The sequence below is a fragment of the Pongo abelii genome, chromosome 14, assembly GCF_028885655.2.
Source record: "Pongo abelii isolate AG06213 chromosome 14, NHGRI_mPonAbe1-v2.0_pri, whole genome shotgun sequence".
NCBI lineage: Eukaryota > Metazoa > Chordata > Mammalia > Primates > Hominidae > Pongo > Pongo abelii.
In genome coordinates, this window is record NC_071999.2 from 47561184 (window position 1) to 47633272 (window position 72089).

Consider the following 72089-nt stretch of genomic DNA (forward strand, 5'->3'; position numbering starts at 1 on the left):
TCACTCCTGAAGTCAGTGAGACCACGAACCCACCAGGAGGAACGAACAACTCCAGACGCACCGCCTTAAGAGCTATAACACTCACTGTGAGGGCCCGCGGCTTCATTCTTGAAGTCAGTGAGACCAAGAACCCACCAATTCCAGACACAATATGACACTGGTTCAGGCATTCAGTCCTTAACAAAGCTCCATCTGGATATCTTAGTTTTTACTCTTTTTCTTCTACCTTTCCTGGAAGGCTGGCAATACCTTGTTTGCATGTGATACATGTGTATTGTTGTAGTGATGATGTCTGCCCCAGGGGGTATGTCTGATATGTGTTTGTTCAGAAACATCTTACCGTATACATGTTTGCATCTGTATTACTGCTTCGATATTTTTGGATTCAGGAGGATCCACTGTATTAAACAACACTAATAAAGAGCCTACTACATGCAGGAATTTTGCTAGGTGATGAGAGTACAAATGATGAATAATACAGATTCTGTATCTTCAAGACTTTTATAATCTACTAGAGAAGACACTCATATAGTTAAAGTCACTGTAATGAGGAAAGTGATAGGATAAGGTGAATGACAGGCTGGACTCGGTGGCTCACATCTACAATTCCAGCAATTTGGGAGGCCAAGTTGGGCAGATTGCTTGAGGCCAGGAGTTCAAGACCAGCCTGGCCAACATGCTGAAACTCTGTCTCTACTAAAAATACAAAAATTAGCCGGGCATGGTGGCATACACCTGTAGTGTCAGCTACTCGGGAGGCTGAGGCACAAGAATTGCTTGAGCCTGGGAGGTGGATGTTGAAGTGAGCCAAGATTGCACCACTGCATTCCAGCCTGGGCAATGTCTCAAAAAAGTAAAATAAAACAAATAAAAAATAAAGGTGAATGAGGAGCAAGAGAGGAAGGGCTCTTAGAAAATTCTGGGAATTTGGGAACAGCAAGAAGGCGATATCCTCTGGGCTGAGGTTTGAAGGTTGAAGAAGGTTGTCAATGAAACAAACAGAAGCAGGAAAGGCTTCACCAGCATCTCAGACCTATGAGTGTGAAGTGGAGCTTGGCCAACCTGCTCTTCCTCCAGAGCGTTTCATTTCAGCGAGTGGCACCAATTCAGTTGCCAAAGAGAGAAACCTGTGTGGCATCTTTGACTCCTTCCTCTTCCTCACCATGTCATGGCCAGTCAGTCACCAAACCCAACAGACTCCACTCCTAAGTGCCTCTGAGACCCATTGCTTCTCTCCACCCCTTCAGCCACCACCATGCTCGGTCCTGGCCTGGATGTGGCCCGTGGTCTAGTGACTGGCTCTCTGAGTCCAGACTTGCTCTGCCCATCTCTTTCTACCACCCTCCCTCAAACCTATTCTCCACATTGCAGTCAAAGCACATTCTAAATTACACAACAGACATGTCATTTTCCTGAGAAAAAAAAACTTTCAATGACTCTCCATTGCTCCTGAATAAAATTCAAATTTTTATTGTGAGTGACAAAAGCTTTGTGACTCAATCCATGCTCGTTTTCTAGTCTCATTTTTCACTATTCTTCCTTCCACTCTGATCAAACTACACTAAACTTCTTTCAGTTCCTTGAATACATCCTGTTTTGCTTCTTGGCTGTTATATGTGTGTCTTCCCACTTTGCTTGGATAACTGACTCATCCCACAAGCCTCATCTTAAATATGGCTTCCTCCAAAAAGTCTTTTCTGGACTCCTAAGTCTACGTTAAGAACTCTTATGTGCTCCCAGGACACATTTTACTAATTACATTTTATGGTGACTGTGTTTGCTTGTGTATCAGCATGTTAAAGTGGAAACTAAATCCTAGGTGGCAAAAACTCCCATATTTCAAAGAAAGATACTTGTAGAGAAGGAATCTGGAAACCAAGTTAAGGATATACATAATTGAGGTTGAAGTAATGAAGCCATAGTTTGTTTAGAGAATCTGTGAGAGGAGCTTTGAGATAAGCAGTTGGAGAGGTTGATATTTGTTGTGAAGTTTCAAGTAACAAAGAGCCTGGGATTTGTCTCACACCTAAGAAGACTGAAAGCAAATGGTGTGACCGAAGCTGCCTCTCTGGTGGCAGAGCTAAGACCAAGCTGCACGCAGTGAAAACAAACTGTGTTTTCACTGACAACAAGGCAGAATGTGTACCAGGGATGTGACGTGGGCAACCAGGAAGGGGACAGTCTGAGGATCATTTTTAAAGGGACTCCATCCAAGAAGGTTTCCAGCCAGAGGCAGGCTGTAGCCAGAAGAAAAGAATGAGAGGTGCTATTAGCTGCAGAAATTGAGGGGAGAATTGTAAACAGTCAGCGAGGGAGAGGGAGTTTCAGTCAGATGTTTCCAGTGGGAAAATCTTTAAGAAAACATGAAAGAGTACCATGAGTGAAAGAGTTCACTCTGAACATTTTACCAAGCTCAGAGAGCACCAACCCAGGTTATAACTTTCCTAGTCAAATAAGTCCCCTCCAGTTCCATCCCACCCACAGCAGGCTCCCTTCCCATGGTAAAGTTTCCAGACTGAAAGTTCTGAATTGAGGGAGGGAAGAAGATTTAACTTGAAATTGAATCAAAGCTTGTTATTAACTTGGACCTCTTAATTTTTGAAATGAGTGTGTTCTCAGGACTAAAAGTGACCAGAAGACTTTTTATCATTTAAGTAAGAACAAAGAAATTAGGCTGGACGGGGTGGCTCACACCTGTAATCCCAGCGCTTTAGGAGGCCAAGGCAGGTGGATTACTTGAGGTCAAGAGTTCAAGACCAGCCTTGCCAACATGGTAAAACCTTGTCTCTACCAAAAATACAAAAATTAGCTGGGTGTGGTGGCGGACACCTGTCATCCCAGCTACTTGGGAGACTGAAGCAGGAGAATCACTTGAACCCAGGAGGCGGAGGTTGCAGTGAGCCAAGATTGCACCATTGCACTCCAGCCTGGGCAACAGAGCAAAAACTCTGTCTCAAAAAAAAAAAAAGGAACAAAGAAATTATGAAACCTACCTGAGATTTCCAGCCAGAGAGAAAAAATATGGACTACTTGGTGGTTTTAAGGTTTTTTTCTTTGTCTTTGGGTTTCAGCAGTTTGATTATGGTGTGGCTAGGTGTAGATTTCTTTGTACATACCCACTTTGTGATTTTCTGACATTTTGAGTCAATGAGTTAATGTCTTTAATCAGTTTGGAAAGTTCTCACCATAATATACTTCTATGTTCCTTCTGTTGCATTTTTTTCCTGTCCTTCTGGAACTCCAATTACACATATATTAGACCTTTTGATAATGTCCCATGTATTTCTCATGTTCTCTTCTGTTTAATTTTCTAATTATTGTTCCTCTATTTTAGAAGTTTTCTATTGAATTGGCTTTGAATTCACTAATTTTTTTTGTTATCCAGTCTGTTATTAAGTTAATCTAGTTAATTCTTAATTTTAGATATTTTATTTTTTTGTTCTAGAATATCCACATGCTTATTTTTAAAAACATTCCATTTCTTTGTTGCAATTCTCTATCTCTTCATCCACTTTGTTTACCTTTGCCTCTGTTTTCTTTACTATATGTAAAAGAATTATTTAAAAATTATTGTAGGCTGGGCACGGTGGCTCACACCTGTAATCCCAGCACTTTGGGAGGCCAAGGCAGGTGGACCACCTGAGGTCAGGAGTTCGAGACCACCCTGACCAATCCGGAGAAACCTCATCTCTACTAAAAATACAAAATTAGCCAGGCATGGTGGCACAGGCCTGCAATCCCACCTACTTGGTAGGCTGAGGCAGGAGAATTGCTTGAACCCAGAAGGTGAAGGTTGCGGTGAGCCGAGATCACACCATTGCACTTCAGCCTGGGCAACAAGAATGAAACTCCGTTTCAAAAAAAAAAAAAAAAAAATTATTGTCTACTATTTCCAATATTTGAGTCATCTGTTGGTCTGCTTTTAATTGGATATTTTTTCCCTCTTCATTATGAACCTTGCATTTCAGCTTCTTGTCACGTCATGTGATTTTGAAAATTGTATACCAAGCATTGTATATAAAAGAACTAATGTAGATATTATTTTGCAGCTAAGGTGAGGACTTCAATCAGAAACTGAGCTGGATTGCAGCTTTAAGTAGTTTCAGTGCAACTCTTGTTTCAAATGTCTTGAAGGATATATATTTTTGTGTTCTTATTTTGTTCTCTTTCTCTGACAAGTTTCTCTCATACACTAGAAGATCTCTCTCTACCCTCCCAGCCCAGTTTCCCAGCCACTTTGCCCAGTACTCAACAAAATTTGTGGGGGAAGAAGACTAGTAATTGGAGAAAATAGTTGGGCATTTGTAGATTTTAATCTGTTACATCAGCTCCAGTAAAATATCTCTGCTTACAGCAAACTCAACACTATACCTATCTGTGTTTATGCTTGACAAATGTTCCAAGGGAGGAAAGGGACTGTTAATCTTTCTTATCTGGAAAAGAATGTTCATGCGGAATTCCATTCCTTTATATATTTTTTTCATTATTAGCTCATTGATAACTTTTAAAATATATATACATATTTTTTTCTTTAGTTTATCTGGTGGCTTTGTCTAGTTGTTATGGTTATGGTAATGCCATGGTCTACTGAGATCTTCCATGTAATAAATAAAGCAGTTCACTGAATTGTTTTAAACTCTCATTGCAGGGAGGAAATAATATGCTTTATTTTCTCTTTGCATCTATTAGGTTCTATTCTTTCAATGCTACTACAACATTTGCCTTAGAGTGTAAGCTTTGTGGGCACAATTATCTATTTTATTCAGCATTACATCTCTTATGCCTACCATAGTACAAGACTCATGGTTGGTATGCAGTATATGTTTGTCGAATGACTAAATTATCAGCATGAACAAAGAAATAGAGGTTTGAAATAAATAGTATGATGTACAAGAAAATTACAGGTTATTCTTATGTTCTAAAACTAGAACTTTAAGTGAAAGGCAGTGATGGATGTTGGGGCTAAAGACAGAGATGGGAAAAAATTAAGGAAGAGTTTGTAAAGAGCCTGGACTTTATCTTAAGTGTTGGTAGGCTGCTGAGTGGTTTCAAGAGGGGAAGTTATACATCCAGTTGTTCGTGATAAATGGATCAATCTGGAAGATGGGTTTAAGTGAGGGGAGACTGCTGGAAGGAGGATGAAAGGGAAGCCATTTTAGTACTTAGGCAGGAAATGATAAGAGACTCATTTACAGACAAGAAGGAGGGAACAAGCACTCTGGGAATACGGCAGCATAGGCTTATTCCTTGACACCCTCCCACTCCCATCTCAATAACACAGAGAGTATGTGGGGATGGGAAGTCTACCTGAAGCTTTAGGGCCTAAGGGGACAGTATAGGAATAGAAGAGCACGGGCCAACTTCTGGACAAAATTATTTACAGCAATGAGCAGACCTAAGTATTAGTAGATTTGGGGAAGTCTGAAAACAGACTCCATCCCATAGCTTATTGGGAGACTATAATCACTTGGCCAGGTGATCCCATGCATCCTGACAGACATATGGAATCTACTTGAAATTTCCAGCCCTGAGAGATCCCCAGTCTTTCTTATGCTGCCATCCTGGTGAGGAAGCATCTTCCTTACCCCTCACTTCATGGATGTCTACCATTGCCTAAGACCCTTCTAATAATCTGACATATCCAGAAGCAATGGGGACCGACACCAATGGACATTGGTAGGAAAAGAAGGGTCAGGTATCATCCAAAGGGTCTCAGGAGCTTGAAAGAGGGACTTGAATCAAATAAACTTAGCAGCTTGTTTACAGAGAAGGTTTGGTAAAGAAACGGAGGTGAATTTATAAATGATTGTAAGGAGAATTATTGAGGAGGTACAAGAAGCTATTGTGAAAGATCAATTGAAGGGAAAAAAGGATTTCTTGAAATAAAATTTAATTTTGGACTTTAAAATCCAATAGATCACCTGAATAATAGAACAGAAACTGCTGAAATATTGAAAATAGATCTAGATCAAATGAAGGAACATATTCAGGATGAAACATAAGTAAAGGCCAGGTGCGGCAGCTCATGCCTGGAATCTCAGCTCTTTGGGAGGCTGAGGTAAGCAGATACTTGAGGTAAGGAGTTCAAGACCAGCCTGGGCAACATAGCAAAACTCCATCTATAGTAAAAATACAAAAATTAGCCGGGCATGGTGGTACCTGCCTGTAATCCCAGCTACTCAGGTGGCTGAGGCAGGGGAATTGCTTGAACCAGGGAGGCAGAGGTTGCAGCGAGCCGAGATCGCACCAGTGCACTCTAGCCTTGGTGACAGAGAAGGACTCTGTCTCTAAATAAATAAATTAATTAATTAATAAAATGAAACTGCAAGTTAAACAATGTATTATAGAAGACCTAATATGGCAAAAATAAGAGTTTCAAAGAAGAAACAATGAAAAATTATTTTCTGAGGAAAGCTGGAGACAGATTCAGGAAACATTTAGGAAATGAATACAATAAGACCCTTTGATATTATTTAATTATGTTTTCAGAAACAGCTACAATCTCTCTAACTAATTTTTGTATTTCCCAAAAGTTTATTTAAAAGCTCTAATACTTTAGATTAATTTTATTTTAGGAATAAGTCTGAGATAATATTAATGAATTAAAAACCTGTCAAACAGAGTTGCTTTCTAGAAAGTAAGAGATAAAATTACTCTAAATATTTCTAGCATTGTGCACAGAAGAGATAAACAGTTATGGACAGGTTTACTTCCTTCATACATGACCAAGATGTTTTTCCTCTTCCACCTCCCATCCAGTTTTCCGTAATGTCTGATAATTTGCCATTAGAAATGCACTCCTTTGGGGGTGAGAGCTAAACCAAACCAACCAAATAGGCCCTGTTTGGCCAAGAGGACCTCAGAGAAACCTTAAAATAATAATAATAAAAAAAACCCACCTGAGTTCCCGACCATGATGGGATGGTATGTCAGATGCCTCATTATATCCCCTTCTTTTTGCTGTTTAGACACAACAGCTGACAGCATTAATGTTAAAACAGAGATCTTAAGACTGACAAAATAGACTGTTTGTGGCAAGAAGATACCAAATTGTAAACAAGAGCTATGGCCATGCCAGGTAAGGGTTAAGTCCCACACTTTACACTTAACAAATAAACTATGTTCTAATTCCCACAGGGTTTCTTCTCCCTCTTTCTCCCACAGCTAAACAACACTAGTTTTGAGATAAGTGATGTTGAAGCAGTTGCAGCTCCCCAGCCATCAGACACTGAATAACTGAGCCCTCACCTGTTACACAAGCCACAGTGACAGCTTTGATTGGACAAGAGACTGATTTCTGTAACTTCCTCCTGATAAGAGACCACCAACCATGGACTAGTTCTGGCTGGTTTTACAGAGGATGCATATTTGAGTGCCTTCGTGTCTCTTCTTCACTAATTGTATACATTTAAATATTAACTCTCCATCCCAACGGAAGTGTGGGACGCACGTAACATGCATGTTTGCCTATCGTGCATGCTCACACCCTTTCATGAATATCCATAGCTCTTCCTATGTCCTGTTGAATATGTATGCTTTGCCAACCCCTTCAGCTTAAATTCTTGTGTTACTCTTCCCACTGTTGAAGGGCTTGCTTTAGGTTTTTTCCAGTGGCAGGCTGCCCTTCCTGCCTGCAGGTTGTAATTCCATTGTTAAGAAATAAAACTCGCCTTTCTAAATTTATAAATTGTGTGATTTAATTTAAGAGGGGTAAGGCAGTATATTTCCAGAAGACTGCCAACATAAAATTTTAATTCAATTGTCCATTGACACAGTCAATGTTAATTTGTTATCACTTATTATTTAATTTGTCAGCTGAAGGGAATGTAATAAGACCAAGTTGCTTGTAAAGGGTTATGGGTAAGCTGGATTAGATTATTAGGGAGGCCAGTCCTAGGTGAGAGGTTTCATTAGGCTTTCAGTGAGCAGCATATGAGCCTGGACCTGAGATCAGAAGAGGCGGGAACAGACAGAAAAAGAAGAAGAGTGATCAAAGGAGAGGTGGTAAGTACAGAAGACAAAGCCCACCAGTTTCATAAACTTGCTCAGGCTGACCCCATTTCCAGGGTGAGATATTTTCACAGACTTATTACTTATGATCATACACATTTTAAAAGTTGTTATTAACATGAGGGGCTGCATATATATTTTATAATACCCACACTTATAAATCAGTTGCAACTGGCTTCAGATTTAGCAAGTATATTATACAGGGTCCTGGAAGGAAATAGGTGGCAAATCCAAGGGATTTCACTGAAAAGACTTTAATTTGAAGAGTTGTGGTCAGGGTTAAGCAAACTAAGAAGGGATGGTAAGGAACCCAGGGGCCAGCAAAAGTGGGATGGCTTTCCCACACCGCAGTAGGTTGATTAATGCCCTCCGCCACCAAGGAATCCATATCCTAAGCCCCAGACTCTGTGAATATGTTACCTCACATGGCAAAACGGACTTTGCATATGTAATCAAGTTAAGGATCTGGAGATGCAGAGATGATCCTGGATAGTCTGGGTGGGCCCAATGTAATCACAAGGGTTCTTATCATAAGAGGGAGATATTAGCTGGGCACGGTGGCTCACGCCTGTAATCCCAGCACTTTGTGAGGCCGAGGAGGGTGGATCTTGAGGTCGGGAGATCGAGACCATCCTGGCTAACACGGTGAAACCCCATCTCTACTAAAAATACAAAAAATTAGCCGGGCGTGGTGGCGGTCACTTGTAGTCCCAGCTACTTGGGAGGCTGAGGCAGGAGAATGGCATGAACCCAGGAGGAGGAGCTTGCAGTGAGCCGAGATTGCGCCACTGCACTCCAGCCTGCGCTACAGAGCAAGACTCCGTCTCAAAAAAAAAAAAAAAAAAAAAAAAAAAAAAAAGAAAAAGAAAAGAAAAGAAAAAAAGAGAGATATTAGAGTTAGAGTCAGAGAGAAGCTGTGAGGACAGATTCAGAGGTCAGAGACTGGAGTGATGGGGTTTGGAGAAGAAGGAACCAAGGAATTTAGGTGACCTCTATAAGATGGATCCTCTCCAGAGTTCAGCAAAGTGAAACGTCTGTCATAATAATAACGAATGACTTCCTTTTTCATTTTCATTCATATAGTGAAGTTTTCTAAAGGCTGCATCACATGCAATATTGTAACAGAGTGCAGGACTGAATGTGACTCTATCAGGCCAATAGTAGAGATGTGAAAAAATGTAAAACAGTGGCACTTTTCTCCCTACTTTTTTTTGAAAATCTGTTTTTTTAAATAAAATAATTTTATAAAAGTATTATGAATTATTTATAAAATTATATTAACATTATGTTAACATGCTAATATGGTAAAATTTTCCGCTTGGATGGATTTTGAATACACCAAATATTTATAAATATAACTCACACAAATAAAACCTCTTTGGTGTTCTCAATAATTTTGAAGAATGTAAAAAGTTTGAAAATTGCTGATCTAGCAAATGACTGAACATGAACAGCTATAGTATTTGTACCTTCCCAGCAGTGCAGCAATTCCTTATCCTTCTCATATCTGCACTTTAATTTTCCTTTGACAAATATCTCTCCCTCCTCTCAGCCCATGACATGAAGTTCACATGGGGTTAACTTAATTCCCTGGCTCGAAGGAAAGGTATTTAATTCAGACTTGTATCCAACCATTCCTGAAGCTAGACTTAGCCCTATTTTTCAATAACATGAACCAATCAATTTTCACATGAGTCCAAAATAATTCTATGTTAATACACTAAGGTACTAGGAAACATAGTTTGAGAAATGTTGATCTAAACATTGTGTTATTTATAGTGGAGTATTGACATAAACTTTGAATCTTCAATTATGTTCTGGGGTCTTGGCATCACTTAATACCTATTAGCTTACAAGGCTTTCACTCAACTATTTTATAATTTTGATAATGAATTAATTGATTAGCTGATATATTGTTAAAATAAATATATTAATGAATTTATGATAAATAAGGCAGATAAATAAGACATGCAATTGGGAAGACATGTTAAACAAATCGTTATAATAATACAATCACTCTCAGCTTAGGATAGCTCCTGGCCACTTTCTCTCTGGGTGGTTTTTACTCTGGGAGTAGTTTAAATCATTATCTAGTAGTAGTTTAAATCATTATCTTTGCTTAAGAGCTTTCTCTGACTCCCCACATTTGCATTGTACTGAGTTTTCTCTGACTCCCCATATTTGCATTGTACTAAGAGCTTTCTCTGACTCCCCACATAGGTCTAGACCCTAGTATTATTATAAGATTCTCATTGTACTTGCACTTTGCCTTCAAAGTACTAATCACAGTTTTGTTAGTGATTTGTGTGATGATTTGTTGAATCTTTTTTTTTTCCCACTAGGGTGTAAGCCCCATGTTCTATCTTGATCACCATGTTTCTAGCCCAGTGCTGGCATATAGTGGGTTCTCACTAATATATCTGTAGAGTAAATGAAGAAATGCATGAGTGACATGACAGGAGAATTTAAGGATGCCATGGGAGCATAAAACAGAAGGAGCCACCTGGGTGAGGAGAGCTGAGAAAGACTTCTGGAGAAGTGACATTTGAGCTGAGAAAGGAAAGACAAGTGGGAGAGTCCTCCAGGTGTAGAAGTTGGAGAGATGAGCACTCCAGTTAGGTAGCATTTGAAGCTGATGTAGAAAAGGAGCCTCGAGCTAGCTTGTGAAGGACTATTGGAGAGTTTTATTTTTTATTTTTATCTTTTTTTTAATTTTTGAGACAGAATCTTGCTCTGTCTCCCAGGCTGGAGTGCAGTGGCATGATTGTGGCTTACTGCAGCTTTGACCTCCTGGGCTCAAACAATCCACCTATCTCAGCCTTCTGAGTAACTGGGACCAGAGATGTGCACCAAAATGCCTGGCTAATTTGTTCATTTTTTGTAAAGATAGGGTCTCCCTATGTTCCCCAGGCTATTCTCCATCTCCTGGGCTCCAATGATCCTCACGCCTCGGCCATCCAAAGTGCTGGGATTGTAGAAGTGAACCACTGCACCTGGCCTATTGAAGGTTTTTAATCTTCAGGGTTTCGACTTTACACCAACAACACTTAGAAGAATTGCAGGTATGGAAATGACATATACTTTTGCTTTTAGAAGAAAATCCTTATCAGTATGCACAGAATTCTTCAGGGGGCAAGTGTGATTCATTCTGATAAGATATAGCATGGCTTAGACTGGGAGACTGGCAGATGCTTTGAAGATTCCTTTGCTCAGATTTTATTCAGCAAGTATTTACCATGCACCTACTATAGCAGGCAACATTTTTAGGAAATGGTGAATGTTACAGAGGTGAATAATACAGCAGGAGTCGTTGAACATATGGATTTATCTATTAATTGGGGAGTGAATGTTGACAAAGGAATAAGTAAATACATAGGCAAGAAAGATACATTACCTGTGAAACAGCAGCAGGTAGAGTGACAGTGGAGTATCTAATACAGCCTATGGAAGCTAGAATATAGTGGGATGACATTTTTGGAGTACTAGTAGAAATGTCCTATGAAGAACTCTGTAGGAATGTAACATACGGTCCCATATATGAAGCTCCTGGGTCAAGTATACCTGAACATAATTCAGGGATTTGAGGGACTTTCTTGTAGCCTGAGGATCAAGATGTCAAGGAATTAAAAACATGTATAAAACATTGTTGTATAAAAACCCATTAAAAAGAATGGAAGACACTATAGTAAAATCATTGTGGGTTTAGTTGTTATAACACATTTTAAAAATCTTTGATCCCAATAAATATTCATAAGAAAGAAGAAATATGGAATTATTTCCTGAGTCAAGGAGCAGGGAGAGAATGAGGAAGAAGAGAAGGAGGAGGAGGGGGAGGAGGAGACAATAAACCTACTTCCCAAAGTTAACGAACAAAAAGTAGGAAGAGGCCAAAGACTACAAGGAGTAGAATTAACGTCAATTGTTTCTATGTTTGAGTTTGAAAACTTTTTGTCCCTTCTCCACCAACCTATATATTGATACACATATAAATGCTAAAGGCATTTTTGAATTTGAACAGATCATTTTCTTTGTATGGGTGCCTTTAAAAAAAATCCAACCTGATCACTCTTCCTCAACATTTACGGAGGTCTAAGTGTTCAATTTAGAACACATGCTTTAATAACTCAGAGACCTGTCATTTGTCACAAATCTTGCCTAGAGAAGTACTCATTAGCGAATTAGGCAGAAAGAGGATGCAAAATAAAAAGGCACAGTAGTCCCTTGATATCCATGGAAGACTGGTTCCAGGACACCACAAAACCCCTCCCTGCAAATACCAAAATCCATGGATGTTCAAGTTTCTTGACATATCATGGCACAGTATTTGCATTTAACCTACACACATCCTCCTGTGTACTTGAAATTATCTCTAGATTATTTATAATACTTAATACAATGTAAATGCTATGTAACTAGTTGTGTATCATTTAGGAAATGATCACAAGAAAAAAAGTCTACAGATGTTTAGTCCAGACACAGCCATCCTTTTTTTTTTTTCAAATATTTTTGATCCTTGGTTCATTGCATCCACAGATGTGGAACCCATGGATACTGTGGGCTGACTGTATTAATAAAAAAGTGGAAACATCCTAAGTTTCATGGGTGTTTAAATTGGTCAGCAACTTCCTTCTGAAGAAGTATCAGAATTTGTGAGCAATATTAATATTTTTGTTTTCTCACTAAGGGCCACAGTTCTGAATAGAGGTTTTTAAAAAGCCCTAGCAAGGTTTCTTTAGCAATGAAACTAACATTTAACTGTATCATCAGCTTCGTGTTACATCTCTTTCCTGACGGTTGGGTGAGCCCTCCTCGGATGCTTGCTTCTGGCTACACGCCCCTTTACCCTTTTCTCTGCACCGTTTTCATCTTTATAAAGTCAGAGTTGGTGTCTATAGGCTCTCTACTGCCACATTCAAGACCTGCCTCACTCAATGTCACCTTCAAGATGCAGAAATAGGGATTTGGGAAGGGGATTCTGAAATTTTTGAAGTCTTCCAAAATACTTTGAGAAACTATATTTGGAAGCACTTTGGGGGGAGAGGTTGGACAGGAAGGGTCTTCAGAGATCATCAAATTCAACTTTCTAAATCCTAAGGAGGAAACCGAGACTCCAGGATGTGAAGTCCCTTCTCTACCAAACTGGAATGGATGCAGGAGGAATGTCTGAGGTGTAATCCTTATCCTTTAGCAAAGGTCTCCTCTGCGTCTTCCTTAGTCCATCTCTTGGACCTCCAGAAAGACAGCTGAGAATGGCAAGGGGAGTCTGGAACCAATGGAGTCGCCCCCAGCCTCCTCCTCGGAGGGCCCCCATGAAGGAAGCCCTTCAGTGACAGAGATTGAGAGAGAGGGAGGGCGAAAGGAAGGAAGGGGAGCCAGAGGTGGGAGTGGAAGAGGCAGCCTTGCCTGGGGCTGATTGGCTCCCGAGGCCAGGGCTCTCCAAGCGGTTTATAAGAGTTGGGGCTGCCGGGCGCCCTGCCCGCTCGCCCGCGCGCCCCAGGAGCCAAAGCCGGGCTCCAAGTCGGCGCCCCACGTCGAAGCTCTGCCGCAGCCTCCGGAGTTGGCCGCAGACAAGAAGGGGAGGGAGCGGGAGAAGGAGGAGAGCGCCGGAGCCAGAGGGCCGAGCGCCATGCGCCGCGCCAGCAGAGACTACACCAAGTACCTGCGTGGCTCGGAGGAGATGGGCGGCGGCCCCGGAGCCCCGCACGAGGGCCCCCTGCACGCCCAGCCGCCGCCTGCGCCGCACCAGCCCCCCGCCGCCTCCCGCTCCATGTTCGTGGCCCTCCTGGGGTTGGGGCTGGGCCAGGTCGTCTGCAGCGTCGCCCTGTTCCTCTATTTCAGAGCGCAGGTGAGTGGCCACCTTCCCAGGGGCGCGCGGCGAGGAGCGCCCATCTCCTTCCCCCGCACTTGGAAACTGAGTCTGGCCGCAGGGCTGGGCCCCCCAGAGCTTGCATATTCCGGAAGGGAAAGTGACTCTGAGAGAGGAAGTGTCGAGTTTGGGGACAACCTGGCGCGTGGCTGTCGGGCGCACCCTGCTCTCTCTCCGCGCACGCACCCCAGCTCCTCGGTGCGCCGGGGGCGGACTCCCCTGGCCGGACGATGGGTTTTAATCTTACCCCGTCCCTACGCTGGGAAACAGCACTGGCCTCTCACCTCTTCTGGTAGTGATTGCATACTTTTTCTCCCTGTCATTTCTCACTTGAAGTTAAGAATCAACTTCTGTTCACGTAGGAAAAAAGTTGAGCGCCTTCACTTGGGCATCTACCTTTCCCTTCCCGCCCACCACCCGGCGGGTTTCGGTTCCGGCGCCTGGCTGCTCTGCAGGTGTGCTGGGGCCACAGTGCTGGAGGGCTGCGCGGAGCGGGAGGTCGCGGTGCTCGTGCCCAGGTCGCCCAGTGGGTGGGCAGAATGACACGGCGCGACCAGAGAGGCGCGGGCTCGGGATGGGGGCTCTGCGGCTGTGGCGCTGTCCTGTGGGGGTGAAGGAAGAGGGACAGCCCCACGTGCCTGCTAGGGATGTGGGCGGAGGAAGGAAGCGAGGTGTGTGTGATGGCACAGTGTTACTACAGTCTAGCAAATAACCAACCTTCGAAAAGATGAGGAGTTTTTTTGCACGACGGCTAGGAACTACAGAGAGATAGTAGGACGGAAGGGGTAAATTTGTAATATTATGCTTTCTGGTGGTTTATGCTCTTGTGTTTTCTTGGAAATTGCAGTGCAGTTGGTTGGATTCATTCAAATATTCTTGTCTGGTGCTGTGAACTCTTTCTCAGAGGAAGTGGGGGGCTGACTGTGCATTTTTTTTTATGGGAAAAGAAAGTTGGGTTTGGACTACATTCGTTTTCAGATTCAAAGGTGATTACTAAACCAAACGGGATGCATCAAAACATGGCATTGCTTGGATTGTATGGTTTTTTGACATGTGCCAATGTCTCGAACTCCATTACTTTTAATCATAGGCTTTTTGTTAAGTATTCATTATCCGCTAGTTTGCATTTTCTAAAACTAGTGTGATTACCTACTTAAAGTAGAAATGCAATGAGCCACACTTCAGAAAATCTGCATTAAATATAATCTACCCATTGAGAGTTTTGTTTTTTCTAAAAAGACAACTTTTGAGTGGTTTGCTTGCAACACAGATAACAAATCTATATGAAAGTGACTAAACGTCTTTCTTTCATTGGAGTGTGTTGCAATAAGAATGGCTTACCCATTTTCTCAACCAGCATTTTGTGAATAACCCCCCATTTAGTGCTTGTGCATGGAGTGCCAGCGTTGTGCATGGCACCATCACCTGCGATGGAATGAGTTAAGAATCATTTATTCAACACACAGTGTCCACTTACTATGGGCATGGAGCCAGATAACAGAGTGGCCTAATAAAACCATTAAAATTCTTGGTCAAACAAAAGAGCAACAATCAGAAAAGGGATCAAAGATGCAGTAATTCTTCACTGTTTATCTTTTCTAACACCTTCAGGATATGGCATTTTCATTGCCATAATAGTGAAGAGAGTGTCCAATGTTGAAAGAGCAGTAGGAAATGAAGGAGTTCTAGGAACCATGAACAGCTTGGCTTGGCAGGAGCTGTGGAAATCGGTGGCATGGCTGTGTAGGAGAGTGACCTGCTGGGCTCTTGTTAGAGTTGTTCAGCTTTCCCCTAGGAATTCTCGGTGGTCCCCGTGGGCGAGGAGTCAGAGCTTTCCGTGATCTCCCATCATCCTTTAGCAGTCTTGATGCTGTATGGATAGTAGTGAAACACTCAGAACCCCTTTTCAAAGTAAACATGTGAGTTAGTAAGTCTAGCCAGAAAATATTCCTTTGGAGAAGTTAATGTCATCAGACTTCTGGGTACGGTTTTCTTAAATACCATGAAAATTCGGTTCCTTTGACTTGTGCAAAATAATTTAGCTATTGCTCTGAACCCAATTTTGTATTGCATTTTAAAAAGGCTATCTCCTTCAGTAAAGAAAAAATATTAGGAGCAATGTGTTCATATGAATATACCACTAGATCGGGATGCATTTTACTGGATATTGTGTCTACAATTGTTACCCAAAGGAGTCCTAATCATTTTGAGATACATTCTGAAATATTTACAAATAAAACTGCTTTGGTGTCTGGAATTTGTTTCAAAATAATTTCTGGTTGCTTACAGATGAAAAAAGATTTGCCATACATTGGTAATAGCTGAAGCGCTGATGCGTGCCTGGGGGTTCGCTCTGTAATTCTTTCCCCTTTTGTGTGTGTTAGAGACCTTCTTTCAAAGTCTTAGCTAAGAGAATAGTCTCCATTTGACCTGCCGCTGATTTAACATTTTCACTTATATCGGCTCTTTTGGATTGGAACTTGGTACCAAATAAATCAGTGGTTTTTTGATTCCCACTAAAGTTGTGAATCAACTATCTGAGGTTTCTAAATGCATTTGAATGAGAACAAAGTATCTAGTAACATGTTTGTAGTTTACAGTTAAAAATGACGAATTAGTTTTATTGTTTTTGTTTAAAGGTGGAGAAAAGAAGGTATACAAGTCCTCAAGGAAAAGCAGTTATGAGTTTTTAAATGCATTTAAAAGAATGCCCAGAATAGTGTAAAAATTACGGTGACTATTGAAAAATTTTGTTTTCTTAAATGTTTGAATAGATAAAATTGAATCAGCCTCCTAAATGTTTGCAGATTGCATGTGCCTAGATGTAAAAAATACATATCTACTAGATCCAGTGTAGCTTGGCTTTTCCCTCACCACTCTGCCAAAGAGAAAATAGTGTGTGGCTTCTGCTATATATTTACCACATAGTATTCATACTTTGGTTTACAAAGGAAAAAAAAAATAAAAACCCTTTCAAAAAGTTGCTCTGTGTGTGTGTGTGTGTGTGTGTGTGTGTGTGTGTGTCTTTAACATCCGTATAACCGTATTCAAAGCTTAGGGGTTAGCTATAAAGATAAGCTTTTCAGAAAACTCAAGATGTTTTGCCCTTTTAACTTCTTCCCTCGATCCCCCAATATGCACAAACCAACCTCCCTGGTTGTTTGTTACCCAGGACAGCAGTCACTACTGAAAATCTGATGTAGAGGTGTGCACTGCCTGTTTGAAAACACAGATAACGAAGTAGCACAAACGTCAAGCATCCTGCCTCATTTAACCCTACAAATGATTAAGTTTCAAGGAAGTTAAAAAAAATGAGACAGTGTATTTCACAGGCACATTATCTGACAAATGCATTTTAACAGTCCATTTTAAGTCAGATATTCAAGATTTACTTAATGTTTTCAGACATGTCTAAGTACAATGAATTCATTTGTTACTCAGTTTACTGTGACTTTTGGTTGAATTTCTGTGTTCCTCAATGAAGTGTAAGTTCCATGAAGACAGGGACTGCTTGCTTTGCACACCGCCTTATTCATAGCATCTAGCCCAGTGCCTTGCATGTCTAATTTACTGAAAAGTCTTTTCTAATGATTTGCAACACTACAGATATGCCCATTTCTGATTGTGATATGCAAATTATCAGATTAATGGGTAAAATAGTATCATTTTTCAATCATGCAATCCTCCAACCAGACTAATGTGTGCTAGTAGGTAGGTTGTTGGGTAGGTGATACATTCGTTCAGTCAGTTCGTGGGCATTTGCTGAGGGTCCAGCATCAGTCTGGCTCCCTCTGCAGTTCCTTCAGCTTAGAGGCCCTCATTTGCCTGTGTGTGTGGCTGGCCTTGCACCCTGAACCTCTCCTCCTCCCTTTTCTCCTAGTCTCCATTTTCAGGAAAGGAGAGCTGCAAGGGCATTGGAATGAGAAAGACATGTGGTTGTAGGTTAAAAATAAATTTCTAATGTGTGATCCTTGAATAAACAAAATAAATGAGTATATTAAAAGCAATTATGCCATGCATTCTTGATTTCTTTTGGGAAAAAACAGTGGATGGGGTTTTATACATATTTTAGCTCTAATGCTGCCTTCCAAAACAGTGGTTCTCAACTGCACATTCAAAGTATTTGGGAAGAGGTTCAATGATTGGACCCTTCCCTTAGGGATGTCGATGAAATTGGCCAGTGAGGGGTGGGGTAGGAATGAGATGGAATCTGGGTATGGGCATTTTTTTAAGAGAAAGGGGACAAAATCTTTGCATTGTACTTATTTGCATCGAATCAGTAACCATTATTAACTGTTTCAGTATCTTTGTACTAATTGATGTTACTTGTGAAACAATTTTAAAATTGGTGTCAGGGAACTTTGGAATCGTTTTAATAGTAGAAAATCTATATTTTAAAGCATGACTTCTCAAACTTTAATGTGTATAAGAATCACCTGGGACCTAGTTAAAATGCATATTCTCAGGCAGTATGTCAGGGTGAAGCCTGAAATTCTACATTTCTAGCAAGCCCTCAGTGAGCCCATGATGCTACTCATTGGACTACCCTGAGTATCAAGAATATAGGGTTCAGGTGCAGTGGTTCATGCCTATAATCCCAGCACTTTGGGAGGCCAAGGAGGGAGGATTGCTTAAGCCCAAGAGTTCAAGACAAGCCTGGGCAACACAGCGAGACCCCATCTCTACCAAGAAAAAAAAAGAAAGAAATTAGCCAATTAGCCAAGCATGATGGCCTGCACCTGTAGTCCCAGCTACATGGAAGGCTGAGGAAGGAGGATTGCTTGAGCCCAGGGATTTCAAGGCTGAAGTGAGCTATGATTATGCCACTGCGCTCCAGCTTGGGTGGGGGTGACAGAGCAAGACCCTGTCTTCAACAAAAAAAAAAGGAAAAGAAAAAGAGAAAGAAAAATAATAAAGGGGACTGCTGCTTCTCTTAGACAGCTCTTAGCTTGTCAGCAGGACTCCAGCTTAACCTAGGGTCCCCAGGCATTTCCCCACTAAGACCACATTATTCCTTTGGCTCAGCAGTTTTCTGGTGGTGCGTCAGTTCAGGCCTTCGCATGATTCTTCTTTCCTGAGGTCTAAACCCAGTGACCCTTCATATCAGTTGCCTAGACTTTTCTGGTCTTGCGGGATACACACTGGCATAAGTAAGCCTTTTTTTTTTTTTTTTTGCAAAGTGTCTGATTGAAAACTTTCCTTGTATAAAAATTCACATATTATGACTTGTATTAATTATTCTAAAGAATATAGGAAAAATACAGATTGTACACAGTTTTGCTTCACGGTGGTATCTCTTCCATGATGATTATAGATAGTCCTTATATGTGCAAGACTGGAATAATAAAATTTGTATTAGTGAGTGTACATTTGTTAAAAGGCTGTCATTTCATTTTGAGAATCTCAGATATGGATAGGCTCTTTTTAGTTTATTTCTAATGGTTGGTTAATAAACTAACACATCATTCTGATTAATTTTTAAAAGAGAGAAAGAGAGAGTTGTCATTAATTTGACTGAGCTTTGTAAACTTACGTAGCTTTTCTTTTTCGCCTAGTTTGTACCTGCTAATAAGAAAATGCAGATGAAGTACCTTGAATATTTAACAAAGAGGACAAGTTAAATTCTCATTATTAAAACAGGTGATAGCTAATTATTGCTACCCTTTACTTTGCAGTTGAAACCACCACAAAGGCTTGGAAGGAGCAGGCAGACAATTTTAAAGAGTAGTGATTAAAGATATTCTAATGCTGGACACCTATTCTTAACAGGCAATCAGCTAATTACTCAATGGGTATATTTTGGGTGGGACAATTCCTTACATTACAGGAATCTTAGCATCCCTCCAGCACACATCTGTAATATCTGTTCATGCAGCCTCCCCACCCTAATGTGATGACACCAAATATCACCTGCACCCATTCCCAAACACCCGCTCACAGGTATAACATTCCAGCTTGAGAAACACTGATGAGAGGGTCAACAAAAAAGACAGATGACACGTCTGACTTCAAGTTTTGTTTGGAGGTAAAAAGTGGATTTTTCTCTCCCTTCTTTGGCTGATTAAGGATAAAAGGCCAGGAAAACATGGTGGTTAAAGATGATGTTGATTTCGCCTGTTTTATGTAGGTTTCATGCTTTGAATTTCAAAGTGGCCCTCATAATCCCATCTAGCATGTTGCGTATAGTTGATTTAAAGACAAAAAGCTTCCTCTGTCTTCAGTGACCACATGTGATTTCCTTGGTGCCCCTCCCCTCTATGAACACTTTCATGTTGTTAGACAATTTTGACAATTTCCCCTATGAATCACACACATACACTTCTGTCATTGTTAAAAGCCCATCGCAGGACTAACTGTGCTTGTCCTGTGGATGATAGTCAGCTACTCGTTCAAATGAATTAGAAGTCAACGTTTTCACCATCTTGAGGTTCATTGTATTAACTATTAATTGTTGGGGACATAAAGACTCTTGCAAGTATGAATTTTTTGTTCTTAAGTCACACTGTATTAAATAGCAGGATGACTAGTGATAAGCACTCTAACGTCCTTACTGTTTCTTCTCCTCAGATGGATCCTAATAGAATATCAGAAGATGGCACTCACTGCATTTATAGAATTTTGAGACTCCACGAAAATGCAGATTTTCAAGACACAACTCTGGAGAGTCAAGATACAAAATTAATACCTGATTCATGTAGGAGAATTAAACAGGCCTTTCAAGGAGCTGTGCAAAAGGTAAGTCCACATTGAGGCTGATAAGTCAAGGGCCCTTGCTGACTCTACCAATACTGAAAATTAAAACTGGCTAAGTGCTGTTGACTCTGTTCTTTTTATTCTAATAATTTGTAAAAGAGCTACAGGGAATGCTTTAAAGAGATTAGCAGAATTCTTTTGAAGTTGGTAATGATTGATTATGGCAACTAGGGACGTTCATGCAAATATTCTTTTCTTTCTTTTCTTTTTTCTTTTAAAGAGGAGGGATTTAAATTCTCATTTCGAAGAAAGACTAAGGTGGCTGTGGCCTGTCTGTGAGTCAGTATGCTAGTTTGAATTCCCTGACCTAGAAACCATCCGCTCAGTTCACAGGACTTTCTGGTAGCTGTTTCCTTTCTGTTTAGCTTCGTAATGGCAGGGCCCCCTATTCCACATCTGTTGAGCCAGGGCTCTGATGAGAAGCAGTTGTAACTCTTGGTCCTTTGCTGTCATCTGTGGTGAAGTAGGCAGAGCAGGAAACAATGTGAGATGGAGATTCTGTGTCCGTGTTCTCATTTTCTGGGAGAGCTGAGTGACAAGAAAAGAGTTAGGGACAGAGAAGACCAATGACTTCTCTTACACAGACAGCCCCAGTTGGGAAACACTGTAATAACTGCCAGTTTTACTTTTCCGGACAAAGCCACCTGAGAATTCTGCAGCCCAAGAATTATTTTACTCACTGACTCTACCAAAACCCAGGTAGAACACAAACAGTGACTCCAGTGCAAAACCTGTGTGTGCATTACATACCTGCATGCGTGCATCCACTTACACATCCCAGCCTCTATCTTGCAACTCCCTGGGTCTCTGGTCATTCCAGAGTAACTCTTGAAGTTCTCAAAGCCCTTACCTCTAAATTTAATTCTAATGTAGTTTATTTTTTAAAAATCCACATATAGTAATATAATTATTTAAAAAGAGGACATGTGTCAGAGGTAGAGGTAGGAAGATGTAGATGTTTTGTAAAGCCAGCTAACAAAGATAAACGTCTGTAATACTGTCAGAGGTAGAGGAAGGGAGATGTAGCTGTTTTATAAAGCTAGCTAATGAAGGTAAACGTCTGTAACACCCTCATAGTTGAGATTTGCTGTATTTTATCCAATCTAAGATACTAATTTTCAGCCTACTTTGTTATTTCATGCATCACTAAGAAAGAAGAAACTGTTGATTAAAAAAATTAAACATGATCATCATAGGTTCAAGTTGCGTCTTAATTCCAGAGATATCAAAATGTTAAAAATTGTGCATTATAGAATGCATGAAGTACCTATTAGTTTAATGTGTCTATAAGAAAACACATTGCTTATGAAAATTACTTTTTCTTTATAATTAGTGTGTAGGTGTTTGGCTTCATGCAGAATAGATGTATATGTTTAAATTCAGCGATCCTTAATCTTACAGTGTAATTTTTGAGCTATAGCAACAGCAATTCTGTTAATCTATTCATTTTTATTGTTCTGTTTTATATTTCATTTTCATTCATTTGCTTGTTATCCCACTTGTGAAGCTTATCTCTTAAATATTGAGTAATCTGTCTATAAACAACCTATTCACATGCACTAGGGGCAATCTGCTAGTCAAAATGGCATTTCATATTAAGGTAATTCTGGTTGGGCAAAAGATTGTGCCCTAATGTTCTGTTTAAATTGACTCATGTTGTAACTCCTCAAAATGATGAGATAAACTTTTTATTTCATTGGTGTGCTGGTTCTTAAAAGTTACCCTTTGAGTTTCTTATGGAAGAATAAGTATGGAAAATCAGCCAAGTTAATTCTGAAAATAAACAATATTACGAACAAGGGCAGGCACGGTGGCTCACACTTGTAATCCCAGCACTTTGGGAGGCCGAGATGGGAGGATCATGTGAGTCCAGGAGTTTGAGAACATGCTGGTCAACATAGTGAGACCTCCATCTCTACAAAAAGTAGAAAAAATTAGCTGGGCATGGCAACCTGTGCCTGTAGTTCCAACTGCTCAGGAGACTGAGGTGGGAGGACTGCTTGGGCCTGGGAGGTGGACGCTGCAGTGAGCTGCGGTTGCACCAATGCACTCCAGCCTGGCAGCCTGGGTGACATAGCAAGACCCTGCAAAAAAAAAAAGGAAGGAAGGAAGGAAAAATATTATTAACATTATTTATGAGACTGCAAGAGTGGTTCAATACCAACGGGTTAAAGGAAATACATATATTATCATCTTATAGATCCTGAAAAGTGATTGACAAAATTTTGCACTATTTCTGACATTTAAAATCCATTAGAAAACAGAACTGGATGGATTCTTGATGTTATTACGAATGTGATAACTTTTTACTTTTTTACATAAATGTAAAATTTTAAAATAACTTTTTACATTTAGTTTTAACTAAAAGTTACCTAATGATTAAACATAAGAGCATGTTTCTTAAAGTCAGGAACATGACCAAGATGCCCACTGTCCCTATGTTATTTAACATTGTTCTGAAGGTGCCAGCTAATGTAATTACACAAGAGAATGAAATAAGAAAATATATATAGAGAAAAGAGGGCAGATTTTGCATGTGATATGATTATATACTTAGGAAAATTCAAAAGAAGCTGAAATGCTACAAGCAGGATAAAATAAATCAGTTTGTAAAAATTAATAAGTAATAATCACTAGCTGTCCTTATTTCAAATAACTAGAAAACATGAGTGAAAGATTTCATTCATAATTTTTAAATGCTCTAAAAATAAACGTAACAAGAAATGTACAAGGCTTATAGGAATAAAACTAGAAACCTCTACAGAGGCATTTAAAATACGATTGGATAACGTAAAGACATAACTATGCACAGTCATCATAATTTTTGCAGTATAACTTGGGCCAAGGACAGCAGACAAATCCATGGAAGAGAACAAGCGGCTTACTGTGTGTCTCTCTGTGTGTGAATGTATGTGTGTATATAATTTAATGTAATACAATATTACTTTAAATAAGTGAACATACTCTGAATTCTTAAAAAGCATATTGTTTATCCTTTTTTAAAAGTTATAGTAATTGCTCTTGTCCTAAGTAAAAATAAATCCCAGATTGTGAGAGTACTTGGTAGCCAATTGCTGCTCACTGGCAATAGTGTCCCTTAACACTTAGTGTGGCTTCAGTGAACTTTTCTACCACCTCCTGCCTCATCAGAACATTATCCCACTTCCTTTGAGATTTCTAAGTGACTCCTTAGGCAGTATGGAAAAGCAATTTGTATGCAAAGGTGTTAGTGAGCAATAACGGCAGAATTTTCACTATCTTAGGATCCTTTTGGAGACATGATGCCTCATTCCAAATGAGTAACACTAATAATGAGAGATTCACTACTTGGTAAACCATAAGGAGAAAGTTGGTGGTCAGGCAAGAATAATCAACTGCGCTTATTAAGGGCACATAGTCTTAATTATACTGATAGGTTATTATGACTCACAGGATGAGTAGAACTTTATTTCATCAATTTCACATTTGCTTTTGTTTTGTTATGGATCTTAGCCTTTTTGCATAGGTAATAATATCAGACACAAGTAATCCTTTTTAAAGAATTATAAATTAAAGCTGTTATACCAATGTGTGTTTGGAGGTAGAAGATGCCATTTCTTCCCCTTAGACAGGATCTTTAGGAAAGAGACAAGTCTTTATTTATACCTTATCATTAGAATCAAGCAGTGTTCATTAAGTGCATATAATGTGCTAGGCACCTTGCCATGTCTTTCCCTATACCCAAGGATTTACCCTTCTCTTACTCTATTCAGATAATTGTTTGCCAAATGTGTTATCCTTTGATGAGGGTTATCAGTTAATGTGACATTCTACACATCTTGCCAAAATAATCAGATTTCTCATTTCTCTTGCCAATGCTAAAAATAGGATGGATGCATTAGGCATTCTTAAGTTTGTACCTTAGTTTTATTTCTAACGTAGATATTGAGTGAACCCTTAAAACAAAATTACATGTGTGGCTGCAATCATTATTGGGAGATCAACTCCTCCAGTGGTAACAGATGCCAGACATAAGCACAATATCACATTATATGTGTGCGAAAAGTGGTGTTTACCCAACATGTCTTTGGTCAGACATGTAATGCTGTTTTTTTCCCCATTTTTGTTTGTGGCTGGGTTTTCTTGGCTTTCCCCACCCCCTTTAGCACAGAACTCTGAAAGCCTCTAAGTGATCCAACCCTACCAACCACAATTTATAAAGTCTATCATAACAGTCTATGACAATAAAGAAAACACCAGTACAAATATGGTGTCTGATTTATAAAGTGATTCTTGTTTCCAGTTTTGGCAGCCTCCCTGCTTCTGCCAGCCGGTGGGTGAGGAAGGAGTGAGCTCAGATTCAAATGAGGACTCCCAAAATGGCAGACAGGACACTCAGCCCATAGACCCCCTGGCCAGACTGGGTGGAAGGCCATCTGTTTATGCACTTACTATACATTCGAAGCACTTGAGCTGTGACTGCACTTGACTTTAGTGTCCTGGCTTGTTAATTTCACATTGGGTACCTGTTTGCAGATACCTTCCTGAAACTTACTTGCAAAGGTATTTGAAAGACTAATGTGCAGGAGAAAGGTCAATAAACGAATTGCACAAATCACTTTCTTCTCCAAAATGGGATGTTCAGTGCATTCAAGATGAACCCCTGGGATGTGGGAAAGAAGCATAGGGACTTTCTGTATATGTATTTTTTAATATTAGCTTTTAAAAGCTGTGCTTTAGTGAGTATTTTGGAATGTACAAATATAGGGGAGTGATTTTATTTAATATTTAAATAAATAAATATGTATGTATGAGAACATGAAAAATTTTTTCCCTGATGGAGCTGCATAGTCGGCCATTTTTAAAGATCATGGAGTGAAGCTGCAAGCTCCATCAGGACAAGGGCCGCAGCCATTTCACGCACATCTGAATATATCACAATTTATTCTCAGGAATGAATGGAGAAAAGCATGAACAAATGATCAATGACTTATTGAACTCTGTAAACTAATATTTTACATCAACCAACTCATAAAGCCATTCAGAATGTTATAAGCCTTGTTCTTATTTATACGATGCTGTCTTACCAGTCCTACAATTGATAATTAGGAATATTATAGCCTGAGGCAGTAATGCTTCAGTACAATAATAACACAGGTTTATTTTTGTTAGAAGTTACCCCCGGCTGGCCCTCTCACATCAGTCACATTTTCATCAGGCTTCTTTGCCCTGCATAGCCTGACTGCTATGTAGAGGTGGGCTTATAATGTGAACTAAAAACATGATTTTGGCTTCATATGTGAGTTAAACTTTATAAAACTCTCTAACTTCCCTCCTGAATATGAAAAGCCGATGGTATTGTGATGACTGCCGATAAGTTATCTTGTTGTCATATCCTTGACAAACCATTCCCTGGAGTTTAAGCCTTTGAGTCTCTAAAGACTTAACTGGAGAACAGGAAGTAAGACCAGGGAGCCATAATTATTAAACAATTCATTCTTACATGAAATTCTTTTTTATTCGCTGGGGATCAGGTACCTATTTGGCCTCATCTTCAGAATTCATAGTGTAGAATTCAGAATTCACAATATCCTCTAATATTAAGATTAATGTATCCAGAGATTTGTAGCACTTTGATCCTCAATGAAATATTTGCTGTTATTTGATATAGTCTGAGCTGGGTAACAAAGAGACCCATCCATTCAGTGAACTAAGAAACTTTTTCCCTCTCACATAACAATCCAGACATGAGTCATCCAGGACCAGTAGGGATGCTCCTCTGTCCTCAACATGAACCTTCCATCTCTGTTTCCAAGTTGGCTTCTCCATTTGCTATTATTTCTAGATAGGGGAAGGGTAAAAGAAAACTGAAGACAGTACCTGGGACTGGAGACATTACCTCTAGTAGCATCATATCGGCTGGAAGTTACTCATAAACCACATCTTGCTGCAAGGGAGGCTGGACAAGGTAGTCTCTAACTGAGCAGCCATTTGTCCACAAAGCTTGAGGAAGGGAGTTGCCTATAACTAATAGGCAAAACGGAGTGGAAGGAGATGAGGGGACAATGAGCAGTCTCTGACATTCACTAAATCCCATTTAGGTAGGAAGGAGGACTCACCATATATGAGCAAGAGTTAACTCTGAGAATACATAAGTCTATTAAAAATTTTAATGGTCAAGATTGTATTTTCAAAAGGTTAAAATACTTTGGGATTATTTAGATTGCAAGAGAGAGTGAGAGAAATTTGAAAGTAGATTCAACAGCATTCATCTTTTTGAGGAAGTTTCAAAGGTCTATTTAGAGATTGCATCTGTGATTGTTGAATAAACCTTGATTATCACCTGCATGGCTTTTGCTAGGTTTTGTAGATTTAAAAGAGCATTAATTAAAAACTGAAAGTTCATCAGATTAAGTGATTGTGTCTTCTACATATGGGAAACAGATCCCCTTGGATTGCAATCTCCATTATTATAAGGAGCTCATTCCTATTTTTAAACTAATGTAAATAAGAAATCAATTGAAATTTAAATAGATTGTAACTGCTTGTGAAATTGTAATCATTGAAGTTGTTATATGCCACTATTTCTCATTTGCCTATTAGTTAAAAAAAGGAGAGGAGGGATTAAACCCCATTCATTGCCTCTTTGCCTTTGTATACAAGAGTATGTGTCCGAAGAAAGTTTCTCATAAACCCACAAGGGTACTTGGGTTTTGGAGCACTCATGTTCCCAAGTCAAGATGTTAGTCATGTAGTGGTTTTCCAATAGGATTTCATCTCTGTTTGCCATAATAGTTTTGGAAACTGCAATTCAACCCCAATCACATTTAGCATTTATAAAAGCTGTCTTTATGGGAAAGCTGAAGTAAGACCCACAGAGTTTTCCTACAAAACCAAGGCCATCTATTGCCTTTAGCTCAACAATAAGTTATTGGCTTGTACTCAATTTCAGGGGAGACCCAGGGAAGAAGGTAGGAAGCAGGAGGGTTTGCAAGAGGAAAATAACCAGTGAGTTATGTCAGAGGTGGGCTTTTCTTTGTGCTACAAGTACCCCAGGATGGAAGAAAAGATATTCTGCATGACATCTTTAAAGAAAACAGAGAGCTGGAAGGACATGCTTGAAAGAGGAGCCTTCATTATGTGGCCTGGGATCTTGGGCTAACCTTCCAGAAGTGGATGAAACTGAGGGTCCTTGGTTGGAGAGCATGACAGCAAGAGATAGATTGGATTGTTCTACCAGCAGTGGCAGGAGAGATACAGCCTGTGTAATTGAAGAGCGGGATGTGCCTTAGAGCAGTGTTTCCAAACCTGCTGGATCTTAAGACTCAGTTGGGGCCCTTGTTTTAAAAAGAGAAGAGAAAAGTCCTCCAGATCTATCAGTGGGGACTCTGATTTGGCAGTTCAGGGGTGGACTTTGTGATTTCTTCAAAGCATCCTAGGAAGAGGTGAGAGCCACTGGTGGACAGGGAAGCCATGGTGAATGAAATGACTATATTTGAGAAGGAGGGTGAAGCCTGTGTGGTATGAAAGAGGTGGGTCCCAGAAATTGTCAAGAGCTGTCTGTTTCTCAGATGACCAGACAACAAATGCTTGCTCAAACTTTTGGAAGTTCAGGGTGTGGGGAAGTTCCATTCTCACTTAGCTTCTGCATCACTAGGCTGCTACTCCTGTCCTCAGTCTTTGCCCTTCAAGAACACTAGGTGGTGGTGGCGGTGGCAGTGGTGGTACCAGTAAAAATAATCATCATAATGATAAACCCTAAAGCTCGTATTCACCAAAAAGTTTGAAAGCACTCAGAACTCTTCTCTTCAGTGCCTGTGGCTGCTTCTCATTTGATCTAGTTTTTCATGGTGAATGACAGTACCATTATCTCCACCACTCCAAACTGGAAGTCAGAAGATGGTCTTATCCTTTTACTCACCCACTCTTCAAGTCTCCCCCATCCTGTGAATTTTACTGCCTTACAAAACCTTCAAGTATTGTCTCTACTCTGCTCACAGTGGTGGTCACATGAACAGAGGTCATCATCCTCTCTTGCCTGCATCCTTGCATCTGGCCACCCCCTCCTGGTCTCACTGCCACTGGCCCATCCTTTCCATAGCTGAGGGACTTCGAAAATGCACATCTGAACAGGTCATTTCTTTTCCTGCTTAAAGCATCCTTCAGTAGATCGCTGTGGTTGTCAGGATGAAGTCTGAGCTGCTGAACATGTAACAAAAAGTCCTCTGTATTCTGGAAAGCCTCGTTCCAGCCCCTGCCTCTTCAGGCCATTACCTTGAATGCTCCATGTCATTGCCTCCATCGCAACTTGTACTCCACGGCCTCAGCACACTATGGTGCTGAACTCTCCTGACCTGGCCATACCCTTTCGCCTGTCTGCCTCTCTGCTGTAATCAGCAAGTGCAGAGAGGGCAAAGGGCATGTCTGTCCTGCGAACAGTGTCCTCAGAAACCCACAGGACGCCTGACTCCTAGCCTCCATCAGTAAACTTTGTTGAATGGATGAATGAATGAATGAATGAATGATGAGTCTTTGTGCATAGTCCTTTGTATGCCACTCTATGCCCTTCTTTGTGTAGTCGGTTTTCTAATTGTCTTTTAAAATCCAACTCAGGCATTACTTCCTGGAGGAGGAGCCCCGGATGCCAGCCCACCCACCTGTGGGGTTAGGTGCCCCTCCTGGGCCCACACGGGGCTTCTTATAACAGTAACCACACGGACCTGGGGTGAACTGGCTCACTTGAATGTGAGCTTCCCAGGGACAGGGTCTGTGGGATGTTTCCTTTCTACATTTCCAGCCCCAGTGGCAAGCACATAGTTGGTGCTCAGTGAAAGTTTAAAGAACAAGTTTAATGAACACGCGAGTGACCTGTGCCCTATGTGCACTTGGTGTGCTCAGGTGGCGAGTTGTTTAATATTGCCAGAAGCTAGCCAGCCATGTGATGAATCCATAGGATTCTTAAGGGGCTGGAGGTCACTCGCAAGCTCAGTGTTTCCTGCTTCTTTGAGAGGAGAGCTCTTTTCCTCTTTGGAGCGTGAACAGATTAGGGACCTTGGGGTTGGGGGTGCTCCTTCACTGGTAGCCTTGGCCCTTTTCTTCCTGGCCTCATGGATCTAAAGCAGCTGGCCTGGTACCTCTGACCCCCTTTGCGTCTCATGCTTAGGGAGAAGTCTGTGAGAGCAAAGTCTTTTCCAGAAGAGATGAGGCTTTGTCAATGTAGAAAGCACTGCCAATGGAAGGTGGCATTATTTTTCAAGTGGCAGAGGAAAACAGAGACATGGTAAATAGCACAATTAGCCCAAGAAGCCACACTGCAGTTACTCTGCCAAACTTTTAGATGACACTTTTTAAACGAGTAGTATAGTATAAGACATTTGAAAATTGGGCTCTTTATGAAGACTAATATTGCTGTCATAAGACTACTTTATGAAAACCCAAGGGGAGCTTTATCTGTAGCAGAAGCTTTCTCATTTAAACCATGAAGGTTAAACAATAAAAACTAATTTTCTATTCCCAGCATACCCATCGCATTCCCAGGAAAAGCATCAGTCTGCTTTATGAAAACAAGGACACGCTATTCTTTAGCTCTTTGGTAGGTAGAGGACATGAGCTGTTTGCAAAAACGAGCCTCTTCCAATTAGCAGACTTCTTTTGGAAGAAATGATCTACCAGTGACTGTATCTGGGGTTTGGGGAGGAGGCCAACTCACATCTTGGTAAAGTTTTTCACTGAGAATTTTCATAGATGGGCATGGGATGGTGGCCGCTGATTCAGTAGGAGCTGGAGCAATTAGGAGGCTGAGTGCAGTGGTAGTGGTGGTGCGGCGTGTGTAGAATTCATGTTGAAAAGAGTTTGGCTTTGGGAGAATTTGATTAGTCAGTACTTTTATATTAAAAATAAAGAATTATAGGGATCAGAATGTAAAGTTACAAATTTAAGGTGAGGATGGCTTTTACCTTCAGGATGAGTGGGGTCTATACCCTACCTGCCTTCTCTCCTGTCTGCCTGCTGGGCCACTGGACCCCTCACCCACCTCATGATTTTTCCCCTCTCCTCTGGGGAGGGTGAAGACCTGCCCTCTCACCTCCCCCAGTGCTCCTGTCCTCTCTCTTCCTAGTGTCTTATAGGGCTCTGCTGTAAGGAACCTAGGCTGAGAAAGGCAATCCACTATGATGTTTTGTAACATGTATTTAGGCAGCAGAGAACTCAATGAATCCTGCTCTTTAAGTTCTTCGCTTTGGGTGTTTTTGCACTATGGGCTCTTCATAAGGAACCGGGGGTCACCATCTCCATCCAGGTGCGTATTTGTGTTCCCCCAGATCCTGTGGATTGCAAGGTCAGTGTGAGCTTTAGGGGAGGGAGGAAAGCGAGAGGCTGGGGCAGCGATACTAAAGCCTATCTCATTAGCTATTGCACAACACCCGGTGGCCACTCTTTCTGTGCCTTGTTAGCCAAGAATGCCATGGAAATAAGAGCATTGCAATTAAGGATGAGCTGAAACACTGGCTAAGGCATCTTTCCTAGGGAGCAGTGTGTGCAAAAGTCTGCATGTACAGGAGGGCGGGGTTCTTGCAGGTGGAAGTAACAGTAATTTCATGTGGCTGGAACCTATGGCATCCCAGAGCATCCTTCCAGGTGATGAGATTTGGGGGTACAGGGGAAGAATATTAGGGGATTTCGGAGTGGTAACCAGACTAAGTGAAAAATTAATGTTTTTCTCTATACTCTCATAGCCTGTCTGACACCAAATATGTGGCGTTTGCCCTCACACAAAGCAGTTCTCCAACTCTTCAGACACTAATTGGGTGTTCTGCAATTCAATTATGGCACTAACTATTGGGAGGTAACACAGCCCCGACAGGTTAAAGGCTCAGCCCCACAAGACTGTCCCACTTCAGATGCCATTCACAAGTGCCAGGTTGTTTCCTGTATTTCTGACCAACCAGCTACAAATCGGGGGTTCCCATGACCTCCTACTCAGGTTTGGTAGTATTCTTGAATGGCTCACAGAACTCAGGAAAGCACTTGACTTACTATGACCAGCTTATTATAAAGGATACAATCAGGATCCACCCAATGGAAGAGATGCTTAGGGCCACGTATGGGGATGGGGAGGGTCTTGGAGCTTCCATGCCTCTCAGGGCATGCCACTCCCTCAGCACTTGGACATGTTCATCTGCTAGGAAGGCAGTGGTACCCTGGCTCAAGCCCACTGTTGAGAGTTTTTGTGGAGGCTTCATTACATAGACATAGTTTATGAAATCATTGGCCATTGGTGGTTGATGTCAACTGGGAGGTCAGAAAGTCAAGGGTTGTGATATGGTTTGGCTCTGTGTCTCCACCCAAATTTTACCTCCAATTGTAATTCCCATAATCCCCAGTGTCAAGGGTGGGACCAGGTAGAGGTAATTGGATCATGGGGGGTGGTTCCCCCATGCTGTTTTCATGGTAGTGAGTCTCATGAGATCTGATGGTTTTATAAGCATCTGGCATTTCCCCTGCTTGCACTTACTCCGTCCTGCCACCCTATGATGAAGGTGTCTGTTTCTCCTTTGCCTTCCACCATGATTGTAGGTTTCCTGAGGCTTCCCCAGCCATGCAGAACTATGAGTCAATTAAACCTCTTTCCTTTATAAATTACCCAGTCTTGGCCAATTCTTTATAGCAGTGTGAAAACAGACTAATACAGGCTGGGACTGAAAGGTCCAATCTTCTAATCACATGACTGGTCCCCCTGGAAACCAGACCCCATTCTCCAAGGGTCACATCATTAGCATAAACTCAGGTAAGGTTGGAAGGGGCTGATTATGAATAACAAAGGATGCTTCTATGATGCCTGTCATGCAGGAAATTCCAAAGGCTTTAGGAGCTCGGTGCCAGGAACCTGGGATGAAGACGAATTGCATATTTCTTATTATATTACAATATTACACAGGCCCAGTTATGCAGGGCCTTCTAAGCCCTGGTAAGGAACGTGGACTTGTACCTGAAGTCTGGAAGCAGCCCCCGGAGGATTTTAAGAAGGGACATGTAGTTCAGGATGCACTCTAACCGCAGTGGATCACTTTGAGGAGGGCAGGAGACAGGAAGAGGAGGTAGGAAGCTATTATGGTAGTCCTAATGAGAAATGATGTAAACTTGAAGGAAGGCAGTGGTACCCAGGTTGCAGAGGAGGGAATGGATTTCCCAGCTATTTACAAGGTGGAAATCTGCAGGACTTCTCTGCAGGAATTGGAAACTGGCTATTCATTTTCAGAAATAACCCATGTGTGGCATTCATGTGCTAACTTGGCTGATGAATGCACTATTCTTGTAACTAGGTTGGAGAAGAATTACATGAAGGGTATCATTAAGATGTTAAAATGAATACATTACATATGTTAACAAGTGTATGAACCCTGTATTGTATCTGGCAAACGGGGTGTTAAATCCTTGTTCAACCAGCCAGATGTCTCTGCAGCTGCTGCTGGTGTTGCAGAGGGAGGCAGCCACCTGAGACCCCAGCTATGAGCTGGTGCCAGTGATTTCCAAAGCATCTGGCTGTACAAATTCCTTCTTCTATGCTCTGATTGACAGGTACCACATGGATCACACAATTCACATCACAATGCACAGGTGAGATTTTCAGTCTGATAAGCCCAGACTCCAGCAACTTGACCTTTTCAGAATATCTTTGCAGCTGAGAATGTTCTCAGTTGGAGCTGAAATCTATTTATATTATTATTATTATTAATTTATTTTTTTTTGAGATGGAGTCTCACTCTGTTGCCCAGGCTAGAGTGCAGTGGTGTGATCTCAGCTCACTGCAACCTCTGCCTGCTAGGCTCAAGCGATCTCGTGCCTCAGCCTCCGGAGTACTTGGGATTACTGGCGCCTGCCACCATGCCCAGCTAATTTTAAAAATATTTTTAGTAGAGACGAGGTTTTGCTGTATTGGCCAGGCTGGTCTCGAACTCCTGGCCTGAGGTTGATCCACTTGCCTCAGCCTCCCAAAGTGCTCGGATTACAGGTGTGAGCCACTGCGCCAGGCCTATTTATATTATTTTGTAAGTTGAAAAAAAAACAAAAACACTGTAGTCAAATGATGTTAAAAACAATTTAATAACATTCTCTCCTGAATTGGAATGTTATCAAAGTCTTGTTTGGGGCAGTTACTCAGCTGAATTTACAAAGAGGGGCATATCCTTTGCTGTAAATGTTTAAATTGCCTGGAGCAAAATTCCCATAACTACTTAAAGGAGTTGAAAATGCTCATAAGTGTTTATATTTATTCTTACACAGTACCATCTCTCCTAAGTTTATTGAGATTGAACCAACTCTGAGACATCTCCCTCCTCCTTAAGTTTGGCAAATATCCTAAAACGTTTGAAAAGATGTTTAAAAGATCTGAAGGAAGCTGGTCTCAATGGACCAGAGACAAAGTCTGCACAGCCAGGCTCCTGGGAATTGCACTTCTTGGATGTTGAGTTCAGGAGAGGCACTACTAGAGACCACAGTTACACAATCACATTGATCTTTTGTGTACTTTGTTTCCTGGAGAAGAAATTGTGTAATCCCAGCATTTTTTAATGAGTTAAATAGAAGTTGAAATTAAAAAAAAAAATCACATTGGTTGTTTTCCTATCTGTTTAAATGTACTCTGACAGCAAAGATGAAAAGTTAATGCAGTCTAAATAGAAAAATACCACAATGAGAAGATTTTAAAAAAATATTGTGAAATGTCCTCATCTCTATTGTTTTTAGACATTGGGGTTTCAAATCTGGAAAGGCTGACTGCGGCGGTGTCCCAGGCTTGTCAATGTTGGACAGCGTCCACTAGGTGGCAGTATGTCAGAAGGTTTCTTTTATCTTTGAATGGGCAGAGATTTCTTTGGTTGCTCTCTGGTAGTTCGGTTTCCTTTCTTTGTCTTGTTTTGAAGGGTTAAATGAAGCTATCATAATTTACTTATCTAAAATTGCTCTTATCTAAAAATGCATGAATTCATTGCAAGGCCTACTTGTTACAGTGTGACCATAAATGAGTTTATTCATTCATGTGAATTTTCTTGGTAACTTATTATTAATGATCCTAGCATGTAACAGATGATGAATATGCTGTATCCTGAGAAGGTAGATCACAAATCCTCCTGGGAAGCTGGACATGGGTTCTCATTAGCCAAGAGAAGAACATAGGGGTGCCTTTGCCCAGCTTCCTCAGCCTGGTAACTGTTTCTGGCTTCTGCTCCAGGCAGTTTGCTGAGAGGTTTGTTGAAGTTACCTGCATTTCTCTGCACAAATCTACAGGCATTCTGATGGCGTAGGTAACATGTGGTTGTGTTGGATGTTTATTCAGAGTGTTAACTAACTGGTTTTTGTTAATTTACAGCTGGCTTAAAATAAGATAAAACATACATACATTTTTTAAAAGATCTCTTTCATGTGAATAATTTGTTCAGAAGAAAGGAGTCGGGATATTCTTTTGTAGTGTTTTCCCAAAATTAGATTATCAGAACTTTCTGAATTCAAAGAAACCGGCAGTGCCGTCTGAATGATAAGATTTTGGAATAAAGAACTATAGAAATTTTAAAACACTCTAATTAATCTGACAGATGTAGAGGACTAATGTGGATGAAAAGAAATGTAAATGCAAAGCTTAGAAAATAAATGGAATTGCCAATTGGGGTGAAGTTTGGGTTCGTCTTCAGAAGGACTCCTATAATCCTGAAAATGAAAAATATTAGGGGGCTATCAAAAGGTCTGTGCTTGGCATGTGTATAGCAAGGTCTCTGATCTTTGAGAAGATGGCAACATGAAATGGCTCTGGCTCTGTGGAGTGGACTCAATAGGGTCATGTTTGGAGATGCAATGTCCCTTATCTATGTCCTGCAGGTCTTAGTCTTGGGGGTTCATCAGCCAAGCCATAAACATGGGTTGCCCAGTTCTCAGCCAGTCGTTTTCTGAAGCCCCTGGGAATTCTGAGATCATATTTTCTGATGTCCCGGCTCCTTTTTCTCAGATCCCAGGATCCCCAGCAGCCAGATGCCAGTCAAGGTGAGCCACCTTTTCAGAGTTACTACTTCAGGGAGGGAGTCACGCTAAGGATTCCTGGGTGGGCTAGTGGTATTTTGTCCCAGCTTTCAGGAGTGTATTTTATGATGATGGCTTGTAAAAGAATATGGGCATACAGATCCAGAGACCAAAGTTCAAGTCTCAGCTTTAGTAGGTGAAGCCTTATTCTCTCTCTGCCTCCATTTCCCAGTCTGAAAAATGAGGTTAGTAGTAGTTATAGTTTTCCAGGCTCTGATTCTAATAAAAATCAAATATGGTAACAGGGAAAATACTTTGCTGTCTACAAATGTAAGAGGTTATTAAATTTTCAATACGTGGAATATATATGCAAGTCATGAGACTACAGTAAACCCCTAACTAAGTTGAGATGTCACCAAACAACTATTCATGGGAACACTTAATTGGTAACAATGCTTCTCAATACCCGCTACATATTCTTATCATCTGGGAGCATCTTTAAAAAACTACCCAGTCACTATCAGACTAATTGGGTTCGTTATCCTGGCTGAGGTTGGGGTCAGGGTATGGGTATCTTGTAAACTGCCTAGGTGGCTCTGCTGCGCAGCCAGGTCCCTCACTGGAATGCATCAAGTACTGCCTACAAAACTTCAGTTACAATCTCAAGGCCAGAAGACACCGTAAAAGTGTAGTCTTAGAAGAATGTTATTTTTATGATTGATATCTGTGCACATAAATAATAATGGTTTTAGAGCTCAAAAAGCTGGGGTGCAGATACAGATATTGGGAATACTTTCTTTGTACCTTGAGGTTATAGACACGTCATGTGCTCTCTTTTTGACTCTGAAACTTACCTATAAGGTTTCTGAGGGGAATTGCAATCCTTCTACACCCAAAAGTTATAAAATGAGAGCAGCATTACCTCATGGGTCTCTAGCTAGAGTTTTAATTCATCCTGGGTCATGAAGCCTTTTGTTCTTTTTTTTTTTTTTTTTTAAAGCAGACATTGAAAGTGCATCTGAGAGGTGCTGCTGGTTACTGGAGTTCCTTGAAACAAAATAGGTCTGTAGCAACTCTGACCTAGAAGTTTCTGATTAAATGGGAAAGAAAAGTTCATTCCCAGGTAGAAGAAGACAAACTTTCCCTGTCCCTTGAATCAGTGGCTTGAGTCTGCTGCCTCTTTGGCCTGGGTCTCAAGCTCCCAGAAAATCTCCAGTCTGTGCCTCTGTGAATCTTTTAGGATGTAAAAAAGATTGTCATTCTCAGATGAGGTCCCAGGCCAGCAACACCAGCTCACTGGTGCTGAATGCAAATTCTCAGGCTCCACCCCATATCTACTGGATCAGAAATTCTGGGGCTGGTCCCAGCAGCCTGTTTTAACACGCCCTCCAGGAGGTGGTGGTGCAATGCATACATGCTCAAGTTTGAGGACCACTGACCTAGGACAAAGGCACTTTTCTTGTTTTTCTTTTTCTTTCTTTTCTTTTTTTTTTTAGACTGGGTCTTGCTCTGTCACCCAGGCTGGAGTGCAGTGGCACATCACAGCTCACTTCAGCCTCTACCTCCTGGGCTCAAACAATCCTCCTGCCTCAGCCTCCTGAGGAGCACAGGTGGATGTCGCCACACCCAGCTAATTTTAAAAAATTAATTTTTATAGAGATGAAGTCTCCCTATGTTGCCCAAGCTGGTCTCAAACTCCTAGGCTCAAGTGATCCTCCCGCCTTGACCTCTCAAAGCACTAGGATTTACAAGCATGAGCCATCATGCCTAGCCTGGCTTTCTTGATTATAGATGTGTTTGTATAGAAAATCACAAAACAGGTGTTTGTAGGTATATGCCAGGCTTAGTTCTGCTTCCTTCTCCCCTTCCCCATCTCTCCTCTGATGGAAAGGCAGATCAGAGCTAGAGGGAAAATGAGGGGTAGCGTTCAATCTCAGCATTACTCTGTCACAAGGTTCCTCTTACAATCTTTTAAGAGCCAGTAATCAAGTAAAGATATACTGTGTATATATAACCATATAAAGATATACACAATGTTTAGAGATACACTGTGTATCCAGCTTTGCTGGCACCAAAGTTAAGAGATGAACAGAGGAAGCTCTATTCCCTAAGGCCACCCATCCACCTGCCTGACAAGAACTGGGTAGAAAGAAGAAACTGCTATCAAGACATGTCCCTGTTACATGTCAGACCCCTCCACACACTTCCACACTTCCACAGCACTTGCACCTGCTGCAGCAAGAAAAATGCCCGAAAGCCAACTAAACAAGCAGTAGCATTTGAAGGATAAGGGGCCCAATGGCTAGGAAACTGCTGATGTGAGAAAGACAGCACAATTATACTCACATTTGCAGCAGATAGTAAAGCGCCATGAGCAGCTTAATAATGAAATTTTCCTATAGCCTTAAGGGAGAAAATAAAAACTTACAGAAAGAAAGAAAGAAAAAAAAAGATACACTGTGTATCTATAAGTCTGTTGTGAAGGCAGGGGAGACAAAACCAGGAAATTCCAGAAATTAGGCACCATTGAGAACCCGGAGGTCTTGAGGAAATCTTGGAAGACTGGAGGTCGACATGAGTGGGGAAGAAAACGAGGCCTGGTAAGGGCCACTCAACCCAAAAGGGGCTACCATGTGCCTAAATACCTGCCCTGCACACTGTGCTCCCAGAGCTGTGCAGTGTAGTGCCCTGGGTCTAGGCAACAGCAGAAAGTGGCTTTGGGTGAGTCCTAGGGTTCCTTTCTAAGAGTCAGCCACACTGTGACTAGAACTTCAGAACAGGTCAGTGAAGACAGCTGTGCTGTCTCCTCCAACGTTCATTAAAAACAATGTAGATTCTTATCTCTCTTTCAGAAGTTTGGAAGCAGAAAGAAGAATAAATGTTATCTCCAGAATCCTTCCAGCTAATAACAGTTGAAATTATGTTATTGCCTCTATCTACCTATCTATCCATCTGTCTATCTATTTATCTATCTATCATCTATCTATCTATCTATCTATCTATCTATCTATCTATCTATCATCTATCTATCTATCTCAAAGCCCTCCTGTCTAGACACTTAAAGAACTTAAGCTGCATGGCCTATCTTTCAAACATTGTGGGGAGAATGGTTAGCATGAATAGTTATTCCAGTAACAGGGGAAATTAGGAATCTCTCTGGAGTGGCTTTTTTCAGTATCCTTATAATAGATATCTCTTTTGTTTTTTGTTTTTGTTTTTGTTTTGAGATGGAGTCTCACTCTGTCACCCAGGCTGGATTACAGTGGTGTGATCTCAGCTCACTACAACCTCCCCCGCAACCTCCAGGTTCAAGCGATTCCCCTGCCTCAGCCTCTTGAGTAGCTGGGATTATAGGCACCCACAACCACACCTGGCTAATCTTTGTATTTTTAGTAGACATGGGGTTCCACCGTGTTGGCCCAGCTGATCTCGAACCCCTGACCTCAAGTGATCCGCTCATGCCAGCCTCTCAAAGTGCTGGGACGATGGGTATATAATAGACGTCTAAATTTACCAGGCACTCTGCTAAGTGCCTACACACATTATGTCCTTTAGTCTTCACAGGCACCCTATGATGGGGTGCTGTTAATATCCTCCGTTTATGCAGGGACTTGAACCAAGGTGAAAGCCTGAGCTTTCATCCCCTCCACCTTACTCTTGCCCTAAGATGTGACATTTTAGTGTCAGCTAATGTCTGGATACAGGTGGGCATGTGGTTACCTATTTCATCCTTTATTCTCAGGGTTCAAATTGAGATATGCAATCACCTATACTCTTTATGTTTTTTCTTTTTTCTGGCTTGTGCTTCTAATCCTCTATTTGTGGCCATATTTTAAGTTAATTATTGGTACTCTAAAGGCTCTTAGACTTCCATATAGTGCTTTAAGTACACTGTAACTTTAAAGTAAAAAATTAACCACTGGGAGCTAAGCATCATTCTCTTTCCTGTGGGCTGAGCTTTAGTATTATAACAGAAATTCACTAATGAAATAGACATAAAAAGAGCCTTCCAGAAGATTTAAGAGGGTCATATATTCTGTGTAATTGTTATTTTCCTAGTTAACTTCATCTCTATTTGTGTACCTGCTACAGATTTTTAATTATGTTCAGTTATGCCATGGTTTATAATCTACATCGTCTTTTACTTCCTCTTACTGTCCAAAGTATTTTGTTTGAAGTTGGGTATGGTCTCAAACACGTCAACACCAATTCTTTGGGGTGAACTTCCATTGATAGCCACCTAGTACCTATAGGAATTTCACTGCCAATGCTATTATGGCACCTTTGGAAGGAAAAGAGGGTTAATTTGTTGCATATGTAACAGCCCTGAATTCTTATTGCTTTACAGAAAGAATGATTTTATAAATAAAATTATTTTTCCTTTTTATTTCAGGAATTACAACATATTGTTGGATCACAGCACATCAGAGCAGAGAAAGGTAAGCATGGATCCATACATCTGTATGAAATCCCACAGGGTCACTACTATTTTGGCTATAATAATATGGTTTCTCTCATCTCCAGCGATGGTGGATGGTTCATGGTTAGATCTGGCCAAGAGGAGCAAGCTTGAAGCTCAGCCTTTTGCTCATCTCACTATTAATGCCACCGACATCCCATCTGGTAAGCTCCATTTTCATCCACCCTGAAAAATATTTTAAGAGTCATTTATCAGCCCATTTCAATACTGAAACCTATTTTTAGTCTGTCACTGAATTTTTGAGAGCCCTTACTTCAAAGCCAAAGGAAAGATCATTCATCCTCAGGTGATGATTCACATCCTGGAAACTGTGATTCTCAAAAATGTCAGAATGGGCATCATCACCCTATTCATTTTCAGATCATCAGAATGGATGCTTATTTTAAATGACCGTCAGCTGAAAGCCTGTAACGTGGAAGGACAATCCTTTGTTATGCTCCTCTGTACTTTCCCAAGCTAAAGTTGACACAGCCCTGCTGCTGACCTCGGAGGTGAATGAATTCATCAGGTAGTCACATACTCAGCTATCTCCTGCAGAGGTCCAGGGAGAACACTTTAGATCCCCGTTAAGATCCTTAAGAGACAGTAACCCTCTAGAAAATGAGATCTCCTCCCCCTTCTCCAAGGGCTTATCATTTTCTCTGAGTAAATGCTTAGCTCGATGGACTAGAGACCTGATTATCTTGAAAATGAAGAAACCCGGAGGTATCTGCCTACAGCTACCCTAATACACTGGTTATTCCATCATACAACCCCCACTGGTTACTTCGCCATGGGCTAGATAGCTATCAAAAAGATAACAGGACATTACGATAGAGTGACAATTGAACATTCTTGTTATCATCATGCCACTAATGGAACACTTGAAGATCTTAAAGGGGGATCTTCAGGTGTCCTCCCTGGCACTCTACTGAAGATGGCTGAGTCTGTGACTACCTGATGAACTCTTCCACCTGTCAGTCAGGCGTTTTCCCCTTCCTCGTTACCTCTCATCCTTACTGCAATCCTGCAAGGTAGGGATTATCACGCAAATTTTGCAGACAGGGAAACTGAATGATACATAGGTTGTCATTTGTTCCCAGTCACGATGATGGTAGGATTAGAAGTAGAATTCCCGTCCCATTGATTGCTAAGTCCATGCTTTCCATGCTCTCTATTATCACATAAGCAGGCTGCAAGGTACTTGTGGTCAGTTGGCTTGGCCAGAGGGAAAGAATTCAAAGCTCTTATGTTTCTCTTTTCATGTGAGAAGTCGATTCATGTAACGTCTAATAACAGGGGTGCTAAAATCTGACTACCTGGGTTTGAGGCTCCATTGTCCTGGCTCTGTGACCTTGTGCAATTTATTGGAATCACATATGCTTCAGCTTCATCACATCTAAAATGGGGATGATGATAGCATCTGCCTCAAGGGGTAGCTATGAAGATGAAATGAGGTAGACTGCTAACATTCTTGTGTGGAAGAACGGCCATAGTAAGCACTTGGGAGTGTGATTTGTTATTTTTGAGTTCAATAAATAATTATACATATTCCACCTTTTCCCTACAAATAATTGAAGGCAAGTTCTTCTTGGAGTTAGAGAAAGAAAGTTCAAGTTTTGCTAAATTATTTGGAAAACTTTATTACGGCATGGACAAAGGGAGGATTTTTCTTGACCGAAGACACAGAAAGGGAGAAACCAATTCTTTGGCTTTTAGAGGATTTTCCAAATGACCTCTCCTGTCCCAGACACTTGCTTCATAAATGATTTTTCTTTCTGTGTGTCTATGCATGTCTTGTGGTGGAGCTACACTAATTTTCTCTGAGTGGAAAACTGTTTTGCATGTTAGCAAAGGCCATCAAATTAATACGAATGCATCAGCTGTGTGTGCTATTAATGTTCCCTACATTTATCTTTTCAGTTCACTTTAAATGGCATATGATAAATATTGCATTAGACTGTGTGCCAAAGTCTGTTTGGCAATAACAAGCATGTTTTAGTTATAAAACTCTCTCTGCAGGCACCTAGCATCAAATCATTGCCAAAATCACAAGGCAAAACTCCTGGTTATTTTCTGACAGTTATTGAGTTTGTGACTAAGTGAAATGAGTTAGTGTATACTTCTGTTTAAGAAAATAGAATCTGTGGCTCTGGCTGGGCCCACAACTCCTTGAGTCCATTTATTACCCAGTTTTGGCCAGTACTGGAGGTTTCAGAGGAAGTGGCTTTAAATTTGCATGTTCATTTTGGGGCTCTGTTTTATACTTATTTACACAAGTAAAATCAGAATCTGCCTTATATGGACTGATACCACTTGCATTTTCAAAATGTCGTAGATGAAATGCGTTGGGAAGTATTTTGTGAGGTCAGAATACATGGCTGTCTTTAGGAGGATACTCAGGCTAAATATTTGCAGAGACCTCTTCTGCGGTACTTAGCAGCAGGGACTGAAGTGTAAGGCAGGGGAGGCTGGGAAAGCTGACAGGCTGGAGTCAGAGATTGTCAGTGTGCCTCAGTGATGAAAATCCAGGTTTCCATGTGAGGCCCGCCATGTGATCACTGCATATTTTTCTCATGTTTTTACCTGGTATTACCTGTTTCTGAGTGCTCTCTTCACACTGACTGGCTCTCCTCCTTTTCCCCCATATGTGCCATGCATATTCCATTCTTTGCTCAGTTTCCCTCACTGACAATACCCTCCCTTTTCTCAGCCCATCCAGGTCTGACCCAAGGCCCCGCTGTCCTCTGGCTTCTCTGTCCCCTTCCTGAGCTGAACTCTCCTGCTTGCCATGAATTTCTGCAGCTTTCACTTGGCAGTTGCTTGTAACTGAATGTCAACCATGTACTATGCAACATGCAGAAGTGAAAATGCATATTTTATATGCTCATTTTCTATTTTCTCTACTATTATTGGCAAGTGCTATTAGGGTACAGTTAGTTGATATAATTCTTAATTATGGGCAGACTGACTGTTCCTAAAAGCACCACATAGATATTGTGTGACTGATCAAAAGCATGAACCAGTGAATGTATGAGTAAGTCAATGCACAAAATAGAGAGATGTTTAGTAGGAAATAAGGGCACTTCTTCCACATGACTTATCTAACAATGGGAATGGTAATCGGTCAAGGTTCCTATCTTCTCCTGCCTCTCTATTTCATATTCTTTCCTTGCCTTCCTAGGCCATATCTTGCTCTAACGCCAGCTGATCCATCCCATTGGGAGGGTAGACTTCTCTTCTGTTAAGAGATAACGATAAGAAAAATCATTGATTGAACAACGAATTGACTACAAGAGTGGGATAAGAATGAGGGCAGCATGGGATAACTTGAGATGGGAAGCATCTTGAATTTCATGGGTTTTGTCAATGGATCAGAGGAATTGCTTTTATTAGTGTTCATGAAGGTGTGATGATCATGCTCACTCACTTGGGACCAGATGATGGTATTTATATCTGGAGTGCTTTAATCTGGGATGACCTGAAATAAGACCTCCAATGAAAAAGAAGGGTGTTTATTGTGGTGAGCCTAGGAGGCAAGAGGGCCTGTGATGACCCCGCTGCAGATAGGTTGTGGAGCTCAGGAAATATCTTGTTTCTGGACAGAGGGATTGGAACCATTGAGTTCTTGGTCTTCTCATGATGGGTTGCTCCACCGTTGGATGGCCCTTGCTGCAGTTTTTCTCCCAAGTGGTTGAAAGAACAGCCTGTTTGGTTCCTACAGCCTAGTTTGGAGGCTCCCAGATCATATCCCAGGCTCCCAGTTCTTTAGAGATAAAATAGTAGAACATTCTCTATCTTATGGGCCTCTAGAGAAGGATGTAGATGTTCAAGGCCCCCCAAACCAGACTAGGCTGGGAAGGTAACTAGTGTGTGTTTCCTTTTTTTGTTTGTTTTGTTTTGTTTGTTTGTTTTTTGAGACAGAGTCTTGCTCTGTCTCCCAGGCTGGAGTGCCGTAGCACGATCTTGGCTCACTGCAACCTCCACCTCCTGGATTCAAGTAATTCTCCTGCCTCAGCCTCCTGAGTAGCTGGGATTACAGGCACCCGCCACCAAGCCCAGCTAATTTTTTGTATTTTTAGTAGAGATGGGGTTTCACCATGTTGACCAGGCTGGTCTCGAACTCCCGACTTCATAATCCACCCACCTCAGCCTCCCAAAGTGCTGGGATTACAGGCATGAGCCACCATGCCCGGCCATGTGTTTCTTTCTCTATGAGGTTCTCGTAAGGATTCACTCTAACCAGAGAGTTGTCAGTTTTGATGGATCTCTGGAATCCACTATAAGTCTTCATCTCTGGGCTAATTTATCTCCCTCAGCATCTCAGGGCCTGACCTAAGTTGTGGGTGGGTGTGACAGGCAGCAATGAACTTGTGGCTGCAGGAACTCTCTCAACTCCAGTCTGAGACTCAACTCTGTTTTGTTTTGCTGATTTCAAACTGCTGACCACCTTAGTTTAGTATAAGTATTTACAAAAACCTCTGGAGGAAAAATCTATTTTTGTATTTTCCACAGTATTACAACTTTCCCACCATTAGTTACCAGCTTTTCCAGTTGAATAATATTGTCCACATCAGTACAAATGTTTGATTAATTGGGTTTATCATAGAGGTATTGCCAATTTTTAATGACCCAGGAAAATACACCAAGGACCTGAAATATGAAAAGGATTGGACACACTGCTGGTTTAGAAGGTTCTTTAGAAATTTTTACTGCTCAGAAGCTGTAGCAAGAGGACCAGGTGTCACCTCATTTCAGGGGTGAGTAGGGCTAAATGAGAATTCTGGTCAGTCAGGAGAAGCTTTACAGACCTTTGGTCAGAAGGATTGTGTGAAGTTGTTAAGCTAGGGAATGCAATGCTAAGAATATGTTCTTTTTGAGCTTCTCTGGGGTTAGCTTTTCAGTTGTGCAAGCCGAGGAGGGAGACATTTGGGCTACTGGAGGTGAAGAAAAAGATTATGAGAATTGAGTTTAGACATCTGACCTTTCAGCCAAAGTTACTGTGACCCAGTTTTTCATCTCCTACTTTCCCTCTTCATGAGTTAAAAGAGAAGGTTGAGACTTGTGACGTATGGAAATTGTCTTCCTATCTTAGTTTCTTGCTTTCCTGTCTCAGTTGCCTTTGGCTAATCTCTTCCTTCAACCTGGAATGACCTTTCTGCTCCTGTCTGTGTGGCTGAATCCCATTTCTCTTAAGTTCTCAGGCTTAGCAGCAACTCCACAAAGGCACTCTTTACCCTTCCGGGTGGAAAGTTGTTCTTGTCTCTTTGTCCTTTGAGTTCCCATGGGAGTTACTGAACCTTGCCTATTGGTACTCATGCCTTAATTCTGCTCTGAACACATATCGTACTTACCCCTGGTGCACTATAGGTGCCTTGAGGGCAGGAAAAATGAGTTTTTGTCTTTGTAGCCTCTACTGTGCCTAATAAAATGCACCAATTACATCTGAATGTATTCTCCCCTTCTAGAAAAGACATCCCAAGAAGTTATTCTCCCTTTGAAATAATGACTGCTATGCTATTTTTTCTCCCTAACCTCATAGAATTGTGAAGACGTCCTTCTCATTTAAGGACTGACTTTTAAATCACATGCCCTCTCTTCTCCACAGGTTCCCATAAAGTGAGTCTGTCCTCTTGGTACCATGATCGGGGTTGGGCCAAGATCTCCAACATGACTTTTAGCAATGGAAAACTAATAGTTAATCAGGATGGCTTTTATTACCTGTATGCCAACATTTGCTTTCGACATCATGAAACTTCAGGGGACCTAGCTACAGAGTATCTTCAACTAATGGTGTACGTCACTAAAACCAGCATCAAAATCCCAAGTTCTCATACCCTGATGAAAGGAGGAAGCACCAAGTATTGGTCAGGGAATTCTGAATTCCATTTTTATTCCATAAACGTTGGTGGATTTTTTAAGTTACGGTCTGGTGAGGAAATCAGCGTCGAGGTCTCCAACCCCTCCCTACTGGATCCGGATCAGGATGCAACATACTTTGGGGCTTTTAAAGTTCGAGATATAGATTGAGCCCCAGTTTTTGGAGTGTTATGTATTTCCTGGATGTTTGGAAACATTTTTTAAAACAAGCCAAGAAAGATGTATATAGGTGTGTGAGACTACTAAGAGGCATGGCCCCAACGGTACAAGACTCAGTATCCATGCTCTTGACCTTGTAGAGAACACGCATATTTACAGCCAGTGGGAGATGTTAGACTCATGGTGTGTTACACAATGGTTTTTAAATTTTGTAATGAATTCCTAGAATTAAACCAGATTGGAGCAATTACGGGTTGACCTTATGAGAAACTGCATGTGGGCTGTGGGAGGGGTTAGTCCCTGGTCATGTGCCCCTTTGCAGCTGAAGTGGAGAGGGTGTCATCTAGCGCAACTGAAAGATCATCTGAAGGGGTAAATTCTTTTGAATTGTTACATCATGCTGGAACCTGCAAAAAATACTTTTTCTAATGAGGAGAGAAAATATATGTATTTTTATATAATATCTAAAGTTATATTTCAGATGTAATGTTTTCTTTGCAAAGTATTGTAAATTATATTTGTGCTATAGTATTTGATTCAAAATATTTAAAAATGTCTTGCTGTTGACATATTTAATGTTTTAAATGTACAGACATATTTAACTGGTGCACTTTGTAAATTCCCTGGGGAAAACTTGCAGCTAAGGAGGGAAAAAAAATGTTGTTTCCTAATATCAAATGCAGTATGTTTTTTCATTCTTTTTAAGTTAATAGATTTTTCAGACTTGTCAAGCCTGTGCAAAAAAATTAAAATGGATGCCTTGAATAATAAGCAGGATGTTGGCCACCAGGTGCCTTTCAAATTTAGAAACTAATTGACTTTAGAAAGCTGACATTGCCAAAAAGGATACATAATGGGCCACTGAAATCTGTCAAGAGTATTTATATAATTGTTGAACAGGTGTTTTTCCACAAGTGCTGCAAATTGTACATTTTTTGTTTTTTCAAAATAGAAAAGTTATTAGTGGTTTATCAGCAAAAAAGTCCAATTTTAATTTAGTAAATGTTATTTTATACTGTACAATAAAAACATTGCCTTTGAATGTTAATTTTTTGGTACAAAAATAAATTCATATGAAAACCTGCCTTGTGATTTTGTACTTCTTCTTCATGTCTCTTTTGCTCTGTGATCCTATTATTTTCAATATGGTAATGTGGCTTCTATCTCTTTCCAAAGGTTACTTGGAGAAATGCAGATTTGATTAAAAATTAGAAGCAGATTCAATTAAATTAATGATCCTTGGAATCTGAAAAATAATTTGCAAGGAATTTGTTTGCAAGGATATATCCAGATAGAAAATGGAGGCTTCTTCACTCAAAAAAGCCAAAATTTATATTATGTTGATATTGTGAGAAAAATGTGGTGCTTTGTATAAGTTCATAATGTCTTAAAGAATAACTGTGTGTGTTGTGCACATGTACCCTAGAACTTAAAGTATAATTAAAAAATAGTAAGAAAATGCACGCACACAAAAAAGAATAACAGACCTGGAGGAACACCTGACATTTTATACCTTACTATGGTAAGGAAGAATTAACAGTGTCCTGGACTCTCATTCTCATGGAAATTTATACAGGAAAGCTGTCTGACCCAGGTTGGTTACTTACGTGGGAGAGATATAAGAAAATGAGCAGCTTGGGAAGGCACTATACACCATAATCTAAGGCACTTTTCATTTATGGATAAATGTTTTTAGATGGCTGTGAGAAGGAGAGAAGAAACAGCAGATGTTACAAAGAAGAAATTGTAAAATTCAAACAGCAGAGCTACAATGGTGGAACTCAATCGTTGGCCAAAATAGACCTACTATTTAAAAACCATCAGTATGTCTAAGGTCGACTGGTATAAAATATGACTTCTGTGTTGCATGTCCCAATTGGTGAGCCTTAGTTTAAGGAAAAAATAATTTTGATAAGCAATCAGAGAGTTTCTCCACTCTCCATTGGCACTGTCTTATTATGTAGAGTGCCTCATTAGCTACCCTTGCTCTCATAATACGATTCTGTTATAGGACAAACAGGTTCATGTGCCCACTGCACAGTAACAGTCCGAGTACACTGAGACAGCAGGATCTGTGGCAGAGAAAGAGTTTAATGATCTCAGGGCACCAAGTGAGGGGATGGAAGGAGACTCAGATTCATCTCCCCCAAGGAGTTCTGGGCTGAGGTTTTTAAGGGGATTGGGAGACTGAGGGGTTAGAAAATTGGGGTCATTGACTGGCTGGGGTAAGAGGGATGAAATCATCAGGATGTGGAAACTGCATTCCTTGGTGAGGGAGCTTCTCATGGGGTCCTCTTCAGACCAGCTGGTGTCAGTAGTTTTGCTGATATGCAGGACCTGAAAGAATGTCTCAAAGGGAAAACTTAACATTTTGTGATGTTCAAGCTGTTATCTATGGAGCATTTAAAGCGAACTATAATCTTAGAGTCTACATGATTCTAAGACAATAGGCAAATAGCTATGAGGAAGGGGTCGGAGAGCAAGCTGACCTAGTGATGGATGCTGAGTGTGTTGCAAGCTTGCTTTATTTTTGTTTTCCCCCCTCTTTGCTTCCCTGATAAATTTTATAAATTTTATAGGTACAGTTTCAAATCTGTCATTTCCAAAGGTGAATGACATTGATCCATTTGTTCCATATTATTTCTTGAGTACCATCTATGTGCTAGGCACTGTGCCAGGCATGCGGATGCTATGGCACTCTCCCTGCCCTTGAGGAGTTTCCATTCTAGTTGGGAGCCAGCCTAGCAAGGGTGTGTGGTCAGCCCTAGGGTGTGGACATACACAGCGGGCTGTGGGAGCAGAGAGGAGGCTATGGAACCCATGTTGGGAGTCACAGAAAGTCTGAAAAGGATATCAGACTGGATAGGAAGTGGAGTTAAAAAAAGGGTTTGAAAGTGGATATAGAATATCCGTTACCATTTTTAACTTAGAGGTAACTGAATGTGCAGTCTCTCAAAGACGAACTAAAAATCCAAGGTCCAGGAATGAAAAAAAAAAAAAACACCCCAGGATCTAGTGAGGTAAGACATGGTGGCACCAGCCAAACTGGAGAACTAACATGGTAGAGGGCCTGCAAAGCCAAGGGACGGCCTCTATTGAAGACCCCAGGCCGGGCGCGGTGGCTCACGCCTGTAATCCCAGTACTTTGGGATGCTGAGTTGGGTGAATCAGGAGGTCAAGAGTTTCAGCCCAGCCTGGCCAACAGGGTGAAACCTCATCTCTACTAAAAATACAAAACTTTAGCTGGGTGTAGTGGCAGCCTCCTGTAATCCCAGCTACTTGGGAGGCTGAGGCAGGAGAATTGCTTGAACCCAGGAGGCAGAAATTGCAGTGAGCTGAGATTGCACCACTGCACTCCAGCCCGGGTGACAGAATGAGACTCTGTCTCAAAAAAAAAAAAAAAAAAGAAGACCTCAATAATGGAGCCTGCCTGTAATGTGAATTTTATGTACATTAGCACCATAGCAGGTCAGAGATGTTTTAGAGCTTTGCTGGAATGAATCTATGACTTAATGAAAAGTGAGTATAAACTGGACTATGCCTTGAAGGAGGCAATGGTAGCAAGTGGATATGCCAGGAGGTATGGAAAAGACTTTTTTTCTTTTCTAGTCATGCTCAAGGCTTGCCAGGCTGAGTTGTAGGGTCTAAAATGCAGGATGCAAAATACCCTGCTTTCCTCTTCACATGCTACTTTTTTACTTCTGTTTTTCTTCTCACTCATCCCTTTTACCCTTTTGTGTGTGTTTGAACTCTTCCCTTTTTTCTTTTCCTGTTCCCCCCAATGCCTGGCTCTTGCCTCAGATGACGATTTCATTTCTGTGGTGGGCCTGGGGGAATAAGGAGGCTGCTGCATCTAATGGAGATGGAACCAGGTCATGTCAACACTCCGTGACAGCTAAGTGTGTTGAGATGTGACAAAATCATGTCAGGAAACCAACACATATGATGGCAAACTCAATTGTTTGCTCATTTTAATGACTTCATTTCAATCTTATTCCTAACACATGCCAAATCTGAAGGAAGGAAAGAGTGTCAAATTTGAAGCCATCTGTCTTCTTGAATTGACTTACAACTCCACCAGACCATGCACCCTCGCACCTTTCAAAGCGCCACATGTGCACAATTCTTGTACTTGTTTCCCCCTCTTTGCCTATTTCCTTTTCTCTATTCATCTTCATTAGGCCATCCTAGAAAAAAATATCTGGAGAAGATGATCTATTTCCCCAGTAACTCTGGGGGGAAACTGAGCATCTTATGCATATCCTTTCCCTCTGGGTCTGATTATTGGTTTGGTTTGAACTAGTGCCATCAGGTTATACTTGTACATTTTGGGAGCACAACTTTGACTCAAATTGCACTTCTACGTTTAGCCTGGCCAAACATGTGCTTGCTTCACTTTCGGCTTTGTTAATCGATTCTTCAGCTTCCTTGCTATGAAATTGAAATATGTTTCCCAGTAGCTGCATTTATAAATGCTAATTAGTTATTGATTCACATTATTATGATTTAGCCTTGTGTCACTTTCTACAATAAAAAGTGTATACGCAATGAGTGTTAGATTTCAGCTACAAAGCAGAAATCTATCCTTTTGATTAACAACACTTTTATGATACTTCTACTCTTCTATTCCTGTAATTTAAAATTTTTATTTCCTAATCATCTACCATCACCTCCCCTCTCCTTTGGTGACTGATTTCCTTTGCAGGGACTTGTCATTATTGCACCTTGACCAGTGCTCTGGCTGTTTCTGGTGGCAGTCTCTTGATATTATCAGATGTGGACAAGTTATAACAACATTATTCATATTGCTACTGGCTTTCAATGTCTGTAAAGAAACCCTATAGAGTCTTCTGTTTTGAAAATTCTTCGATGTGTCTCTTTCAGTTGGCAAAGGAGTGAGCTAGAAGTTACTCCATTAGCAGCACCCAGGGGATCAGAGGTGGTTTCAGAGGCAAGAAGTTTTTCTAAAAAGGTTGATAGTTACTTCAGTCTCCCTAAAGAGGGTCCTAGAATCATGGGATGTCACTCTCTTGGGCAAATGCCAGTTTCTTCCCTTTCCTACGGATTCTGCAGACACTTATTTTCTCAGAAGTGTGATCTCAGCAACCTCAGGTTGGTGGAACAAAACGCCTCATGAGATGTGAACATCTTTTGAAAGAAAGATTGCAGATTTAGGTGTCAGCCAGACCCAGGCCTGGAGTCTGATCTCCACTGCCTGGTACCCTGGGCAGACAGCCATCATTTAGATTCAGTTTCCTGCCTTGTGAAGCAGGAGTCACCCTGTCTGAGCTGAGTCATAAGGATTGGCGCAAAACAGGGGCTCAACAAATAGGAGCCACCGTCACCATCCTCCTAGCCCATTTGCCACTTCCTTGCACAAAGCTTATGCTTTTTTTCTCTAGATGCTGGGCAGGGCCCACATTAAGCAAAGTACTGTGCTCTGCGTTGTGATACCAGAATAGATACTGTATTAATTCCCTACAGCTGCCTAGATAACAAATGACCACAAACTGGCTGGCCTAAAACAACAGAAATATATTTTCTCACAGTTCTGGAGGCTAGAAATCCAAAATCAAGATGTGAGTGGGACCATACCCCCCTGAAGACTCTCGGGAGGAATCCTTCCTTGCTTCTTCCAGCTCGTGGTGGTTGCTGGCACCCCTGTGTGTTCTTTTCCTTGCAGATGCATCACTCCAGCCTCTGCCTCTGTCTCCACATGGCTTCTCTCCTGTGTCTCTTCACATGGTTCTTCTTCCCTGTGTGTTTTTTGTGTTTGTGTGTTCTCTGTGTCTCCAAATCTCTCTCTTCTTAAGAGGACACCGACGACTGGATTTAGGGCCCACTCATCTTACCTTGATTAAGTCTGCACCGGTTCAGATGGACGTAAATTTTGAGGGAACGCTATTCAACCCAGTATAGATACAAGGAACTTAGAGTTCAGTGGTGAAATAAATATTTAAAAGCCAAGTCATAAATAAACTAGAATGAAATAAATGCCACAATAGAAGCACAAGCAATGAGCAACTGAACTCACCTAACTCAGTGAGGGTTTGCTTTCATTGAAATATGAGTGAAACCATATTTTGATGACATTTGAATAGCTACAGTGTGCTGGTGTGGGCTGCGTGTTTTCAAGAGATTATTTTGGGGTTGGGACAAGGCTCATATGCACTCCTTTTTACCTCCATTCCTTAGAAGATCCTCCCTACACACACACACACACACACACACACACACACACACACAGAGGCATGCACACACAATTCACCCACCCTACACTAGGACATCCTGGCTCTGCAGGTGACTGCTACCAGGATTTGTACTTGCTTCTTCCTTCTAATGGCGAATGTGATTTTGCTCAAGGATTAGAGTTTAACCAGTTTGAAATAGTTCATCTTTTTAATAAATATAGAATAAGATGGAGAAAATGTTACTCCCTGGAGGTCCAGAGTGCAGAGGAAGGTGGACAAGCTAGATGGAGCTTTTCCCAGGGGGATCTGCAGGGCTGGTATTTAGCATGGTGTTCTGCCTGCATGCCAGGGGGCCACACGATGATCATGTGGGTGATGGCAGGAGGCACATTTGGGCCGAGAGGACAGAACCATATTGGTGACTCTGAAGTCTTTGGTAAAGTTACCAGCTTTATGAGTTTGTTGTTGTTGCATTCCTGGTGGAAGCCAGTGGAAAGGCAGAGTTTGACTGGCACTACAAGATACGGAATGGAGCAGGCTACAGAAGCAGGAGCAGAGAGAAGCACAAGGCCATGGCCTGACCTCAGGTGTGGAGATGCTGGTGCCTTGAGGTGGGGTCCTTGAACCTTCTCTGGGCAGGGAGGCCTTCTTTTGTTAGTTAGTGTGCTCCGGAGATACTGAATCATAGTGTATTGATATAGGCTGGTAAGTCCCCTTCCTGCAAGCTGGAGGCCCAGGAAAGCCAGTGGTGTAGTTCTAGTTCAAACCCAAATGCCTGGGAACTGGGAGAGCTGATGGTGTAAGTCCAGGTCTGAATCTGAAGGCCTGAGAACCAGGAGTGCTGATGTCTAAGGGCAGGAGAAAATGAATATCCCAGTTCAAGTTGAGAGAGCAAGTTAGCTCTTCCTCTATTTTGTTCTATTCAGACCTTCAATGGATTGGGTGATGCCCACCCACTCTGTGGAGGATGGGTCTTCTGCACTCAGGCCACTGATTCCAATTCTAATCTCTTCCAGAAAGCCCTTCACAGACACACCCAGAAATAATGTTTTGCCAGCTATCTGGGCATCCCTCAGCCCAGTTAAGTTGACGCCTAAAGTTAACTGTCATGCTGCACTGAGGACACTTGGGTCAGGTATAAAGTAGCTTGTTCAAATTTAGAAGGAAAACATCTTAAACCCTAATAGATGAAAGGGGCAAAGTCCGCACACAACTCTGGGGGAAACCCAATAATAAACCAAACTTTAAAAAAATTTCTAAATGAAGAATTAAGTCATGAAATAGGGGATAAGAGTTTGTGTAAGTTTGCCTAAATAGCCAAGGTTCAGAGAGACATTATCTAAAGCAGCAGGGGAAAAAAAGACCCCCAGAGAGCATCAGATACATACAGCAGGTGCAGGACAGGTGCAGCACCTTCCACTTCCCTTTGTTCTGCAAAATCATCAACACAGGTGGCACATACTCCAAAAGGCAGATCTTTTCTTGAGTTCAGGCACAAGTCAATAGCACAGAAGCAGTGATGAGTGTCTGGTCCGTAGGAAAGAGATAAGTGTGCAACTTGTGGGAGAGAGTCTGTCGGTTCAGATCTAAGGGCAGTTAACATGGAAAAGATTTTAGTATGTGGTCAAGATCTCAAAAACAGGGATTCAGGTCTGGAAGAAGACTAACAGAATCCCTAGAAGTGGGTCAGATCTCAGGTGACTGGGGGTACAGGCAGTGCCCCCTGTCAAGACACCAGGGAGCTGTAGGTGTGGGAGGAAACTCCAACTGCCCATGATCCCCGGGTAGAATGGGCCAGATGGGAAGACAGGCTCCCCTGTAGGGTAGATTCAGAAAGCAGCTATGAAATCTCATCCCTGAAACTGTGAAATCTGTTACCTTCTGTATTAGTTTGCTAGGGCTGCTGTAACAAATAATGACAAACTTGGTGACCTAAAACAACAGAAATGTATTCTTGTGCAGTTCTGGAGCCAGAACTTCTGAAATCAAGGTATTGGCAGGGTCAGGCTCCGTCTTGGAGGATCTGGGAAGAATCCCTCTTTGCCTCTTCCAGCTTCTGGTGGCTCTAGGAGTTTCTGTGGCTACTTCACTGTAATCTCTGCCTCTATCTTCATGTGGCCTTCTCCCCTTATTTCTGTGTCTTCTCTGTTTTTGCTTTTTTTTTTTTTTGAGATAGGGTCTCACTATGTCACCCAGGCTGCAGTGCAGTGGCACAGTCTCGGCTCACTGCAGCCTCCTCCTCCCAGGTTCAAGCGATTCTCATTCAAGCCTCAGCCACCCGAGTAGCTGGGATTACAGGCATGCACCACTACGCCTGGCTAATTTTTGTATTTTTAGTAGAGGCGAGGTTTCGCCTGTTGTCCAGGCTGGTCTTGAACTCCTGGCCTCATGTTATCTGCCCACCTAGACCTCCTAAAGTCCTGGGATTATAGTCATGAGCCACTGCGCCCAGCCTGTTTTGCTTCTTATAAGGATGTTACAATAGGTAGCTAGTCAGACATGAGTAGTGCAGGAGAACAACCCCCAACCAGGAATGTCAGGCCACCATTAGATGATGGTCAGGTGGTTGTCAAACTCTCTAAAATAATTGGTTGCGGCTGGTGCCAGGGAACAGCAGTCTCCCAATAGATAGAAACAGCTGAAACTGGTGATCAGCAGCTTCCCAGTAAGCTCTCTAAGAGTTGACCGAGTGGGCTCACACGTGAGCACTAAGAGGCAAAATGGTGGAGTTTAATAGGCATATGACTTTCCTCTAGGAACGCTCAACTGGTAAGGGAATGACTCATCAAGTGAGCATGCATACAGCTTTAGTAAACACACTGCACATGCAGCCCCTCTCAAGTGCTACTTCCCTCTGTTCTACAAAATCACCAACACAGGTGGCACATACTCCAAAAAGCGTATCTTATCCTGAGTTCAGGCACAAGTCAATAGCATAGAAGCAGTGACGAGTGTCTGGTCCGTGGGAAAGAGATAAATGTATAACTTGAGGGTGAGACTCTGTCGGTTCAGGCCTAAGGGCAATTAACATGGAAACGATTTTCGTGTATGGTCAAGGTCTCAGAAACGGATTCAGCTCTGGAATAAGACTAACAGAATCCCTCGAAATGGGTCAGATCTCAGGTGGCTGGGAGTACAGGTAGTGCCACTGCACAAGCGGACAGCCCACCCCAAGAATCAAGGGAGAAAGAATGCAAGATCCCAGAAGTATGCCAAGGTATAAAACCCCAAGTCAAATGTCAAACTGCGCATTTGATCTCTCAAGTTGCCCACTTGGCCCCTCCTCCAAGTATATTTTTGTATACTTTACTTTTACTTCCTTTCTCTCCTGCTCTAAAGCATTTTTTTTTTTTTTTTGAGATGGAGTCTCGCTCCGTCACCCACGCTGGAGTGCAGTGGCGCATCTCAGCAAGCTCTGCCTCCTGGGTTCACGCCATTCTTCTGCCTCAGCCTCCCAGGTAGCTGGGACTACAGGCGCCCATCACTACCCAGCTAATTTTTTGTATTTTTTTTAGTAGGGATGGGGTAAAGCTTTTTAATAAACTTTCATTCCTGCTCTAAAACTTGCCTTGGTCTCTCCTTATGCTTTATGCCCCTCAGTCAAATTCTTCCTGAGGAGGCAAGAATTGAGATTGCTGCAGACCTGTACGGATTCACCACTGGTAGCAAGGGCGCTAGTCATAGGATTGAGGGTCTGCCCTGTTAATCCAGGATGTTCTCATTTCAAGATCCTTAACTTAATTATTTCTGCAATGACCCTTTTCTTAAACAAGGCCATCTTCACAGGTTCTAGGCTTTAAGACATGAATATATCTTTTTTGGGGTCACCCCAAATGCAGGCTGGGGTCATTCAGCCTGCAACACCCTCCCCTGGACTGTGTGCCAATCCTAACTGTTAATGGGGCCAGGCACACTGAGGTCTTTCCCTGGCTCCCAGAGAGAGGCAGGGAAACCTACCAGGAAGAGTCTGAGACTGGAAAACAATAAGTAAAATAAAGAATGATGCAAATGCCTAGATCTGCACATTTCTAAAAGGGTGACTGCAGGGAGACAAATCCCAGAGGGGAGAGACAAACATGAGAATGTTGCTGTGTTGGAGAGGTGGGATTACGGATGTTTTCTTCTTTTCAAAATTTCCGTGACTGTTGTTACATCGCCATTGAATTCAATAATAAAGAGCATTAAAACTGACCTTTTCAATGGAGAAATGAGATTGCAGCTTTTGGCACTAAATGAATCTAGGCTCAGGACTTCCGGCCTATGCATTTTTGAAAAAGAATACACTAGGGGCTTGGGAAAAGCACATCAGCTGGAGGAGAGGAGAGAGGAGTGAGGAGCCAGCTATTTAGAATGGGAAGAAGTGACTTCTTTCCAGCGTGCTGCCCTTCATATTGTTTACAGCCTTTGACTTAGATTGTATTCAGAATTAGGGGTTAGAAAACCCTGCGGGAACCAGGCTTAGCATCCAGCACCCCATTATTTCCTCCAAATCCTTGTCTTCTCACCTTTCTTTTTTTTTTTTTTTGAGACAGAGTTTTTGCTCTTGTTGCCCATCTTCTCACCTTTCTTCCTAATTCCAGAAGACAAGATGAGGAAGCAGGGCAGTATGAAAGGAGGATGTTTTCCTAAATGCCTTAAACAAACCCAAGAGGCTGAGAGTTAATTTTTTAAAGATGACTTGACAGCTTGTTCACCCTGTTTACTGACATCAACAAGGGAGTAAGCACGGCAGACAGAGATAAATTAATTGAAATGTCCCTGTAGCATGTAAGCTGCTCGGGTAAAGATGGTACCCTTGTGACGTGGCTGTTTAATAAGGTGTGTGTGTGTGTGTGTGAGTGTGTGTGTGTGTGTGTGTGTGGGTGCGTGTTTAATGGATTGTTGAAAGGAATTCAAAGTCAGCCATACATTGTTTTGTGGGATATAATAAGGGTTTGTGAGAAAGTCTTTCTTTAAAATAGAAACCTTGACATTTTAAACCTAGGAATTCCTAAGTAAGCCTCAGATATTGGCCCATAACATCCAGCTCTACAAGCTACAATGTCTGTAGAGCATCTCCTGGCCTGAAAAGAGCATTAAGATTCTGGCTCAAGAGCACTGCAAGAATTCAGGTTTCTTGTTAGTGAGAGCTGGCTAAAGGGAGAAAAACAAGCAAACAGGGTTGAGAAAATCTTTCTCGTTTATGCTTTACAATAAAATCCTTTGGAAATTTTAAGCACTGTTAATATTAGTATCTACAGCCTTTAAATTATTAAAACAAGCAATTCTTATGACATAATTTTGTTTTTACAGGAGATTTAGGGAGATTTTTGCTGTCATTCAATGCCCCAGATGTATCAGAATGCAGGTCCTGAACCACATGGGGCAGACCAATGTAGTCTACTTTAAATAAATATTCTGAGGCTAAGCATGGTGGCTCATGCCTGTAATCTCAGCACTTTGGTAGGCAGAGCCAGGTGGATCACTTGAGGTGAGGAGTTTGAGACCAGCCTGGCCAACATGATGAAATCCCATCTCTACTAAAAATACAAAAAAAAAAAAAAATTAGCCAGGCATGATGGCACACGCCTGTAATCCCAGCTATTCAGGAGGCTGAGGTGGGAGAATTGCTTGAACCCGGGTGGCGAAGGTTGCAGTGAGCCAAGATTGCACCACTGCACTCTGGCCTGGGTGACAGAGCGAGAACTTGTCTCAAAATAAAATAAATAAATAAATAAATATTTTAAAATATCTGTTGAAGATTTGTTTAGGAGAGAGAAGAACAATGTATATGAAATGACAGAGAAGAGTGTTGCTGCTTTGCTGGTGGAAGCAGGAAGGCTCCTTTTGGCTGTCCTGAACAGTCCACATCTGGCCCAGCTTTGCATAGCTCACTCAGTGAAAGGATTCCTGAAGTCCATCAGAATCTCCCTTGATATCTGAGCAGCTGCCTTTGTTAGAGGAAACAGTTGTGGGAGATCGGTATATGTCAAACCAAAATATGAAGAGTTGAAGGCAATTAAGAAGCAGATGCAGGAAAGCTCTCTGCCCTCCCTCTATTTGCTTAAAAGCAGGGCAGATATTTACAAAAACAAAATGTATCCAGCCCTGCTCCCTACTCTACTAGGGAGAACAAAGGTTAGCCACTGAAGACAGCTTTAGACCCTCATCAGCCTGGAAATAATAGCAGAGGAATCTACATTAACAAATGGGACTAACTAGCCTTTACCTTTCATTTATTTCCCTTCCCTCCATGTGGCTGGCTGTAGAGACTCAAATTCTTTTTTTTTTCCTTTATCTTGTCACTTCCCTAAAAATGTTCTCTTATTTGTTGATGTTATATAAGCTGGAATTCAAACCACCTCTTTGAGAACTACTCCTTCTCTGGGTGTCTGCCACTTACATATGATATCTACATGTTAATATACTTGTTTGTTTTTCTCTTGTTAATCTGTCTTTTGTAGCAGGGGTCCACTCCAATTAAGAACTTATGGGGGTTATTATTTTCCTCCACAGTTCCCCTTTAGGAGCCTGACTCCTACAGGTGAACCCAGGGGCCAAAAATGTATTTTTTTCTGCATAGAGAAGCAAATATATTCTCCCCATTCCCATCTTCTTAAATTTCCAGTGCCTCTGGCACCAGCCACTCTGGTCCTTTCAATTTGGCTTTGTAAAAGGTAGCACTGTAGTCACCAGTCTTTCCATAAACAATAACTTCCCTCTCATCACCAAAAAGGATTTATAGACTATTTCAGATCCAATTGTCAAAAATTATCAATTGTCTATTAAAGCATTTTTGTGTGTTTTCTGTTTTGTTTTGTTTTTTTGAGATGGAGTCTTGCTCTGTTGCCCAGGCTGGAGTGCAGCAGCGTGATCTCGGCTCACTGCAACCTTTGCCTCACTGGTTCAAGCGATTCTCGTGCTTCAGCCTCTGGAGTAGCTGAGACTACAGGTGCCTGCCACACCATGCTTGGCTAATTTTTGTTATTTTTAGTAGAGACGGGGTTTCACCATGTTGGCCAGCTGGTCTCGAACTCCTAACCTCAAGTGATCCACCCACCTTGGCCTACCAAAGTGCTGGGATTACAGGCATGAGCCACCATGCCATGCCGGGCTGTGTGTGTGTGTGAGTGTGTGTGTGTGTGTGTGTGTGTTTTAAACCAGGATCAATGCTTAAGAAATATCTACGTTTGTTTCTTTTCAAAGATCCATGACAGCATATGTCTCATGGTTAAAAATTGTGAATTGGGCAGTAGCGGGACATGCTCCTTTTCTCTTCAGGTTAGCCAAAAAGTATCAAGAATCTCCTCTGTGCTGAGCATTATGCTAGGAGCTGACCTCATACATAATCTCATTTAACCCTCACTATTTTCTATGCAGTAACTGTCATTATCCCAGTTTACAGACTCATAAATGTTAAGTGACATCTGGAGTGTGTGTGTGTGTTTGGGATCTGAATGTAAGACCACAGGACTTTTTTTTCTTCACTCTGCTGTCACAGACAATGTGACTGATAGTTCCTTCTACCTGAGCTGTCCTCCTACTTCTCACCTGGCCAGATTCCCACCATCATTCAAATCTTTCTTAGCCCTACCTCTCCATGAATCTATCAGTGATCTATTTCTTCTGTGAACTCCTATTATTCTTTATGTTTTAATCACACAATCTAAAACTTGATTATCTCTTGTCTTGGACCACCCACTAATTGTTTCCCGAGTCTTATCTCATCTTTCTAGAGGCGTGTGAGCTGATTTAGCACAGCGGGAGTGTGTTTTCTGTGCTTCTCTTGTGTTCCCAAAGGTGCTGAGTGCATAATGGGGGCAGAGAAGAGCACCATACAGCCCTCTTGAATACATGACTGATGAATTCACCTGTGTCCTCTGTCAATTGTGAGTATCCACAGCCCAGCTTTTGTCATGTGACACTTAAGGGCCCTTCAAATTCTCACCCCAATTTCTTGCCAGAACCACATAGAATTAGGTGAGTGGAGGGGGTTAGGATGGAGACAAAGAGGTCATTTTTCATTGTTGGTTTTTTCAGGTGTAGTGCCTTTACATGTAATCCCATGGCAGTGAAGTATGACAGAGTGAAAAGATGAATGAATTTGATGTTGGGAGATAAGAGGTCTAGTCCTGTCTCTTTAATAATCATTTCATACCTTGGATAAGACTCTTAAACTTTCTGTAACTCTACTTATTTATTCATAAAATTGAAATATTAATAGCCACATCACCTATCTTGCAGAGTTGTTGAGAGCTCAAGTAAAACAATAGATGTGCAAACACATCATAAAGAATAAAATGTAATAGGAATTGAATAGAGCCCTATTCTTGAAATCAGTAAGACCAGTTAGTTACACAGTTTGACCCAATGAACATCTTGCAGCTTTCCTGAGCTGCCTTCCGACTCTGGCTCCTTCATACCCCCCACAAACCAGCAATCATTTCCTGGGATTATGGTGCCACCTTCTGAACTAGAAGTCATCTTCGGGAAAACTTGAGGGGTCAGTGGGGTCAATTCATGCCCTGGTCTCTATGGTAACCCAGATATTCAAATTAATTCTACCTTGATCTGACATTTATAATGATTTTTTTTTCTCTTGTTGAGCTCTGGTTTTACATTCTAGAGAATGAGTTTGTCTCTTCAAAACTTTCTCTCTTCTAAAGCAGAAGAGAAAGGAGGAAGGCAGGAAGGCAGTACCCTTGAATCACAATTGCAATGGATCACTTTCTGTTTGCTGCAGGCAAAATAAAAATGTCCTCCAGGTAGAAATGAATTAGGATCTCAGGGCCAAATCCATCTTCTTCTTCCTCTTCACTGAGCACATCTGTACTTTCCTCTCTGCCTGGTGGAGCTGATTCATCTGCAGTGAGCCTCATGGTGAAAATGAGGGGAATCCAAGAAGATAGTGGCCTCTCCAATTCTTCTCCCTCATTTAAAAAAAATCCAAATCATTAAAGACCACCTCCATCTTTTCATTGTGTCTCTTAACCTATACTCTTCACAGCCTAGAGTGTCTAATGTTTGGTAAGGACTCAACATATTATCAAACAAAATTTAAAACAAACTTTAAAAAAATAAAGACTTACATTATATGGAAAAGACATTTGCACATGCATGTGTGTAGCAGCTCAATTTGCAATTGCAAAAATATGGAACAAATCTAAGTGCCCATCAACCAACGAGTGGATAGGGAAAATGTGGTATATATACACCATGGAATATTACTCGGCCATAAAGAGGAATGAAATAATGGCATTCACAGCAACTTGGATGGAGCTGGAGGCCATTATTCTAAGTGAAGTAACTTAGGAATGAAAAACCAAATATTTTATGTTCTCACTTATAAGTGGGAGCTAAGCAATGAGGATGCAAAGACATAAGAATGATATAATGTACTTTGGGGACCTGGGGGAAAGGGTGGGAGGGGAGATGAGGGACAAAAGGCTACACATTGGGTGCAGTACACTGCGCAGGTGATGGGTGCACCAAAATCTCAGAAATCACCACAAAAAATCTTATCCATGCAACCAGAAACCACCTGTTTCCCAAAAACTATTGAAATAAAAAAATAAAAAAATAAAACAAAAATAAACAGACTTAAAAGAACATTTCCCAGAAATGGTAGAAAGAATATTCCCCAATGAAAGGGATGGTTCACTAACGAATAGCATTTCCAACAGCAAGGACTGTCTAGAGAATATAGATTGTGTGTGTGTGTGTGTGTGTGTGTGTGTGTGTGTGTGTATGTATGTGTCCATGTGTATTTGGGGAGTATAACTTACTATGCTTTTATTTATTAATCTAAGTCACAGACAACTCAAAGTGGCTTAAAGAAATATAATTAGGAAATTTGTTTTCTCACATAATAAGCAACCCAGCAGTAGATCAGGCTACCGGTGTGGTATGTCAGGGCTCCAGCTCCACTTATTATGGCCTTTGCTTTCTTCCCTTTTGTGTGTTGGCTTCACCCTCATGATGGTAACCAAATGGCCCCAGCAGTTCCAGCCATCAAAATCAGTTACAGCAATGTTCAGAGGAAGAAGGGAACTATCCCTTTATATCACTTTCTAAGGAGCAGGGATACATTTCCTAAAGCACCCCAGGTAATATCTTCCTACTTCTGACTGGCCAGGGATGGACCTAGGGTCAAGGGTCCGTTCTTAATCCTGTGTAGTGCCAGGTATGAAAGTTCTGAGAGTTCCAAGCATAGGGCAAGATGCCAGCTCTTAAATTCCCAATTACAAGCAAAGGGTCCCAATGTTTGGTGACCAGTCTGGATTTCAAACATATCCCTGACTTGGGCAGATGGCAGGCAGGCAGTTTGTAGTCTCTTGCCCTACAAATCTTTCAACTAGTTTGAGGTTGATGGTGGAGACAGGAGCATGGGTAGGAAGCTTTTTGCATTCTGAGTACCACAGAGAGATCTAGAGTATGGGACTCCAGTTCCAGGCACCTTGAAGATTCCATCACAGTGGGAGTTGCAGACAGCCTTTTTTAGTCTACTACTTTTTCAGCGAGTAACCACTAAATAAGACATACACACACCCACACATGCTTCTACCAAAGACAAGCATAAGTCATTAGGTTCATATAGTATAAATTCGTTAGGAAGAGGAGGAACACACTACCAGCTGTTCAGACAATTTGCAAGACTCTCTTACCACAGAGCAAGAAAGGTACTGACTTTCAAAACAATTGACATGTGTCCTGTTTTGCAGAGCAGAGTTAACTCTTTTTCTTCATGTCCCTCTTCTTTCAAATACTGTAATTTTTGGTCTCTTGGGAACAATAAACTGGCCTATTGCTGATTTATATAAAATGTAATGGTGGCTTCCTTAGCTAATGAAAGAACCCATGGAAGCTTTGCCAAGTAGGAGACTGATGAAATCCCGGGTGGGGAATAGCTGTCACTCCAGCAGGGTTTGGTGAAGTGAGAACGGAGATGGTGGGGGTTCTGGCTGGTTTCCCTCTTCCAGCAAGAGCTGCATGCCTTGAATTGGGACAGATCAATTCTTCTGAGAGCTGGCAGCTTCTTGCTCTTTATGTGTGATCCCACTGTGGTCTAAGATTTTTTTTTGGCAGTGGTCCCAGGTTCTCCATTCTCCTTTTCACTTCCCTTCTCCCCTTTCCATAATGAGTTGATGCCAGAACAAGGGACTGTGATGGAAGAAAAAATGTTAGGAATGCTCAGCAAACTTCCAAGTCTCATAACGGAAGTGGTCTTCCTGGTTCAGGTACCTGTTTTCTGCCTGGTGCTCTTTCTAGGTATTAGAGATTAATACTCCGATCTCAAAGATGCAAAGCTTTGGCAGGTTTGCAACTCATAACTCTTGGGGTGTTTGAAATTTCTGTCTGGAGGAAAGGAGCATGAGGCATTTCTGTAGGACATTTGTTGGTACTATCCTAGGCTAAGAAGTTTTGTGGAAATTTAGGCCTTCATTTGTTTAGCATGTGCTAGTGCCTGACAGGCAGTGGGGACAAAAGGATGAATGACAGGCTTCCTGACTTCTAGGACCTTTGAGGAGGAGACTGCAAATTTCCATGTAAGGTGAAAAGTGTCATAATATAAATACAATGGACCGCTCATCCATGGGGTATGCGGTCCAAGACCCTCACTGGTTGCCTGAAACCATGGATAGTACCTAACCCTACATATTCTATGTTTTTTCTCCTATACACACATGCATATGATAAAGTTCAATTTATAAATTAGGCACAGGAGGAGATTAACAACAATAACTAATAATAAAATAGAATAGTTATGTCAGTATACTGTAATGAAAGTTAACTAAGTGTGGTCTCTCTCTCTCTCTCTCTCTCTCTATCTCTCAAAATATCTTATTGTACTGTACTCACCTGTTTTCTGGCCAGGTTAACTGAAACCACAGATAAGGGGGTACTTCTGGATGCCCCTTAGGCTTTTGGAACACAAAAGAGAGGCACAGTGTCCACCCCAGAAAATTCAGAGAGGGCTTCCAGGAGGAGATAACAGCTGAGCCAATCTTCGTAAAGTTTGGGTAGAAGTTAAGCAGGTGAAGGACTGGAGAGAGAAGGAGTGGGCAGTAGAACTTAACTGGGATGGGTGAGAAGTAAAATGAAAGAATATGAAGCCACTGGGCAATTGAAGAGAGGAAAGGAGCCCCAGTAAAGATAGAGCAGAGAAGGGGGTATGGAGCTAGGGATACTGGGCTGAGGACCAACAGCAAATTCACAGTGTCTTTCAAGATCCTCCCTGTCACACCAGGGAGCAGTTCTCCATGCTCCTTAACAGTCAAAAGTGAAGTCAACAGAAACATTATCCTTCAGAATGGCTTTCTTTGAACATCAGTAGCATAACTTGCCCTCATTTGTTTGGCAAAGGGCAGGGGGGTATGCTCCTGTGGAAACTGAGAGTAAGGTCTGAAAGGGGCAGGTCACACCATGGAGCCGTCACACCTGAGGCCTTTGGGAATCAGCCCCTCCATGGCCTATTTCTTTTCCTACACTACACAGTGAGACGCTTTCCCTAGGAGCTCAGCTCAGTGGATGCCTACTTCTGCTTTTGTTAGTAACTACTAGTCTTCATTTACATTCAGTTCTTTTTTCCTTTCCAATACACGGACAGATTACACATCTACTCCACCCTGCAACTGGATGGGGTCACAATGCTGGTTCTAGAGCATGGGTTGTAGGCTTGGTGAGCATGGGTTGTAGGCTTGGTGACGTGTGTCACATCTGGGCCAGAGCATTTAATTCCTGGTGCAAAAACCTCTAGTGGTCTCTTCCCTTTGCTACCAAAATTAGTAGCTTTCCATATGGCATAGCTCCCAACATCTTGGGTCCTGGAGTGAGCACGAAGTAAGGCAGAGCCTCTCACTGATCCCAGTGGACATGGAATATGAGCAAGAAATCCCTTCTTGGTTTTTTGAATTTGGAGTTGCTTGTTGATGCAGCCTAATTGAGCCTACCCTGAAAGATACAGAGGGCTACCTTTTCCCTTGGACTTAAGACGTTGCTTTCCCTTATGGCTGTTTAGTAATAAGAAGCACAACTGGCCTGGGCTTGACCAGTGTCTTTGAGGGGCCCCCAGTGGTGAAAAGAATAGGTTTGGCAATTCTCATAAACCAGCCTCTGGGCAGAAGTCAAAGGAGAGCAGAGGGAGCTATACGCTTAGCTTATGGAGAAGCATGTTGATAAGGACTTTTATGCCGCTTTTGTCTACAGAACACAAACTGGAAGATTTCTCTGCAGCAAAACCCCATTGAGCACTTCTGCACTCACAGCTGTGTGACCCTCATCTGCACTACCCCCACCCCATGCTTACTTGGCTTACATGTAATGCTTTGGGGCTGAATTTCCAACACATGTCTATTTTTCTGGAATCAAAAATTCCCTTTAAATGTTCTGCTGTAGCCAATATACTGAGGATCTGGGATGAAAATGTTCCATTCTTTTAACATTAGCCCTTTCGAGCCTGATGGAGCCTAATCAAGGCTTGTTTTTCCAAATTTACTTGGCTGCACAAAACATGAGATTGATAACCATTTTGGGTTCCTAGATGACTTGACAACTGCTTTCGATCAGCTGCACAACCAGCACAAATGACTGCGGAAATTGGTCATGAAGATGACTGAGAGACATGTTTCAACTCAACAAGTCCATTTCACGTCAGCAAGTTGATGTGGCCAAGCCCTAGCCTGCTCTTCTTACCCAACTTTCACCTTGAGGAGGCTCTCAGCCCTCCTCCATAGCATCCAGCAGGATAATTTTCTAAAACACAGTTACAGACCTGTCACTCACTTGTCCCAAAGCCTCATGTCATTTCTGAATGCCAACAGATTAAGTGCAAAACATCTACCGGCATCAACTTCTTTATATGAGCTTTTTTCCTGAACTCTCTGTCCCCTGGCCTCTATGTGCTGTGCCCCAGTCTCACCAAAATACCACCTGCTGCCTCATTAATCGTGCATTCCCTTCCACACCTGTAATTGTGCATTCTGATTCAGGCAGCCTTTCCCCCCTCTATCTGGTTATCTGCTCCTCATCCATGAGGTACACTCAAACATCCTCTTTAACATCCCCTCCCCTTCTTTCCCCCTCTTTAACATCCCCTCCCCTTCTTTCCCCTTCCTTTTTTTGTTTTGTGTGTTTTTTTTTTTTTTTTGAGACAGGGTATCACTCTGTCATTCAGACTGGAGTGTAGTTACTGGATCAGCTCACTATAACCTCAAACTCTGGGCTCAAGCAATCCTCCCACTTCAGCTTCTCGAGTAGCTGGGATGAACACACCACCATGCCCAGTTAATTTATTTTACTTTTCATTTTTTGTAGAGATGGGTTTGTAGCCCCAGTAACTAGGGGCTATCCAAGAAATATTTAATAAGAGAAGGTGGGAGAGAGAGAGTCATCATTTTCAGTGGGGGCTATACTAGTCGTGAGGGGAGGGGGAATGAGGAGAGGGATGAGCTGTGGATGACACTCCCAGCCCCCTAAGCATACTCCAATGTTCCATCAGACTTCAGTTGTAAAACACAAATTAAAATATAAAATTACGAAAAACCTCCAGTGCCAAATGTGGGGGGCCTTCTGCATGCAGGGCCCTGTGTGACTGCACTGGTCTCAGGCTTGTGCTGTCCTCCAACAAGTGGCAGAGTTGGGCGCTCCCGGGCAAGTGGGCTTGGCGGAGGAGGTGGTGTTGGCTTAGCCCCTGATGTTGTCTAAAGGCAACATCAAAACATGTATTTCAACATGTAAAACCCCAGTTCAGCTTCTTGCCTCAGGTCTACCTATTCCGTCTCCTCTGCCTTCCCTTTAGAGAAACCGCAATGGTCTTTCTTTGTAGTACTGGTTTTTGCTGACCATCACCCATGGGAGGAGGGGTTTGACAGTGATGTTCTGCAGACAGAAGTGGTTATGGTAAGTGAAAATCAACACAAATAAATCCCTCTTTCTTCACTGGGGTCACATGCTGGCTTTGGGGAGACATTTGCATCCATCTATATTTTTTACTGAGGCTTACAAAGTCACATTATTCACATGTCACTCTTAGACATGCATTTTATTAGACATAGACCCTCTAAAAACTATCACTCTTCAGCCAGCTTTAACACCTCTGCTGCTGCACAATTGCTGCTAACTTCACCTTCAGGCAGTGTCTTGTTTAGACAGGTCCATTTTTTTTTTACTGGATTTATTCCTAAAAATGCCTCCTGAAAATGAATTGCTATAGAAGTTGGTTTCATTTCTCCAGATATATATATTATTATATATAATATAAAAGCACGAATAAATTGCATCTTGCATAATACTCCATGGCTGACTATAAGTGTTCCTCATGCATTTTAAATTGTATGAACATTGCCTAAGAGTCCATTTCTGATGCATTACATACTTTATCTAAAATTATAGTGCTGGCTGTAAGAAATATTAATTAAACTCTTAATTAGCTAATGGAATTTTTGTTAATTAATAGAACGAATTGGATGATGTAACTCTCCTTTAAAAATTATTCAGTCGAAAAGCATCAAGTTCCTTAAAAAGTCCAAGTCCTTTCATAGAGAAATTCTATCCTAGAGAAATCAGAATTGGTGATAAACCTCTATGTAAAAAGATGTATACCGAAGTGTTATTTGCAATTGCCAAGCACAGAAAACAACTTAGGTGTGGCACATAGGAATGGTTATATAAGTGATGGCATTAGAAAGACAGTCTAGTCTAATGGTTAAGAGTGGGCTCTGAAGTCAGCCAGGTCTGAGTTTGAAAGCCAGCTCTTTCACTTACTAATTTTGTGACCTGGGGGATAAGTTAGTGTTCTCACCCATATATTATTAATTACCTATTGCGAAATAAAAAACTACCCCACAACTCGGAGGCCTTAAACAACAATCGTTCATTGTCATCGCTCACACAGGTGCATGTATGCTGGACTTGGGTGGGCAGCTTTGCTTCTCACTGCTCCACATCGATTGTCCTCTTCTCTTATCCTAGTGGGATAGACAGAGCATGTTCTTGACACAGTGATAGAAGAGTGAAAAGTGAAAGCACATAAGACAATGTCACATTGTAATTTCCACCTCATTCTATTGATGAAAGCAAGTCACACTGGCCAAACCCAAGTCAAGGAGCGAAAAACAAAATTGCACAGTAAAAGACATGATTCTATAGCACCTTGGCACCATTGACCTTTTGGATTCTTCATTGTAGTACTGTCCTGTGTATTGTAGGGTGTTTGGCAGCATCCCCGTGTCCCTTTACACACTGGATGTCAGTAGCACCCCAACAGTTGGAACAACCAAAAATATCTCCAAACATTGTCAAATGTGCCCTGGAGAGTGGACAGGAGAATCGGTTCTTGGCTCTACAAAAGGGTGAAGAATTAGGTACAATAATAAAATCTGCCACTGTGGGCTATATTATTGACCTTATATTGTGTTTGGAATAATTAAATTCAATTGCTGTTATTTTAATGAATGTTTAATAAATGTTAGCTTTATTATAGCCATATAATGTAGTTATTAAAAATTAGATTCTTGAAGATTTCTAATATCATGGGAAAATGTGTAGGTATGCTTTTAAGTAAAAAAGAAAGGATTTGAAACAATATATACACCAAAAAACAAAGTTTATAAAAAACATAAGTATAAATACTTAGGAAGAAGAATAAGGTACAGATACAATAAACTATTAAAAGGTGATTTTCTAGTTTGGTCTAATTAGTATAATTCTCATTTTCTTTATGTTTTTCTGTTTTTTCCCCAAAATTTCTCACAATGAGACTGTATTTATTTCTTTAATTAGAAAACAAGTTTCACACAAAAATATACACAGCATAAAATTTGTTTAGGATGCTCCAGGCTGGCTCTTTTCTCCCCCTCCACCACTCAAATATTTCCTTAAAGCAAGAAGAACCTTTAAAAAATCATTCTATTACCTTGATTCTTTAGAGAAATATCGTTATAGGTGGCCAATAAGTAAATTTGTTGTTGGTGATTTTATTTCTTGCAGTAAATAGCACTTACAAAGTTGAGAATATATTAAATTGGGTTTTAAAGAGTTTTACAATATAAAAATATTAAGTATTGGAGATTATGTGAGGATGGAACAGATTTACCTACTGCAGCCGGAATTACAAATTGCTACAATCTTTCTATATGGCATTTCGGCTTCCTTTAAAGTGTTTATACACAACATTTCCATTTCTAAGTCTCTATCTCTCTCAAGTAAATGATCCAGAGATGTATGTAAAAACCGCTAAATAAAGATGTTCATTAAAGCATTCTATACTGCTGCCAAAATTGGGAAACAATGTTCAATGACAGAGGAATGTGATGAAATATCCTACAGCCAATAAAAATTTTGTTTGCAAAATCATTTAAGGATATTGGGAAATACTCATCATTCAACAGTGTGGAAGAGTTGCTCCTGCTATCTATTTAGGCATCTTGGATTCAGTAGTAGATTCCCACTCCCACCAAGTTTTAGCAAGGCACAGGTTTCCCTGCCTGCCTTGAAACTGAGATGTGACCAGAAATGACATGAGTATCTTGAGTCACATCCATCAAAGAAAGCAACTGCTTGCCCCCTCCTTCCTTTCCACTCACCCTGGGCCAGAATGCAGATGCGGTACTTGTGAGCAAGCTTGAATAAGGTATCTAGGCTGGTATCCTAGCAGGTGAAGAAGCAACAAGACCACAGAGACCTGAGTTCCTGCATGGCCTCATAAACAGAGATGCTTTCACATCCCCAACTCCTTATTTTGTGAGAGAAAAAAATCAACCTATCTTCCAATACTGTGTTTTGGGGCCTTGTGTAGCAGTAGGTTAGCCTGAATCATGACTAAACATAAATTGGTACCAGAAATGGTGCCCTGCAGGGGAAACAAAAATGCAAACTATGTCATTCTTGTGTAACAATTGTGTTATAGGCAGCAAGGAGACAGATATTGCAGGCTGGAAAGCTGGTGACCTCTCTCAAACCACGGCAAAGCATTTGGTAAAACTGGTCCTATGATAACTTTGAAGGCAGGTTATCTATTTACCAAGCCTGGAGCTCTGGGGGAAACAGTGAAACAAAATTGGAACGTTGGTTTCTGCTGGCTGCTCCTTGCTGCTTTTAGTAGAGAGAGATGAATAGAGAGATGAAGTTTGGCAAGAATGTGTCAGTTTGCAAGTAGAGGTGGAAGGAAATACAGCCTTGATGAGGATGTCTCCTGTGCTTGGGACTATCATGTGAATTGACTGTCCAGTAATTTAAGCTTCTTGGAGCTGGAAAATTGGACTGCTTCAGCACCATAAGCAGAAAGAGATAATACTGTGTCTATGAGCCTTCCTCCAGGGCCACTTCATGGAACCATGGGAGCCAATCCAATAGAAAATATAAAATTAAATATATTGTTGTCTCACCCAAGCCTGTTATTTCAGATGGCCTCAAAGTTGCTACTGAGTTAGAAAGAAAATAGTCCTAGGACAGAGATAAGCAAATAAATGAGTGTCCAGAAACTTAAGATTTATGCAGACAAGACCTTTGGCTATCCTTCCATGTTCATGGAAATGACTGAAAGCAAACAGTCCAGAAAACTGCTAAGAATTTTGAAAGAATTATGGGATCAAAGAAACCACAAACCTGGCCTGCAAAAGCTGTAATTTTCTGATCCCTAAGGCAACCCCCAGGAAAGGAAAGTTGTCCATCCCCAAGGAAGGCGTGTTTTCCCACACTCACTTTAGTTGTGGCCAGAGAAGTGAATGGACAAGCAGAGTCTCCAAGAGGTCAGTGGACAAAGGAGTTTCTGCCAGAGGGGAGAACTGGTGTCTACCGACCAAGGAATTTTCTGCATTGGCTGAGACTTGTCACAATTTCAGACTTGTCACAATTTCTTCCCAATAAGATTGCATTATTCTTTAGGACCATAATGACTCTGTTTCCCATTCACCTTTTTTCCAAATGGGAGTTTTTATCGCTGCTCTCCTGTTTGACTCCATTATTGAACCATTAAATAAGAGGAAGGTGCCAGGAAACATGCTTATTAGTCTATAAGTCCTCAGATGTCACCACCTTCAGCCCTGCTGGAGAGGACTTCATGTCATCCAGAAATCTTGGACTTTGAGTGGGAGTAGTAACTGGATAGTTACTACTGCACCTCCCTTGGAGGAGGAGTATGTTCTATGTGGTTAGGAAGGCACACTGAGTGATTGGGTGACTTGAGGCAGAGGCTGACAAATGTCCTCAGTATCTATTCTCCCCTTTTATTTAGAAATAAGCTCTTTCATGCAGGGGTTTTGCAAGATATATGGCTGTGCAATGGGCAACAACTTTTCCCAGGCTTCTTTATAACTAGGTGTATTTACAACATGTTGTTAAGTTTTGGCAAATGGAAGTGGGCAGAAAAGAAGGGAGCAACTACCAGGGCATTTTCTTAAAAGAGGAAGCTGCTTGCCTCCCATTTTCTCTTCGTCTCCTTCTCTCTTTGGTGTGATACCATGTGGTACTGCTGGGTCCGCTTCAACCACAGGGACTAGCGCAACGCTCCGGGGAGTATAGAGCAAGACAGTATAGACCTGGGTCTCTGGGCTAATGCAGGAGCAGAGCTGCCCAGGACTTCTTTCTCCCTAGATGAGAGAGAAGAAAGCTTATATCTTATTGGAACCACTATATTCTTGTGTGTCTTTGTAATAGACACTTATCCCAAAACTCAATCTGCCCTAATAAAGCAATTGTTTAGGTAAGAAAAAGAAACCAAGATGTGCTTATGAACTAAATTTTCTTAAAAAGAAGTACATATGTATAGGAAAAACCTAAAAAGCTAAGTATCAAGACATTTATTTCTGGG

The 72089-nt window shown here is 41.4% G+C and overlaps 1 protein-coding gene across 1 annotated transcript; it reads left to right on the forward strand.

Moving 5' to 3' along the window:
- Positions 1–13468: 13468 nt before the first annotated feature.
- On the forward strand, positions 13469–47197 carry TNFSF11 (TNF superfamily member 11). The gene is made up of 5 exons (XM_002824220.4): positions 13469–13855; positions 20444–20611; positions 40008–40053; positions 40139–40237; positions 45682–47197. Exons 1-5 carry the CDS (start codon positions 13637–13639, stop codon positions 46101–46103), a joined length of 954 nt encoding a protein of 317 aa, XP_002824266.3. The 5' UTR covers positions 13469–13636; the 3' UTR covers positions 46104–47197.
- Positions 47198–72089: the final 24892 nt, after the last annotated feature.

What these genes read in the sequence shown, in the direction of transcription:
- TNFSF11 (XM_002824220.4), top strand. Translation starts at nt 13,637, where the DNA reads ATGCGCCGCGCCAGCAGAGACTACACCAAGTACCTGCGTGGCTCGGAG. An exon ending in TCCTCTATTTCAGAGCGCAG is followed by an intron (nt 13,856 to 20,443) that starts GTGAGTGGCCAC and finishes TCTTCTCCTCAG; the next exon opens with ATGGATCCTAATAGAATATC. An exon ending in TGCCACCGACATCCCATCTG is followed by an intron (nt 40,238 to 45,681) that starts GTAAGCTCCATT and finishes TCTTCTCCACAG; the next exon opens with GTTCCCATAAAGTGAGTCTG.